The following is a 52843-nucleotide window of genomic DNA, read 5'->3' on the forward strand; positions in this document are numbered from 1 at the left end:
TATATATATATATGTGTGTGTGTGTGTGTGTGTGTGTGTGTGTGTGTGTGTATGATTTGTCCAATGATTCAGGCATATTTCTAGCTACTTTTACATATTGAATTGAATCAACACATTCTATTAATCTAGGTATCAGCATGGGTAGTGGCTTACTGGTAAGGATCGGGAATCTGTCTCCTTCAGCAGCTACATGGCTTCTCCTTGACTCTGCCTACTCTAGATCTCTTGCAGCCTGGCTATATTCTGCTGTGCCATAGGCCAAACCATATGCTTTATCAACCAATTGCACTAAAATATTCACAGGGGAATCACACAACATCTGCTTTTCTATTTGTGTATCTGGTTAAAGGTGATTGTTTGAAACCCCATCTACCATACCAATAGATCTGTCAGAGCTATGTAGGACATATCCCTGCTGGAGCTTGCCAAAGAGCTAAGTCTGATTGCAGTTGAAAACTTAAGTTATTTGCATGCAATCATATTTAGCAAAATTAAGAGTCTGGTGCCTTTTTCTATGTTCAAATGAGTGAAACTCACTATTTTTTCTCCCTGCTCACCATGTCTCACATTTACTTAACAATTAGCAGTGGGGTCACAGAAAATAGTTCAATACTGTGAGCAGTTTGTCTTTAGAGGGCATTGTGCTTCAGCTCTCAAACACCCTAATCTCTAGAAAAATGTTCGAGACTGGCATGTGCAAGACTGTGGTCCATATAGGATTATTTCCATCTGTTGCTTCTCAGTCTTAATTCCTGAAATTCTCAAAAAGCAGGAACTGAGTTTTTCTTACTGATTATCACTCAAATACTCTTGAAACCTTGAGCATCATGGGTACTACTTAAATACTGAGGGAATCCCATCACTAATCCTTTAATTCCTAGGTGGATTGCATTGTGTGAGGCATGAGTACGTCTTCCTCCAATTTGGGGTGTTCCTTAATTGGCTTGTGATATCAGGAGATACCTATGTGTTGACTGTCAAGCTTATGATTATACACAACTATCTGAAGTGTGCACATTAACTCATGGGTATGTAAAGTCTTCCAGTGCTATTCTCAATAAATAACCTGCTTGTAAGATCTACCCCTTAAGTTCAATGATACCCAAGAGCTCCTTCACTTTTTTGTTGTTGTTGATTTTTTTTTTGAGACAAGGTTTTTTTTTATGTAGCTTTGGAACCTGTCCTGAAACTTGCTCTGCAGACAAGACTGGACAAAAACTCACAAAGATCTACCTACCCTTGCCTCATGACTTCTGGGATTAAATGTGTGTACCAACACCAACCAGCAACATTATTTTAAATGGGCACAGGCATGCCTACTCCTCTACCACATTACTACAATAATAATGGGATCCTATTCTGGGATTGTTTAATAAATTTATTGAGCTGAATCACCACAGGAGATGTTTCATTTGCTCTAATTTCTCTAGGGAGAGGTTTGCCCCCTCCCACACACACACTGTGTGTTCTAGACTGCCACAAAGAAAGGATGTCATAATAGCAATGGATGGAGTTTGATGTTCCCCATCTTTTCCCATTTTAAAACAGGAGAACTATCTGCAGACATGGTAAAGTAAGTCTCCCTCCCCAAGAGCAGTTCCAAATTTTAATCTCTCTTTGGACTGAATATTGACAACACTAATAAAGTTCCTTGGAAATCTTATACTAAACTGAAGACCTGCCTTGTAAAAATGGCAGCAGACATCCAGAAACAAGGCCCCACGGAAGAAACATCTGTGATATATCACAAATATCCAATGAGAGAACCTGCAGTTTCAATTTCCTTGTCTGTGACTGACCCCTCAATCATGCTGTCCTCTTCCTCGTGCTTCTCACCCATGCTGACCTTATGGAACTTGACAAAGATATCTTTTCATCAGATGTCTGGCAACTCACATGCAAGCTTTCCCTTGCTATTCAAAGACATGAGGAAAAATTTGTGTTATCACCAATAAGGGATTTCATGAGTAGTTCCTGAGCTTCATCCTAAATGGCCCAGCTTTTACACAAAAGAGTTTGCCTATAAACAGGACGTGTCTGCATGTGTAAGTGTGCTGACTGCTCTATCTCCACCCAGGCATCCAACCTCAGGCTTATTGCTGTGTGTAGCAGAGCCCAGACACCTCTTCTCTTCAGCCTGTACCGCATTTATTGGAATAAGAAATAGGTTAGCCTTTCCTGTAGCTTAACTATCACCAGAGGACTGAGAACAAACTTGACTCTAATTCCTCTAATAAGAGGTTTCTAATACACACAAAGTGTGTGCAGGGGAAGGGGGTTCCAGACTACTAGGATGACAGAATGGCTGGATGACAAGATGGCAGGAGATGAGACTTGATATTTCCCATTTTCTCTTTTCTGTCTCAGAACAGGAGTAGCATCAGCAGACCTGATGACGTAACTTTCCCACCACAAGAGAGGTTCCAAATTTTAAGTTCTTTAAGGGCTAAATATTGGGATCAGTGAAAAACTGTCCCTGATCCCATTTGTGTGATTAGAGAAGAACATCCTTGAAATGGCAGAAAACTATGAGAAACAGGGCCTCATACAAGAAGCGTTGATAACAACACACCATAAATTTTTAACGTGAGAACCTGCAGTTTTCATCTCCTTTTCTGTGACTGATCCCTCAATCCCCCTGTCCACCTTTTCATGCTTCTCAACCTTGCTGGCCTTATGGAATTTGACAAAGACATAATTTATTCAGATGTCTGGCAGCTCACACACATGCTTTTCATTGTCATTCTAAGACCTGAGGACCAAAGGTGCTGGTATCAATAACAGAAGTTAGAAGTAGTTCTTGAGCTTGTCCCTACATGGCACCTATTTTAGACAAATAGTTGACAGGTAAACAGGACATTTCTGCATTGCTGAGTCTGTTGATTTCTCTCTCTTGATCCAGGCTTCCAGTCACAAGATTATTGCTGTGTTTAACAGAGCCCAGATTGCTCTTCTCATCATTGATTGTGATAAGGAAGAGGTTAGCCTACCCTGTGGCTTCAGCATCACCAGAGGGAGGTGGACTGCCTGGGGTCAATGTGGCCTGGCACAGGCAATAGGCTGTTCATCATAATTTGGTAGGAAGAATAAATACATGACTACAGAACGGTCACCAGGGAATGGTTACTATATTCTCCATGACAAAATCTGTGTTTGAGGCAGGGAATGATGGTGAATGTCTCACCAGCCATATCTAGCCCTCAGTTTGGTGAAACAGAACCAAAACAGATATATTCATGTGACTCTGAGGATTTCAGGCACTGTGGAGGAGCTCTCTGATCTTCAGAAGACTGCATGTGCTGAGTAGGCACATCACTTTCCTGGTCCACAGAAGAAGATTCAGCACAGGTTTAGGAGTGAGCTCAGTTACCACAGTTTGCAATCTCAGGTTGTGACACTCTTAAAATGGTTCTTTTTACTTTCCATTCTTGGCATTTCTCAAAGTGAAGATGGTTTTTTGAGGTAATACTTGATGTGCCATCCACTTATAACAGGACTGACCCTCACAGGACCAGTTGATTTTTTCCAGGTGCCAGTTTGTTAAGACCACTGCTCCATATTATCACAATATCCTATGTTGATTTATGCCTGTCTTCAATCAAACTCTCAGAAAGTACATCCAATCTCATAGCCAGTCAGGGTCATACCTGGCCACAAGAAGGAATTGTTTTTGCTCATTTCAGTCAAACAGACCCCTAGAAGAGCAAACAAACCTCTGACATTGCATCCACAGTTGCTGTCAGATGTCATGAGCCAATCACAAATTGATTTCTGTACCAAGAAGGATCTATTCCAAATTATTTCAAAGTACACTTAAGCACAGCTGGAATTCCCCTAACTGTGCTTCAAAGAAGTTTGCAAGCTTCTCTTGGGGTCACTATTTGGCAACTCAGTCAAATGGTTTGATATTCGCATGCTGAAATTTTTGTCTCAGAGAATTAAATGGTATTGCAAATTGTTTATGTATCTGGTGGTCTTTTATGGAACTTCTTGCAGCAGATAGAGGGTAAGATTGAGGCAGGAGATACACACCTTGACTAATTCTAAAAGGAGGAGGACAATTTTGTGGCTTGGTCTGAGAACTTACTGTCTGGTAAGCCTTGGAATACAAATCAAACACCTCAAGACCACTGAGCAGACCAACTGGCTCTTGCAGGAATACCCTAGACCCAGGATGTGCTAAGAGGGACATACATTTAAGGTTCATATCATCACCTGTGCTTTTCAACAGTACCCCAACAGTACCTCTCTGAAGTAACAGAGGAGGCTGAGAATCATTTACTGGTTTGGGGGCTTCACTTTCTTGTTTTATGAGAGAATGGGATTGACAATTCCAGGGTATTGCACCAAGTTGTTTTCTCTTGGCAGATAGTAAATGAACAATACATTATAGCACACATACTAATTTCCTTGCAGAACAGAGGACCAGGCTGATGCTATGCTCAGAATGAGGAAGAACTCTTATTCTTACAAGAAGAACTGGGACTTCTAACATTAGGTTGGATTCATGTAAGAATATTGACCTCCGTATTTCCAGGCTCCTCTTCTAAGCGCACTGCCTACATCCTTCTCTGCACAGTCACTCCATTCCAGATCATCCAGCTCTGAGCACATGCAGTCACTTGTGTGCCAGGGTTGAGTCAAAGGCTCATTTCTTGGTACATTTCCAGCTTTTCTAATTCTGTCTCTTACTCAAAGAAATTCTTCAAAGTTTCAATTCCTTGTGAGTGGATGGAGTATAGTAGCTTCCCTAGGATGTATGAGAACATGGTATAGAGATCATATACCTAAAACTTGTATGAATGAAAGTATTTTAACTAAGTCAAGTCAAGAGAATTCTTTCTAATGATAGAATTTTGTCTTTATGAAGAAGCCTTTTCTTTGGGAACACCCAAAGCGCTCCTTCATGCAGGGTTTTCAAGTGGTTGAACATGATGTGCAGAATTGTTGTGATATTCACATAAACACATCTCTTTCACTAAAGAGTGCTTCTGAATGAGTCTCTTATTTTTGAGTCCTCAAACTCACAAAACGATCAGCTTTTCTTAGAATGGGACAGTTGTAAACCACACTCAGATGATCATTTCTAGGTCCTGAGAGATCACACGTACTTTTATACTCTGAGCTTGGGAAATACTGATGCTTGAGGCACTCTCCTGTGTCTTCAAGCTTCAGTTACATAAATTCTTACTCCCTTGACTAACAATAAGATAACATGGCATCTGGAAATATGAGCCTTTGTGCCAGGACATAAATGGAGATCATACCAAAAAGGAGCACCAACTCCAATGGGGCAGAGTGCAATCTCCTCTATTCTTCAGTGGTAAAAACAGATACTGTGGGGTTCAGAGGAAGAGGGGTCCCACTTGAGGACATATGATGACTCATAAAGAGGAGCAAAAAGAGAGTACCATAAGGGAGGAATCCTGCATTAGTGAGCAGTCCTTTTGGCTGAATTTCTGGTTGGTACCAGAAAGGGATAGCCGATTTGTGTTTACATGACCCTTCAGGGCCGTGCTCTCAATTATTGGGTGTGGGAAGGAAGGGCGGTGCTGCATCTGGCTAAAGAAAGAGCTCTTCGGGTTATTTTCGACAGAACAATGATATAACCAAAGTCAGACTCCAGAAGGTACAATGAAGAAGTTGCAAGGCTGATTGAGGTTGGGAAGTCAGTTAATGTTTGAGAACTGTTAACTTCCAAAGATGATGAGAGGGTGAAGGCAAGGCCCTGTTTTCAGGAATGTGTGATTTCAGAGATCCAGGAGCTGAGGAAGAGAGGGTGTTTATTCTGCAACAGGGAAAGTCTAGATTTGGGCTCAGGGAGATGCCAGGGATCCTTTCATAAGCATGAGTATGGCACCTAAAAGAAGACTGACTTCACAAGTGGAGTTCAGTCCTACCTTGTGGAATTTAAGGAACTTTTCAGATATCACAGCAATTGTGAGATTCAGGGGAGCAAGTTAAAGACAGGAGAGGGACCTGGGATGATTCTTCCTGGAACTGGAACAGAAAACCTGATGATTTGTCAGTGCTCAATGCAAGAGAAGTGATTCATGACAACTGAGGAGGAGATCTAATGAGGACAGTGGGAACACATGGGGGATGACAGAGACACAAGGCTGCCTGCAAACTGGTTATCGGTTTCACAGAAGCCACTCACTAGGAAGAGTGGGAGAATGGGTTTAGCATGTGACCTAGCGACAGGCAGGAAGAGGATTCCAATCTCATGCTGGAATTGCAGTTCACTTAGGATCTAAGCTAATGAGTTTTAGGCCATGGTGGCCATAGACTGCAAGGTTTAAAGAAGCCATAGAAAGCTGAGTTTACTGTCTCAGTCCTGGAATCCTAACATTCGGGAGGGTGGAGCTGCTGGATGGTAACTTTGGCACTAGCCTGTGCTACACGGGAAGGCCATGGCTCGAGAACAAATAACCATCTAATGAATATATGGCTATTGTGGAGTCTTTCAGGACTGCCATATTGAGGCTTATATCTAGGCCCTAAATCCTAGGTGAAAGAAGGGTGATGATCCCACTCTTTGAAGATCTGTGTTAACAGAATCCTGAGATGTACTGGAACTGAGAAATGGTTTGATCATGGTTTTGTCTAGTTGATTTTTTTTATTCTTGATTCTACTTTTTTTTCTTTGACTTCCTTTAGTTTTACAAATGCTTGATATTTCAAAATATCTTACTTGTAAGTGTACACTCATGGACAATGTAGTTTAATGACTCACTGAAGAAACATCTATGTGCATACACTACTTAGAGAAGAAAACAGGAACTTTCCAGAAGCCTGGTCCAGCTTTCCAACTTCCTTCCTCTGAGACTGATCCACTCTTGCTATATCCATCTTTCCCTTGATTCCTCTAGAGTTATCCCCTTGTGTCTTGAAATGCTATTGTTAGACATTGACCTTTACATCTGGCTTATGTGCCTTAACATCTGCAATGTTCATGCCCACTCTGAGGTGTGTTTACGTCTGGTGAGCCAGTTATGCAGGCACGGGACAGAAGGAATGAGGGGTAAGAAAATGTGACAGCAGTACATACAGAATCATATCAGAAAGGCAGAGGGGAGTCCTCTTCACATAGCGAGAAATCACACAGGTCCAGAAGCAGGATTGAACTCAGAGAGACTGTAGAACTGATGTTTGAAGCAGTCCTGGAAACTCTTGGTGAAAGTGGAATCAGAGTATACTGTTGGCAGGAGGAAAGCAGAGATAGGTTAGAAGCTGAAGGACAAAGCTTGGGATGTTTACTACTTAGACATCAGGTATAACTAGACATGGATAAATAAAGGATCTTGTCCTTGGTGAGGTACCAGCTAAGAGGTACTTGAGAGAAACTCAGATAATTTGGTCTTTATGAATCAAGAGGACAAAAACAATCAACCCCTCTTCCCTGTCCACCTAGCAGACCAGGATTTTCCAGGCATGATTTCAGGAATTACAGTGCCGGGCACTTGGTGAAGCTTCTTGGGACTGCCTTCCTTGGGGCATGTCTTCTTGACTATGAGTCTGATTTTTCTCATTTCAGAATTGGAATGTTCACACTGACAACTATTAGATTAAAGGAAGCATCATTCTTCCCATGAATATAGTTTCATTCCCATAAATAGGACTTATCTCTGCTTTATGTATGTATCTATGGTCAAGAAATCGAGGCCATATTCCCAGAGAGAACATAGAGCTGATAAGGCTTATCATCTCTTCTGACCCTCATGGACACTCAGCTTCATCACTCACCTTCTTGGAAATCCATAATAACCATGTATCTAGGAAGCAGTGGGCAGCACAAATTAAGTTTCTCATATTTGCAACATGATCATTTATTATTCTTGAGAATGTTGATCATTTTGTCCCTTTATACCTGATATCTGATACAAATACTATGTACTTTACAGACTGTTGAAAGGATAAAAAAAAAAAAGAACTGGGGCAAACTCATGTGTATAGTATGTCCTCAGTATACTGGATGCCCTGGATTCCATCCCCAATAATATTGGGAAAAGAAGTAACCAACAAAGAATGGAATCCATTAGCTTATTCAAGGCTTATTCCATGTTAATTTGTTCTTCATCATTGTCACTAAGTTTCGCTTGGTGATCTGAACGCCAAAGAAAAATTTAGGCAGAGGTTTTCATCCTGGCAGTTTGCTCCCAAATAACCACACAGAGACTTACTATTCATTTTAATTATTTGGCCAATAGCTTAGGCTTGTTACTTGTTTGCTCTTTCAATTTAAATTAACCCATAATTTTTATCTATGCTCTACCCCATGACGGTACCTTTTCCCACATGGCATATTCATTTGCTGCATTCTAGGCTTCTGGCTGTCCACTCTGTGTGACTCCATGTTTCTTCTTCCCAGCATCCTCTCAGTCTGATTCTCCTTTTTTTTTTAACTGGGGTGAAAATGGGTTTATTAATCCTCTGTCCAGCATAAATCATAATACTGAGATGCCAATTGCCTCCAGTGTTGTCCTCCTGACAAGAGGACGCTACTGCCTACCAGCCACCCCATCTCAGTACTCACCAACCTTCCTCTTTCTCTTGATTCGGTTTGTCAGTTTTCTTTTTTTTCTTTTTTTTAATTTATTTATTTATTTATTAGATTTCTGTCTCTTCCCCACCGCCGCCTCTCCTTTCCCTCCCCCTCCCCCAATCAGGAGCAGAAGGAGAGAGAGCACAAGCAAGGAACTCAGGACCGCGAGAGGTGCACCCATACACTGAGACAATGGGGATGTTCTATCAGGAACTCACCAAGGCCAGCTGGCCTGGGTCTGAAAAAGCCTGGGTCAAAACTGGTCTCGCTGAACATAGCGGACAAGGAGGACTACTGAGACCTCAAGAACAATGGCAACGGGTTTTTGATTCTACTGGATATATTGGTTTCGTGGGAGCCTAGGCAGTTTAGTGGATGCTCACCTTACTAGACCTGGATGGAGGTGGGTGGTCCTTGGACTTCCCACCGGGCAGAGAACCCTGACTTTTGGGCTGACGAGGGAGGGGGACCTGATTCTCCTTTACTCCCTCTTCCAGCCTAGCTATTGGCCAGTCAGCCCCTTAATAACAATGAGAGAAACACATACTCAGAGTGTACAAAGGAGTTATTACTCAACAGAAGAAGTCATGCAAGATAGGAAAATTAAGTGTATCTCACTCTGGGGTTTTACCTATAGAGTAGGGTTCTCACCTCCCAATGGGAGTGGTGCCTTTTACAAGGTTGTGTCCAAGAAAACATCCCGGTGGCCATATCAAAGGAGCAGCAGATGGCAATTGATATCAGGATGTCTGCCACAGGAGGAGACTTCCTGATAGGTGAATCTCAGATAGGCAAGTTCCAAGAACACAGACTCCAGAATGTCATTTTCTTCTGCTGTGTAGTGTGTTTATCTCATGAAAACATCCCATTCTACCCGGAAATTTTACCTGTGGATTATTACGAAAATAATTTCTTCTTAGACTGTACTGTCTTATTGATAATAACAATATTAGTTTAAATAGAGTTTTGATGGTTAAAATACACAAGCAATTGTCACATTTGATGTTTTCATTTCAATTTAAACTAAGGAGAACAATTGAGTCCCTAGGAATAAGGCTTGCTCAAATTATTTTGATCTTCATGTTGAAAAATGCATTCACAGATTCTGTGTGCGTCATAGCTGAAACAAAGCCTTAAAATTAAACTTCAGGTTAGATTAGATGTGCTGATAACAGCGTTCATATGAAAAACCCTAGAACACAATCTAAAGTCCACAAGGAAACATGAATGAGCTACAGCTGCTCGGTTGTTTCCCTCATTGTCACCACCTGGGGGAGCTCTCGAGCACTTTCTCCGCTAGCTCTAACAATGCTGCAGGAATCAAGGCACAGGGCCAGTTCTGCTCTTATGCCCTCAGGTCCAGGTCACTGGTATTCAAATGAACAGGGAGAGCTCTATTGTTTTGCCCAAGCAAGGTACAGGGCTCACTCTACCAATTGCTGATTGCTCAGTTGTTGAGAGTCAGGGCAGTCTCTACTGTTCTTCTGTACCCATGGCCTGCTCTCGTACTTGCCAAAGGTGCCAAGGGATGTAAGGGGAGGCATATATAATTAAAGCTCATTTGGCATCAAAATAAAACATTAAACCATAAATGTAGTCTGTCCATAGTGAGACAGGAATCTTTTCTGATCCTTTTTATAGTACACTATTGCAGAATAGTAAGTTTCTTTATGAATCAGTTTATCCAAATAGCTAAACTGAGCAAAGACAAATAGGCTAGACACCTGTCATTAAGACAGTCACTGTTAACTAGGTAAACCTTAGACATTTATAAATATTTATTAAGTATATATGTCCTTATTTAAATTTAGATGCCAGGTGTTGAACATAGTAGTTAGATGTCAGTTTTTGTTCACCTAAGTATATCCTTAGGAATTTATGATCATACAAATAAAAATCTATCCTAATACAAATATTTTAGAGACTTGCTGTTGCTTCTTTGCCAGGTGTTCATCATATTATGGTGTTGGAGTCACATGACAGGTACCCTGCAACCTTAGTAAAGATAGCCGCCAACCATGTAGTTGCTATTTAGCATATCTAGCTTTCAGTGCATGTATTTTAAACAAGAGTTGAATCCTAGTTAAATGAACAGTGTACTTTTAAACAAGAGTTTATATCTTATAACAACTTAAGATTGCCTATGTATAGATTTTAACTACAGATTTTATTTACAGTTTTTCAATATTTATTTTTTCAGCAGGTTATTTTTATTACTTTATAAATAAAACCAATCAAAATTTCCACTTCCTCCCCTCCTCCTGCTTCACTCCCACTTCCCCCACACAACCTCTTCCCCACCCCCCTCCAGTCCTAAGAGAGGGCAGGGTATCCTGCCCTCTGGGAAGCCCAAGGCCCTCCCTCCTTCATCCAGGCTTAGAAAGGTTTGCATCCAAATAGAATAGGATCCCAAAAAGCCAGTACATGCAGTAGAGACAAATCCCAGTGCCATTATCATTGTCCCCTCAGTCTGCCTCAATCGTCAGCTATACTGAGAGGGTCCAGTTTGAGCCCATGCCCATTCAGTCCCAGTCCATCTGGAGTTGATGAGCTCTCATTAGTTCAGGCACACTGTCTCAGTGGGTGGATCAACCCCTTGTGGTCCTGACTTCCTTGCTCATATTCTCCCTCCTTCTGCTCTTCAACTGAACCTTGAGAGCTCAGTCTAATGCTTTCATGTGGGTTTCTGTCTCCATCCATTGCCAGAGGAAGGTTCTATGGTGATATTCAAGATAGTCATCAGTCTGTCTATGGGACAAGGCCAGTTCAGGCATCCTCTCCTCCACTGCCCAGGGTCCTAGCTGGGGTCATCCCCACGGACTCCTGGGAACCCCTCCAGAGCCAAGTCTCTTGCCATCCACAAAATGGCTCCCTCAATAAAGATATCTCCTTCCCTGCTCCCATATCCATTCTACCTCCATCTCAACTATCCCACTCTCCCAAGTTCTCCCCAACCCTCCCTTTCTCCCTTCTCTCTCCCCCTCTCCCCTTTTCTCCACTCACCCCCTCCCACCCCCATGCTCCAAACTTTTGCCTGGCGGTTTTGTCTGCTTCCAATTTCCAAGAGGTCTATATATGTTTTTCTTTGGGTTCACCTTATTACTTATCTTCTCTAGGATCACAAACTATAGGCTCAATGTCTTTTGTTTACGGCTAGAATTCACCAATGAATGAGAATATACCATATTCATATTTTTGAGTCTGTGTTATCTCACTCAGGATAGTGTTTTCTACTTCTATCCATTTGCATGCAAAATTCAAGATGTCATTGTTTTTTACTGCTGAGTTGTACTCTAATGTGTAGATTGCCACACTTTCTTTATCCATTCTTCCAATGAGGCGCATCTAGGTTGTTTCCAGGTTCTGGTTATTACATATAATGCTGTTAATTAAAAAAATGGGGTACTGAACTGAAAAGAGAATTCTCAATAGAAGAAGTTCAAATGGCCAAAAGATATTTAAGGACATGTTTAACTTCCTTAGCTAACAGGGAAATGCAAATCAAAACAACTTTGAGATACCATCTTACACCTGTCAGAATGGCTAAAATTAAAAACACCAATGACAGCCTAATGCTGGAGAGGATGTGGAGTAAGGGGAATACACATCCATTGCTGGTGGGAATGCAAACTTGTGCAACCACATTGGAGATCAGTGTGGCAGTTTCTCAGAAAATTGAGAGTCAACCTACCTCAGGATCCAGCAATACCACTCTTGGGAATATACCCAAGAAATGTCCAATCATACTACAAAAGCATTTGTTTAACTATAGATTTTTAACGTATGTTCTGTTTTAACCTAAATTTCATTAAAAATTTCTTAACCAAATCCAAGACAAAGTTTATGGTGCAATCTTAAGGGATATTCTGATATGAGAGCAATTACAGAGATAAAAGGTTTTTAAGAGTGAAAAGTAGAGAAACCTTACAGATAAGAGGATTTGGAAGTGTAGAGAAGATCAAATTTAGATATAGGAGATTTCGGCATCATTTGTTTGTACAGTGGCCTAAGTTGTTACCACTGAGAGTATTTTAAAAATTGATCAAACTGATTTTTCACCATGGAACTATATTAAGTCCAAGCTGTTCATCCAACCCAAACTTCACTCACCTTTCAAAGTAGCTTTCTTTCTTGGTGTCTCTTCAAGTATTAGTTCTTCCTTCTCTTGATATTTTGCAAGGTCAACCAGTGAATGTGATTTTCTTCCCTAAAACATTGAAGAGGGCATAGATGTCAGGGACGACCTAAAGCATCCTTATGAAGCCCACTTCATAGCTGTACATAAAAATATGTCTTTCAATTCTGTAAGAAGAACATTGACTAATGATTGGTGGACATATTCAAAGCTCATGTGGTGAGTCTCAGAACCCATGATAAATCAGAATTCTGTGGGGCTGAGCTCTGCTCACTACATTTCCCTAGTCACTGGCGTGAGATGCTGACCATAGACAAGCTGCTCACCACAGCAGGTACGTAAATGCTCTGTCTTTAGTGGTCAAGGGAGAATGATCACAGAGGCCTAATAAGTTATGGCAGATGTTTTATGACCATATAAATATTTCATTATACTCTAATACAAAGCTTGTCTCCATATACCCCAATTAATATTCACATGTCTTGTATGAGTAGAATATAAATGATCTTCTAGAACTAATGTTAGATCTTTAAATCTAGGACCAAGATACATGGAAAAAGATATATTAAAAGCTATAACTTAAAGAAAAGTTTAAACCACTTGGAGAACAAGACAAAATTAATATTGCCAGTTTTTTTGGAAAGAATGGCTTTTAAATCTCTCAATCATCCATTGAATCTCAGCTGTATAATCTAATAGAACTCTCTGTATAGGTATTACACAAAAATACTCATTCCAATTTTTTTTATGTTTTCTTTTTTTCTTTTTTTTTTCTTTCTTTCTTTCTTTATTTATTAAATATTTCAGTCTCTTCCCCACCTCTGCCTCCCCTTTCCCTCCCCCTCCCCCAATCCATTCCCCCTCCCTCGTCAGCCCAAAGAGCAATCAGGGCTCTCTGTCCTGTACAAAAATGAAAATAGATCCATGTCTGTCACCATGCACAAAACTCAAGTCCAAGTGGATTAAAGACCTCAATATCAGTCTGAACACACTGAACCTGATAGGAGAGAAAGTGGGAACTACACTACAACAAGTGGGCACAGGAGACCGCTTCCTACGTATAACATCAGCAGCACAGACAGTAAGGGCCTCATTGAATAAATGGGACCTCATGAGACTGAGAATTCTTTTAATTTTAGCAGCAATGTGGAGTTGATGTACTTATTTTAAACAACATCATTCTCAATGTGTTGCTATTTTTTGGAAGGATGGATCCGTACTCTTTCTTAATGACAAGTGTCACCTCTGGTTCCAGAAATCACAGTCATTGCATGTACCATCTCAACTACAGGGTCAGAGCCTGGGGAGGGCACAGTTCAATAATTCCCTCTTTTCCGCTGTTTTACCCCTCCATTATCACCTACACAGCTTTTATTAGACCACAGTGTTTCCGACGGTGTGCAGATGTTAGACCGTCAATCGGTATCTTTTCAGAAGTCCCTCATGAAGAGCCAGTAATCAGTCATTTACAAGAAGCCACACCCTGCCTGTTGTTTTTAAACATGACACGCAAACAGAGAGAAAGCAAGACTTTATAAACTAGACTTGCAGTTATTCCCTGAGAAAAGAACATATAAAACAGCACAAGTCATGTTACCATGATAGAAACTCTCATCACAAGCACAGATACCTGTGGTCAAAGAAGATGCACAGGTGACTGTTTCCTACACACAGCACAGAGAGTCAACCCTTCCCAAACTGTCATTGCTGGCAGCTGGAACTTAACTCCCAAATGGTGAGTGAAGATGCTTAGTGGACAGCAACCTGGAGGTTTCTCCAGTGCGTCTGAGAACCTGAAGATGCCTCTGGTGTGCTCTGTTCTACCTGCTTTCTTTAAGTCAGGATCACATTCCTCTGGTAGTCTGTTGAATTTTTCGTGATTTGGAGGCTGGTTCTGGAAGATTTGATGGTAAGTGCCACAGCACGGACTACTTTGGATGCCAGGATGTTGCTATTGGTTGTTTTCCATATGACTTTCTTTTTGTAGTTTAGTCTACATTTATTCTCATAAAAATCAATCAGATTTTAGAAACATTTCAAATTCAGCTTCTTTGAAATAATCTCAGGGGATTTGAGTTCCTACCCTCAGTTCTCACCATACAGTAAGGCTGTTATGCATCGCTTCACATGTATGTATGGTCAGTAGTCATTGACAGTCGGTTCTTCAGTGTTCTCTGAGCCTTACTATGAAAACTTATTTGTATATTCAGCAGACACAAACATGTCTCTTAAGGTCTCTTTTGGTAATAGGATGTTCTTAGGAATGTAGTTTTCCTTTACTTTTTATCTGGCTTCTTGATCAGTCAAAATAATCATTTTTAATATTTTAAAATGTAATGGAAGCAATTAAATTTCCCCTAAGGTAGCTAATACTTACTATGATTAGTTTCATTTTTATTTTGAAAGAGATTAAAAAAGCAGTTTGAATACATGGAGCAAGTTTTTTTCTAAACTAGTTGAAATGCAGACTTCCAGAGACGCACTCTATACTCTGAGTTCTCACAGCAAAGATGACAGACCTCAGAGTCACATCACCCAGTGTGTTTGCATTTTCCATGAAATACTGAGTGTCTATGGTCAAGTCCTATGCATCTGGAATAAGCGGCAGTTTGCAGATTAGGCATCGTTTCCTCAGGAGGAAAATCCGACATTCACATTATCCATCAGAGATTATTTTCTAGTGCTATGAGTACTGAAAACATATTTTTTGAATAAGACCAATTGTCCATATTAACAGGTGACATTTAAGTATTGTCTCATTTTAGATAATTTTGAAAATACCAAAAACACACGACACTTTTAAAATGCTATGTCTTCATGGTTCAATACTAAATTGGGAGAAGGAGGTGGATGCTCACAGTAGGGTTTTCTGAGTCTCTTGGTCATACTCTGATTCACTACAAAAAGATGCAGTGTTCTCTCCTATGCTTTCCTCATTCTTTTTCCTTCTATATCTTTGACTTTTCTGTATTGTCTAGTTAGCATGCCCAGATTTTCCATGGTCTTCTCATATAACACAGTTGACAAATGCATCTTCAAGTTTAGTGATGACAGCTATGTGACATCATTAATTACTCTACATCTAGCTATACCTTTCCTCAGTTTGTTTCTATTTATTAAACATCTCCTTGTTTCTTTGCAAATGGACTGTAATTGCAAAGACCAAGCATAAATTTTAAGTTCCTTGATGTGGAAATTGATTTCTCTGTAAATATTCTTGAAAATTTGAGTAAAACAAAAGTCCTTTTTCAATGGGTAGTTTTATCTTTCAGAGGATGGTATATAACTACAACAAAAGAAACCATTAGTTTAGATTGATTTCACTGTCCTACTGATCCAGTGGTCTCTGGAATCCTCTGTGTAAGGCTTCATGGATTGTGTGTCTTTTTCTCAGCAGGGGACCAGAGGCCACTTATGCACTAATATGTTTATTGAAATGGTGACAGGGTGCACCAGGATTTCTTTTTTGGCCTTGGGCAGCTTTCTCTTGTAACACCCACATCTTTCCTTAGCTCTGTGCTTAGGGAGAGCCGCAGTGTCCTCTGAAGCTCTTCCCATGCTGTTTCCTTCTGTGTCGTATTGACACTGAAAGTTCTTGTCTCCTTTACTTTCACAGAAACTTGTCCTTTGTTCACAACTCGGCAAAACCACTGGACTCTTTCCTGGCGGCTTGTCCTCTGCTGGAGCTTGACCAAGTGTCCAGCAATAAGCAAGAACATTTCAAGCCTTTTATTCTGTCTCTGTTCCTGAATTCTACCTCTGTGTGTGTGCTATGCCACATTCAATTTGTAAAACTTTCAATTTACTCAATGTTTATACTAGGATCCTACCATAATGTTAAATAAACTGTGCAGAAATTGACCCTTTATGTGAACTTATGAGATGTCTTTCTGCATATTGTCTACAATTGACTATGTATACATAGCCTCAGTCCCTGCTCATCTGAAATCCACCTTTTCTATCTGTGAAGTCTATACCATGATATTATGAATTTAGACATTTGCTCACAAACCCACCCAAACTTATTTTTCATGTGTTGTGTGTTTGTGGGGGGAGGCCCCGGGTGGCAGTGTTTGTGTATATATGTGTGTGAGCTTGATGTTGTGTGGTGTGGAGTGAGGTTGTCATGCAATTGTGTCTATGTGTGTGTCTCTGTGGGGGGTATTACTGTTTCTTGTTGATTTTCAATGGAGAATTACCATTACCATTATGTAAAGTCAGCAGTCTGATCTTTGGGAAATGAAAGAGAAATTAAAAATGAAAACCCTCCTGACAGTGGAACATTTATAACTCAAGTTTTTCCCAGTGGAGTATAAAACCTGGAATTGAGCCTGACAGTGTCAACCCAACCCTTAATACTGACACCTCCTGAATATCATATTTCTCTGTGACAGTTTTTATGACTTAAAACAGAAAATGTTGCTCTATTGCTTCTTTTTCTTTGATTCTATCACAATTTCTCTTGCTCTCTCCTCTCATTTCTATGAAAAATATTTTATAGTATGTTCCTTGAGGAATAGGTTGTAAAATGCGCATCTCACTGAGAGACTAATAGTTTCCTGGCATGCTTACAAAGGACAGGTTTCAATTCAGTTATAGGTGTTCAATATTTCCTACACAGAGTCATTTGTTCCAATTAATACAATTTTGCATTTAAACTATTGTCATGGTTCAATGCCTGAAAAGCACCAAATAGCACAACTTTGTATAAGTTGAGTGACAATCGCATTTAATTTAAACAATATTTTGGGGGTTTTGAAACACTGCTCTTTTGGGGTGCTGTAAGGAAAGGTGTAGCTGTAGGCCAAGTAAGACTCCAGGAATCCTGCAGAGGGGCTCATCTTCACTTTGCAAAACTAATAAACTGAGTTTGCAGTTTGGATTCTGAAGTCATCCTGATGTGAAGTTATATCAGCTATGCTTTTTCCTAGCTGTATGCATGCTCTTGAACCGGAAACCTCAGCATTTTTAGCTTCACTCATTTTCATGATGAAAACTGGGACAGCAAAACCCATGGAATTGGGGAATTGTTGAAAAGTGCAGGCACAAATGTAAAGAAATTGTCTCTTTCCATACTCAGTGTTACTGAAACAGTGTTCATACATGAATGAAGCAGCCTTGCTTGTTTACTTGTTTGTTTGTTTGTTTGGTTGGTTGGTTGTTCAAGACAGTCCTTCTCTGTGTAACAACTCTAACTATCCTAGAACTAGCTCTGTAGATCAAGCTGGCCTCAAGATAACAGAGTGCTGGGGTTAAAAGTGTGCACCACCACTACCTGGAGCCACTGCCTTTTTTAGGTGAGAAACACCAGAAGCCTGAGACCTGGTGAATCCCCTTCTGCAGTGAAGCAAATGTGCTATCAGATTCAGAAGAGACTGATGGATGGGGAACCAGATCAATTGTTAGGGATCGCACTTGATATGGAGAAAGGAAATAGATGCATTTTATCATTGGCCAACAAAGAATAATGAGGGATAGAGAAAGATGAGGGGGAAGCAAAGAGAGAGGGAAAGAGAGAGAGAAGAGAGGAGGAAGGCAGAGAGATTTTTCTTTCAACGAATGCACAGTTTTACTAACAGAAGCTTTTTTCTAGTCAGCACATAATGTGTTTGGATTGAAAGAACTCCATCAACAACTTATTGCACATTGTCCCTAACACAAAATCAACTTTTTAAAAAATTTAATAGATTTTTAAAAGAAATCCCAATCCAAATTCCCACTTCGTCCCCTTCCCCCATGCCCTCCACACACCCTCCCACAACACCACCATCAAGTCCTAAGAAAGGACTTGGTGGAAGGTCCAAGGCCCTCCCTACTATATCTAGGCTGAGCAAGGTATACATCCAAAGCCAGTACATGCAGTAGGGATAAATCCTGATGCCACTGCCAGTGGCCCCTCAGTCTGCCTCATCCATGCAACTGTCAACCACATGCAGAAGGACTAGTTTAGTCCTAGTTTGTTCCTTCCCAGTCCAACTGGAGTTGGTGAGCTCCCATTAGCTCAGGGAAACTGTTTCAGTGAATGAACCCTCCATGGTCGTGACCTCTTTGCTCATATTCTCATTCCTTCCATCCTTCAACTAAATCTTTGGAGCTCTGTCCAGTACTCTGATATGGGTCTCTGCTTTTGTTTCCATCTGTTGCTGGATGAAGGTTCTATGGTGATATTTAAGATGATCATCAGTCTGACTACAGGGAAAGTCAAGATCGAGCCCTGTCTCCTCTACTGCTTAGGGTCTTAGGCAGGGTCATCCTTGTAGATTCCTGGGAATTTCTCCTAGTCAACTAGGAGTGGAAAGTAAGTTTAGAAATGACTTGCTCAGGGATATGTGTTGAAGATACCGTATTGGAGGAGAAAAACTTAACAGAATCAAATGAGTTTACAGAAAGAGAAAAAGGAGTTCAGTCGGTGAATTCACTAGGCAGCTTCACTACAGAAGCGATGCTGACATTGGAAGGACATGTCTAAGGAGAGGGCGAAATGGAATGATAGAAAGTAGCAAGAGGGAAGAAATGTCCTCATGTGGGTTCTATGTTTGTTTACCATACACTTTCTTTTGCAATTGAGGTTTGGGTCCTTTTGGAGCCTGAAATCTAGTGTTCCCCACATTCCTACTTCATTGATATGGAAACATGGACTCATGTATCCCAGGACAGTCTCTGGTTATGCATCTGACAATGACTTTCAACACCTGATCTTCCATCTTCCACTGCCTGAATTCAGATATTATAGGCATGTGGTACACCAGGGTTATGTGGCATAGGTGATGGAACCTGGAGCTTCTACATGCTAGGTAAGTATTCTAATGACTTAGCTATAGTCTCTACCTCAAACATGGGCCTTTAGAAAGTACAAGAAGTATCTTAATATACTTCACTGCCCAGGCTCTTACCCTGTGTAATTATGTACTCAGACATAGCTTCTGTCTCCATGTCTCTTAAAAGACTCAAACTAACCTGTTGCCAGCACTTTGTGTGATTCCTTGACTTCCATGACTATGTAAGCTGTTTCCTACACTGAATGATTTCTTATATGGCCTCCTCCACATACTCATTGTTGTGCTTCTCTGTATAACCCCAACAAATACATCATACAAGTATCGTATTGGCATTTTTTCTGATTTTTCTTAGCTTTATGACTGCCAAACATGTACTGGGACTGTAATTAGAATTGGTACAATATGATTGAGTAAACAGGTGTTGATAATTACTAAAGTTCCCAAAAAAAAACAAACAAACATACAAAAGGTGTTGCTCAATGGTAGATTGTTTTCTACAATGTGTGGAGCTATACATATAACACACAATACTGAAAAATAAAATAAACAGCATTATTGATATCCAAAGCTCATACCAGTATTGTACAATATGTCCCAGTGCCTGAAGGCAGAAATTATCTATGAGTCAAAGATTATGTATGAATACACAGAAACATTACCATCTGGACACAATAGGGAAGTTGAGTATATGAACTAATAGTAATTGTGAGCAAATACACAAGTTTCATACAAGCTCAAGCAATACCAAGTAGGTGGACATGAAGTCACATGCCTAGCTAAGTATTGTCAATAGACAGCTACTGGAGGAAAGATGATGTTCCTTAAGATTGTTGTCCTTGGTACATTGACTGTACTTCAGAGGAAGCCTGCACAATGAGACATATCTGCTCCTGGAAGCACCAATCTACTTCAAGAGGAAGATAGGCATCGAAAAGGTTCATCGTAGAATTGGCTAGCCATTTTGGCCAAGAAACTGATCTTGCCTGGACTGTTTGATGCTGTGCTGTGTGAACTGGACATGCAGGAGCCACAGAGAATGACTGCTGAACTTTCCTAAAGATGAGATGGTCCTTCAGTGTTCCTGCTTCATTAAAGAGTCTGACAGACATTCTGCAGGACACAGAAGAAAGTGACTGACTAACTGTCAATATAGGTGGAGCTGTCTTTAAATTTCCTGCTTCAGAGAAAACTCTGCTGGATGCTATGGGCCTATAGGCTGAAGATGGATGCCCCAATGGTACAGAAGAACTTTCGTGACTGTCCAAGCAGTGAGATATCTCTGTTAATTCTAGAGTTTTGGAAGTTGCTTACAATGCACTTCCTGTTTACTTAGGAATATTATATTCTTCTGAAGTATTTCATGAAATTGAAGAATAAATAGTTACAGTTTTCCTTAGTTATGATGAAAGATAAAGTAGATATAAATATTGTTAACTGTAATTCTTGGTTGATAACTGTTTTGTTATATGTAATTTTACTATATTAAAGTTAAAAAATTCCTTTTTATTTAAACAGAAAAGGGGAGGTGATGTGGGATTCCCCTCTGTATGCTGTGAATACCATTGGTTAAAAAGAAAACTTGGCCTGATAGGATAGAGTAGAACTAGGTGGGGAAAACCAAAGTGAATGCTGGGAGAAAGAAGGGCAGAGTCAAGGGAAGCCATGTAGCCCCACTGGAAACAGATATCAGAATTTTACCCGATAAGCCACAGCTTCATGGCAATACCCAGATTAATGGAGATGGGTTAATTTAGGATATAAGAACTAGCCAGAAATATGCTTAAGCTATTGACCAAACATTACTGCAAATGATATATTTTCTATCTGATTATTTTGGGATTTTGGGTGGCTGGGAAACAAAGAAGTGGCCTCCTACAAGAAAGAGCAGTGAGTGGGAGGTGGCTCTGGAAGAATTTTGGGGAGGGCTAAATGTAATCAAAAGGTATTGAACAAAATTATTCTTATTAGCAAAGAGCTAATAAGAACCCTTTGCTAATGGGTCAATCAGTTTATAACTTAATGTAGACTCTCTGTGTGATTTTCTCTGGGACTAAATAGTGCGGGAACTGGGCAGGACAGAAACCCCAACAAGCAGGCCCTCATGCTACAAAGAAATTTCAAATTTATCCTTTGCACACAGAGACCACCTGAGTTAAGTCAGAATATGATGAATAAAACCTAATGCTGAGTATGAACATATCATCTGTGGCTCTCCTTTGATTTAAGGATTAGGATTTGTGTTGAGCCTCTACTGGTGTGTAGACCACTGTATATTAAAGAATGCAGCACAATCTCTACCTTCAGGACCAATGTCTAACAAGGATGACTGATCAGAAAATTGTGTGCAGAAAATGAATTGACACTGATGATGGACATATGCCTTACAGAGATCCCAAGAATGATAATCTAAAAGGAGATGAGATATCAGGTTTAACACAAGAAAATATATAATAACCACTTATACTTGAAAGTTCAGATTAAAAATTTTTTCTATATTACACATTTAGTACCACTGCACGACATACTAGAATAGATCTCATTGTTTATTTGAAATGCATATTTCATTTAGTCTCCTGTGTTATGCCTGAAAGGCACAAGATAAAAAAGGATTTTGAGAAATATAACCTCTTGTGTTGTGATCTGGAAACCAGAAAGCCCAGAGCATGAGCTACTTTAGACAATGCTGTCTGTAAATACTGACCTTGCTTTGTCACAGTGTAAATTCAAGCCCTGCCTATGGTGGTGTTTTTAGGCACTTTTACCATGATCATATAATAGCTGATCATGTGGCAAAGTATACAAGGGTTAGGTGATAAAAGATATGGTATATCACAGGCCATCTTGAGTACAAAAGTACAATTGATAGCAAGAGCTGATTTTGCTTTCCCTACTGAATTGTGTAGGTAATCAGAGAAATAAACTGGCAAAAGATTGACAGGAACAAATGCATGCATACAACTTAGATTCAATATCACAAGCAGAAAAGGACAATTGGAAAAGAACTGAATGCCCCCCAAATCAGAAGATGTATGAGCTTGCATACCATCTTAATATCAGAGCAGGGGAGTTGATGTTGCAGGAGAGAAGACAGAGTATAGATGATGAATGGATCCTCTTCCCTGCACCTTCGACCAGTTCACTTTCCTAAAAGATGAAACTCTGGGGCAAGTTTCTGAGAATTGTACCCTTTCTGGAGGACATGTAATTGGAAATATAAGGGTAGACCAAAGATGATGTCTCTGGGCTTTTCATCTCAGGGCGACTGGCATACTTTAAGTGCCCCGCCATATTCCAAACTCTCTTGTAGTCATGGTTCAATATAACATGTTCTACTTTCTACTAAGCTACTAAAGGAATCTAAACTGTGCTGAGGTCTAATTTCCATAAAGCTAAGACACTGACGTCATGACAACACTGGGGACAAGGGGCAGGCGACTGCTGAAACTCTTCTACAGTTTTCCCTTGCTTTTAAAGACAATATATATTGTCTTCACAGATTTGGAAGTATTGCATTTATATCACATGTGGATTCTGTGGTGTCTACAGAAGAGAAGCCAAAACTCTACCTCTCCATTTTGACATGAGGACACAAGTAAAAGACAAGAAAAAAGGTTTTCACCAAACCCCTAATCTGCCAGCCCCTTGCTGGTGGGAATGCAAACTGGCACAGCCCCTTTGGATGTCTCAGAATATTAGGAAACAACCTTCCTCAATACTAAGTAATTCCACATTTGGGTATATATCCAAAGGATGCTCAATTGTGCCACAAGCACATGTGCTCAACTATGTTCATTTATTCATCTTTTTTTTTTTTTTTTTGATTTTCGAGACAGGGTTTCTCCGTAGCTTTTGGTTCCTGTCCTGGAACTAGCTCTTCTAGACCAGGCTGGCCTCAAACTCACAGAGATCCACCTGCCTCTGCCTCCTGAGTGCTGGGATTAAAGGCGAGCACCACCACTGCCCGGCTCATTTATTCATCTTGACACAAGATAGTCATCTGAAAGAAGTCACCTGAGAAAAGGCCTCAATAGAATACAGCTGTAGGGCATTTTCTTCATTAGTGATTGATGGGGAGAGCTCATCAATTGTGGGTGATTCTATCCCTGGGATGGCCAAACTAGATTGTATAAAAGACGGTGGGGCTGATCTAATGGGAGCTCACCAAGGCCAGCTGGACTGGGACTGAAAAAGCATGGGATAAAACCAGACTCTCTGAACATGGCGGACAATGAGGGCTGCTGAGAAGCCAAGGACAATGGCACTGGTTTTTGATCCTACTGCATGCACTGGCTTTGTGGGAGCCTAGCTTGTTTGAATGCTCACCTTCCTAGACCTGGATGGAGGGGGGAGGACCTTGGACTGCCCACAGGGCAGGGAACCCTGACTGTGCTTCATACTGGAAAAGGAGGGGGAGGGGAGTAGGGTATGGGGAGTGGGGGAGGGGGGAAAAGGGAGGCAGGGAGGAGGCGGAAATTTTTAATTAAAAAAAAACAATTAAATTAAAAAAAAACAGGCTGATCAATCCATGATGAGCAAACCATTAAGCAGCACTCTCCTATTTCTTGACATTCCAGGATCCAGTCATCCAGGGGGACATTCCTTATCAGACCTAGCAACCTCTGTATCTCTGCTGTGGCTCCATCACAGGCAAGCTGGCATCACAGTAGGCTAGCTGTCTCGGCATGCTGCAGTTTAGATTCCAAGGAACTTTGTACTATAGCCAGAGATTTAGTAAAAGGTCCAAGAGGTTCCTATCTTAAATCTCTGAGACTTTCTGTATGCTCAAGAGGGCACAGCCTCCCAAGGCCTTAGAGAATAGAAAAATTTGGTCAAATACTGCAGAGGTCCAGTTGTCTGCTCAGCAGATGATGCTCCTTCCCCATGTAAATATTCATATTCAGTGGTACAGTTGAGTTTCTATTTCTCTCAGCCTGGAGTCCATATCAATCATAATTATGTGCCTTCCAAGTCAAAAAGCCTGAGGGCCAGTACATTCTCAGCTCAGCTGCTTATAATCATTTGGCATATTTAAATTCATGTCTATGGATTCTAATAATTGCATTACATATGGAGACCACATCTTTCATCTTGATAAGCAGCTTGAAACTGCTGGATGGTTGTAAGGTCATATGGATACCATGCTAAAGTCTCTTCTGGGTAGGATTTACAATTGTTGGAAAAGGTAAGGCTTTGAAATTGCCCATTTTGCCAATAATCATCATGACTTGCACAAAATGATAAAAATGTGGTGGAGTCCGAAATTGTCCACGTTCTAGGCTTCACTGTTTAAGCAATGCATTCAAGGATGGGTAGAAAATTGAGATTGAGAGGAGGTCTTCACTCTGATCACACTTTCAAGGCATACTGACTTCTTCCTTCTTGTCAGATGCATCCTTTTTGTGGCACAGCATGAATGTATATCAGTACCAACTTGATTCCCTCCCTGTTTTTCTTTTTTATTCTCCCTAGCTCTCTCTGCCACTAGGAAAGCTTGTAAAGGCTTAAGTATTTTCTCTCCCCCAGGCAGGCACTACATTATAATCGTAATATTAGGACAGAGGGATTCAGGCAAGGAGCATCCAGTCCTGACTCTGTTGCCAGGCTGAGGGGATTATTTTTTGTAATACACGTGTTGAGCTCTGAAACAAAATGCTTCCCCAGTGGAAGTATTACAGCATGAGGGGAGAGTTTCCCCCTGTGTAAGTGTTACAGCTCTGAGGGAAAAGGCAGTCTAGCAATCAGAAGCAAAGGAATACCACAAAATCACACTGCACAACACATCTCACACAGGAGATTCAGGGGGAAAAATAGCAGGAGGGTGGCTGCCTCTGCTCAGGAGAAAAGCAGCAGGAACCTGAGCGGGAGACAGGCTTATACAGAGTTTCTTGGGATGTTGCGGGAGGTCCTTCCGCCCCTCCAACCAATAGCTGCTGAGATACCAGCCCATTGGGGCGTGGTCTCTCTCCCTTTAAAGAAACGGCTACTTCCCCTGCTCAAGCTCTTCACTTCCTGCTCCACTGGTGACTAGACTCCCTTCCTGGTTGCGCAGAGGGCTGTTGTCTGAGACGGTGATCTGTAAGTTTGTTCCCCTTTAAATTAATACCACCCTATTCATAACTCCAAACTGGTGTGGCATTGTTCGTGACTTACGCCTTCATTGGGAGACGAATTTTCCAAGCTGGAGATTTCCAGGGCGGGAAACAGTGACATTTCACGTCAAACCAGGAGATTGGTGTGATTTTGAGCTCAGGGATTGATGTGTTTTTGTTACTTGGGAGGTTTGTTTTGGGACTCAGGGGTTAGTGTATTTTGATAGGTTTTCAAACCTGGAAGAGGGTTCCGACCTTTTACCCTGCACTAATATCCTATCTCCTTGTGTTAGTCAAAGTTCTCTTCCACAGCTCTATCTAGGTCAAAGCTGTCACATCAAACAATAGTCACTAAAATGCTTTAGATTTGTCTAGGGGACAATCTGATGGAAGCATCCTATAAATTGCTGCTCCCTCTTCCCAGATGCCTCTAATTTGTGTGAAGCTGACAATGTAAGACTTTAAGACAATCCTGAAGCCATTTTTGACAATTCTGAATCCTCTCAGCCTCTGTGCCATAGTGCTTCCCCTCCTCCCCTGGGAACCAAGGACCTAACAGCTACACTCACACTACTCAGTTCCTGAACAATTACCCATATACGTATGCTTTGGTTCGGTCCCCTGGGAAACGGGGTCAAAATGACCTCTTACCTCATCTGATCTGGCAACAGCTCTCCAGTCAATTATTGGTAATAGTCCTTTCGAATAAGCCAATCAGAATAGTCAAAGAACAACTCCCCTTGCTTCTGTGGCCCCTTTAAAAGTAGACTGTACCCGCTATTCAAGGTCCCTTGGCTTCTTGAATGCTGGCGGACCCTGTCATGACAGAATTAATAAAATCCTCATGCTTTTGCATCGGCTGTGGTGTGTGGTTTCTGGGGGCGACTCCTTCTCGGTGTTTGGATGCCAGAGTCCAACAACAAAACTCTCACCGACACTGAGAAGGAAGCAGTTGTATGACCAAGGACACTGGACACACGTGGGCTTGCGTCGCAACTAGGTAAAGCCCCATGTTGCATAGCAGGCTACTACAAGTCGACCTACCCTTCTTCCACTCTGCTGCACCAGTATTTTCCTAGATAATAAACATACCCCTTTGCATAAAGCTTCTCCAAGTTTTCCCCCCACAAAACTATCATTGAATATACCCATGGGTGGCTTCATCTCAAGCAATAAAAGGGCTGGAAATAGAATTACTTTGCGTTGCAAATTGTTTTCCTTTCATTTGTAGATTAAATTTTCAATTACAATAAATCAATCGAAAAGCTGATATAAAAGAAATATTGTAATAATATTAAACAATTATGGGAGTATTTACATTAGGAAGGAGACAGAGCTTAAGCTGCAATAAAAGATTGGAGTGATTACAGACCTTGAAATTACTCTTGGTTTGCTTTCCATTGTTGTGATAAAACACTGACTAGAACCAACATGGGAAGAACGGGTTGACTTCATATAACAGCCTGTGGTTCTTCATCATCTGGGGAAGGCAAGCAGAAGTCAATGGAGGAACTTGAAACAGAAACTACATGGCTTATTATCTTGCTCCCTGGCTGAAGCCTAGCTACTTTTCTTGCACAACCCAGGTTCTCCTGCCTCGGGATACCTGTCAGCCTGGCCCACTTAGTCAAGAAAAATGTCTCATAGACATGCCCAGAGGTCAGCCCCCAAAAGGCAATTACTTAATTGGGTGTGAAGTTGACAACCAAGATTAGCCTTCAGAGTAATCTAAGGGAAAGGAACCTACACATACCTGTGGATTGTCTCATCTAAAAGAAAGAATACAGGCATAAACAGCTGCATTTTGAAAATGCTGGTTGTCAGATTAACTGCAAAATCTTAGTGTAAGGAGACACGGGCTGGACGTGAATGTCAGGTGGGCCCTAGCGTTTCTAAATCTAGTTTTAAGGAGACGCCAGGGGAGTCTTACTGTTAGGAAATCTGAGCTGCACTTCTGAAGCCTTTGTGGGTGGACTGTATAGCTTTCCCATGAAGTCACCCGCGTCTGTCTCTGAGAAGGGAAGAAGCGGTGGTTTTCTCATCCTACCGGCTCAGCGATACGGCACTGACCCCACTGAGAGGAAGACAGGGCAGCTGACAGCAAACTGAACTGTGGGTTTCGGGGCTCGGAGGCCACAGTTCCTGCCCTTCCCAACCGTCTTCTCAACCGCCGCCCCGCATGCCTAAGTACGCATGCGCAGAGCTCCGGTTGGTGCTTGCTGAGTTCTGCACGGACCAGGGCGCTGCACAGCTTCAGAGCCTGAGAAATCAGCCTCGCCACGAAGCCTGGAGCCTCGAGAGCCAGGGAGTGGGGTGAGAGTGGTGAACTTGAGGGACACGAGAGGGAGTTTGGGGGTGGGAGTGGGATGTTTGCATTTGGAGAGATTGGCTGACAGCTCAGTGGGTGGGGCGCAGCCATAGTTGGATTCCATGTGCTCTATGTACAGCACAGAATGAACTGACAGGGAAGCTAATCCTACTGATAGGCTCTTTGGCTTTTTTTTTTTTAGCTCATAATCTGGATAACATTTTGACAATCATTTTCCTTTTGTCATTTCCAATAAAGATTAAATCTTACAATGTTTCAGACTATCAGATAGCTGTCTACAAATGCATGCATATACATCTATGGTGGTACCTAGAAATCCTTAGGTATACTTCAGGAAGAACTTGAAATTTCCATTTATTTCTTTAAAATAATGTAAAGAGATAGCAAACGATCACAGAACAGTAAAACTCCAGCATTTCCAGGGCCTTTGAAAGGGTTTCACTAGCTGAACCAGTGATGCAAATGAGGTGGGGTTTTCATTTGTTGTTGCTGTTGGGCTTTTCTTTCTGTGCTCTGACTGAGGAGTGGAAGAATCACTAGAGTCATGGAGATCACTGGGAGCAGTTCCCTAAGGCTCAGGGAACTGTCAGCGTTTTGGTATTTAGTTTTTGTAAGATTGTCAGTGTAAGAAAGAGCACTAATGTAGCAATAATAGTGAAATTGATCCCGATATCTTCTTCCTTTCATTGCTAGAAGGATCATCAGGGAGGGTGGGTGTTTCAAATAATTATTCCCCTCTTTGAATCGGTCGTTTGTTCTGACTATGTACACACAGGGGCTGGAGAGATGGCTAATGAGTGCTGGCTTCTCTTGCAGAGAGGTCCCACACATTATGGCCATCTCTAATTCTAGCTCCAGGGAACCTGACACCTTCTTCCCCTTGAGAGTGTGTACTCAGACAATATATTCTCACACTAAAGACACATGCTCATAAAGAAAATAGTAAATATTTGAAAAGGAAAACATATATATGTAGTACATTCATTAACACATATATATGTATAAATTTGTGCCCATTCACATACCTATAAATGTGCATAAAATGTGGTAAATCCAAGCTCTAGAAAGGAAACAAGAGCAGGATAATATTAAGTGGTGAGAAAGGAGAGGGTGTTGGCAAAAGAAGTATGTCTCATGAAAATGGAGATGATAGGACTGTTTTTTTCTAGTTTCAACTGTCGTACCTTTTTATTTGTTTTATGGTGATGGATGTGTGAATTCAACTGTGTAATGAAGTATCAAGAATCATTTTTATATTTCAAAAGAATCCAACAAGTGTCATTCCTTTGAGCCAGTGGCCATATAAGTTGGATATTCTTTTAAATCTCACTGATCCTTAGAGTAGTAGAAATCACATAAACTAGTCAATGAATACATTGTTTATATCAACAAACAAAAAAGTGAAATAATTTTTACAAATCTATTCTGTGGGAGGACTTTTAAAACATGAATTTTCTTCTTTTTTTCTCCTGTTTAAAATTAAACCAAATGATGATAAAAAAACGCTATTAGAATATTACTTAATATGTAGTATTTCATTGCATAAATTAAACTGTGGGAAAAATAAAAATATATCTATTAGATATTCATCAAGCATTGGACACCCTTTGTCATGTGAGAAAGGTAAAGATCTTCCAGGTTCCTGTGCCTCTGAAGGGCACAGACTCAGGACTCCTGAGTGTGCCACATGGCCATCACAGCTTCTTCTGATCCCACATTCCCAGTTAATGGTGACTTTAGTGCACTTTTCTACACCAACATATTGTAGTCATACTGGGCTCCTCTTTTGCACACTGCAGGCCTAGTCTGTGGTTTCTAATAAACACACTGAATGAGTGGCAAGGATCTGACTCACAGTGTGACTGACTCAGGAAGAATAGAGAAAACTGTTGAAACCCACGTCAACTCATTCCTCATGTAAGGATTTCTACAAAATGTACTGATCATATAAACCTGTGTCAAATTTAGTTCGCCCAACTAAAACAATAAGATACATCCCTTATGCTAGAAGGGTATAATCCAGGTCTAAAAACATATAAAATACCACATTGTAGCTGAAGACCTGGTTCATCTGTGAGGAGCCTTGAATGCTCTTCCAGAGGACTCTGGCTGAATTCCCAGAACCCATAGGACTGTACTCAGTATGCCTGCAGTGCATAAATCCCATACATAGAAACTTAAAATATTCAAAAAATGAAACATTTAACCATAAATACATGTAGTAAATTAAATCTCCTAATGCCTCGTGAAAGGGCTTGAAGACCAATGTGGAAAGCATTGAAAACTCTAACACCTATTACCTAGCTAATATTAAAAAGTTATCAATTGTCCCTATCAATATATGTATAAATATTATATTTGATTTATTAAATTTTAAATTTATAAAGTTGGTCAGTGGTAATAAAATAATTTAGTTACACAGGTATGTTTTCTCCTCTGGAAAAGTAATAGTGTTACACTTTGGTTCCTTATCCTCCACAAATCTACTGTTGTTCAGTAGATGGTTGTGACAGTTAAGGAGGTTATGCCAACTGCACATGGCTTGCATCAAGACTATTTCCTAACTCTATCACAGTTTATTCTCTTGTATTGGCTACTCAGGTTGCACTTTTACTCATCAACTTAACCTTTTGTAAAAGATGCAGGCTTGGAGAGATGCTCATCATTAGTACACTTGTACTTGAAGAGTAACCAGTTTTGATTCTCAGTACCCTCATAGTGGCTCACAACTGACCATATCTCTAGTCCAGGGAATGTGACACAGATCCCTCTTCTGAGATCTCTCTGCACAAGGCATGCGTATGATACCCTGACATACATGTAATACAATCATACAAACAAAATAATTCGAAACTAAAAGTTAAAAAGGACACCTGGCTAATATTGGGAAAGTAATAGGTTTTTTTTTTTTGTACCCTGATTGCTAAATTACAAGTGTTTGAACTTGCTTAAGGTGTATTAACAAGATTCAAAGGAAAGAGAAAACATATCACTTAGGCAAATGCTTATGTGCCTGCCTCCTGACCATCAGTGTTAGGGGTGAGGTTGCAGGTGGAAAAAGGGGATCACGTGCACCTGAACACATGTACCTGTATTACTCACCAGCTGCTGCTAGATATGAGCAGCCACCTGGTAATTTGCTTGGCTTTCAGAGACGTTACTCACTACTTAGAGTTGGAGTCATTGATCCAGAGAAAGAAGGAATAATTTAATTCACCAGCTTTACTCCCCCATTACTGAAAAGCTCAGTGCTCACAAGACTAATACTTTACATCTAATTAATTACACACAAAAGAATTTCTAAAACAGGATATAAGAAACAGGCATATAAAAAGAGATTGGCTGCTGTCTGTGAACACATGGAGATAAAGCAAGGCACAATTTCCATATTCTACCTTCTCTGCTGCCTGTGGTCTTAATTGCCTTAAGCTCGCAATAAACTCCAAACTCTGTGATTCCTCTTCCAGAATTTGCCATGCCAATCCCCCAGCACTGGGAAATGCAGAATGAGAAACCAACCTCAGGACTGAGCACACCTAGGAAGACCCATGAGCAGGTACAAATTGTAGAGTCCTATACTTAACGTGTTTCTATATTTCTTGATTTTTAATGTGTGTGAGTGTTTAGGCTTCATCTAGGTATGTGTATTCCTGATTATAGCCAATGTCCTCAGAGGAAGTTATAACCCCTATAACTACAGCACAGATTATTGTGAGCCACCATGTGGGTGCTGAGATCCAAACTCTGAACCTCATGATAGAGCTCAGCTATCTTCAACACTGAGTGCTGTATAAACTCTTTAGATGAGTTATGCTCTTAGGAGCACTGGAAATCAGAATGCTTTCTTTCCTCCTGGTCTGTTTATCTGGGAGCATGTAAAAGTGATGACCTGGAACACTCAGGCCAGTCCTGTAACAACAGACACTGGCCTGTAGCATGTTTGGGGCTGTGGTGAGTAGGTCTTTGATGTGGGGTATCTGTATCTCCAGGGCCAGCTCTGATGTGGAAAGATATAAACTCTGACTTCACTTAGGCCAGTATGACAAGGAGCAGGTCAGAGCACAATAGAGAAGGATAGAAACAGAAAAATGTAAAGAAAGGGTTCCTGGAACATGGATGGGATGGAATGGCAGCATATACAGAGAGGACACCTACAGATCAACTTCCTGCACTCATCTAGCCAGACACACCCACAGGGCCAGTGATAAGGAAACTGTGCACTCTAGTCGTGGGTTCGTCATCAGTCTGGTTTTCATGTATGATCCAATTGCTGAGTGCTGACTTTTTGAAATGAGTGAGAACTCACTATTCTCCGTCTGAAAAGGCTAAGGCAATACTCACCACCCATGCCTGCTTTGAGCCGTCCAGAAGAAATCAGTCTCTACCTGTCACATTTCACAAATGACTAGACTTCATTAAAAACATTCATTATTGACTAGAGATTCACAGACCATCCTACACCTGGTCCTGGAAGTGTCAACAGGCAGATGTAGCATGGAGGATGTCTAGGGAACTGAATCATTAAGTTGGATTTAATCTGGGACTCTAAAAAGGCTTCAATGCCCAAGATGAAGATATTAAGTCTTCAGAAGAAAGTAAACAAGAAGACCTAATTGAACATACAGGTGTTCTCAAACTGCTTCCACAAATCATGGGTTGTCACGGAAAAGCATGTTCCCAGTGTGAGATATCCCCTATGTATCTTCACTCAGGAGGGCCTGAGAATTCTAAAACAATATAGGCTAGTACTATTTCTCTTGGTTAAACACAAGAAGTAGATGGTAAGACCCTACTGCTGAAGGCACCACCTTTTTGTCTTGGCACATAGAGAAATGACCTGAAACTGACAGCCCAACTTCCTCCATGCTGCCTAGTTGTCTTTGTGCAGGGTGGGGCTATGCACAGAGCTGAGAGAAAGCAGTTTTCAGGGTTCTGATCAACTGTGGTTTCTACATATTTAATGCCCAACTGATGGGGCTGACATGCCCATTAGGTAATCATGGCACTACATTTATGAGAGTAACTAAGCACATTCTGGTCAGGTTTTTGATCACTTTCCAGGATGCAATTCATGTGGATGCTAGAATTCTGGTACTAAGCCCACACACACTGGGATAAATGCCCATGAGGAAACATGCTACTGTCATTTTTCTAAATAAACATGTTGTCAAGATGCCCTCCAAATATTTATATATTTTTCCATTGATTAGTATTGCTTTCCCATTGGTCAGAAAAGCTTCTTTTGGAAAGGGATGGATAATGCTTAGAATCACTTACTAGTCACAGGGCTGAGAATATGTGTTGAGTGTTTGATACAAATGAGACATCTATATCACATAGACAAACACGCACACATACATACACGGATGCATTCATGCATGCACACAAACACATATAAACACACACACACACACCTCCCTACTCAGAATGCATAGTATAAAATGACACTGAAATAATTCAGGAGGTGAAGGCTGGGGAAGAGTACTCTGAACCTCTTCTTCTGTAAAGGACAAGACGATTGCACTAAGGAAAGTCCAGCATTTGTGTTTATCTCCACTAAAGCCCATCAGCATTCCAGAATGGATGGGATAGGGGCTAGTGCTGCACCCCTATATGACGAGTTATAGATAGCTCCTTTCAGGGAAGTTGCAGTCATTTTCTCTAGACGTGTAAAGAATGGGAAGATGCCCAAGATCCAACAGAATCCAACAAACATGCATATAAAAAAAGTTGATTAAACTCAATGGATTGTTCAAACTTGAAAATGGAATAGGCAAATTGTCTTCATAAAACAAGGCCCTGGACAAAAAGTCTGACAAGTTCAGAATGGAGTTTTAGATGGGGTTAGAGGACTGTGGGAGAGGAAGGTAAGGACTAAGTATGATCAAGATTTATTATAGACATACAGGACAATTTCAAATGATAATATTTAAAGTTTACAATCACAGCAATTAAGTCTTTACTCCCAACACTTGGGAAGCAGAAGGAGGTGAATTTGGTAAGTTTCAGGTCAGCATGGACATATAGTGAATTTCAGACAAGACATTCCTTCACACTGAGATCCAGTAACAATAAAATAAAAAACAGAAAAAGGAAAATGAAATAAAGGAAAACAAGCAACTAGCACAACGAGGCCTGCCAGTGCCTAGCTAATCCCATTTGCTGGCAACCACAACTCGCATTTAACTTGGTCAGAAGGAAAACCCAAGAGTAAAATTTACACAAAAGTAAAGTTTAATCATAGAAATAGCATTTTTTAAAAAAACTACAAATCTGTTTCAAAATACACTTTAAAATAAAATATAACCTTTAGTCAAATTTATGGGAAACGACAATGCTTTCCGGAGAGATTCTTTGATCAAGAGGGCCAACATTAACAGAGAATGCGCACCCCACACAGTTCATGGTCTGCTGTCTTTGCAGTTTGTCACTGATGGTGATTTTGTACTGGGACATCTCTTATGCAGGACACCAATTTTAATGATGTAATCATTAGCTTCAGTGTTGAGGTCATCACATCTAGGAAACTTTACAAACTTCAAAGAAAGGCTTTTCCCTCTCTTTGCCAGTCATAGTTTAGAGATGTGTTGTGTTCTCTTTGGTGGCCAGAGTGGTCAGTCAGGAGGATGCTCATCTGAACAACATGGTTACCAGACTGGACAATCTGGAAGGGCTGTCGAGTATGAGGAGGGGGCAAAGTCTATGTCGTGATGTGGATTAGACAACTCTGACACAATCCACAGAGCTGAAGTCATCATCTCTTCTTTTCCAGGCCTGGTGAGGTGGTTCACTTTGTTCCGGAAGTCCTTATTCCACATGTGATGCTCTGGACCCTGATTCAGGGGGGATGGGCTTGGTCCTCCCTCAATTTGTTATTACAAGCACTAGTGGCTTCCCAGGGGAGGCCTTATACCCTCTCGGGAATGGATGGGAATGGGGTAAGGAGATAGAGAGGCTAGAGAAGGGGTGGGAGGGGGAACTGGCATTGGAATGCAAAAAATTTAGTTAAATAAAAATAACAAAAATAAAGTTGCTAAAAGGAAAACAACACATAACACACATATATATATACATATATACACACACATACACACACACACACACACACACATGCGCGCATGTTCCCACTGATGTACATGTGTTGGATTTAGCTCATCGCAAGTCCGTGATGGTCACACTGCTTTTTTGGATGATTACGTGACTGCAATCCTGCAATTGGAGAAAAGGAGATGTGGTTAAGGCTTGGAAAACTCCTGTTTTTTAAACAATGTATAATTTTATAGTATACCAAAAGAGAGCCTATTGTGACCCAGGCTAGAATGTATAACCAAGGTAACTCAGAAAGGTACTGAAATTATTCTCCTGACACTAGCTCTCCAGTGCTGGATTATAAGGCAAACACCACCAAGATAGATTTCAGTAGTGCTGGGAAGTGAGTCCAGGACCTAGTGCCTGAAACAGGAACACTCCCAGCTAAGACACATCCCCAGCAATGAGTCTGTGATGTAAGAAGCTGACAACCTCTTCTATCCAAACAGGCACTAAACTCACATGTGCAAATCCAAGGAGACACAGAATCAAAATCACAGGGTCTATTTTAAAAGTCTACACAGCGAAGTTACAGAAACAAACAAAACCAGTGAATTACATACATGTTTTACCAAACAGCTGAAATTTCATTACATCTTGTCTAATGTTAGTAGCAGGAGTAAGATGCAAATTAAATACAATTATACATGTGCATTTATTATGTTACACATAAAACATACACAGAGCTCTACCTCTTGGAATTAGCACTCGGATCCCAGGATCTCGGCCTGTCTTGAATCTCTGTGGCTCTTATCTATTTTATATGACAGGGTTCTGGTCCTATCACTATGTTGCTGCATTTCTTCTGAATCAAAGTGAATGGATGACTCCAGGCTAATGTGAAGTAAAGTGACAGAATCTCATTCATATGAGTCTGATCTGACATCCTAAGGTCTGGTCATACATCATCTTATCACGGACACAACCTGAGAGAAGAAACCACCTCCCTAGGCATGTGATAACCCTACAAATCTCCAGAAGGGAATATGCTTAATTTACACATCTTACATGGCTTTTCCTTGAGATTCAGATCATCAGCTGAAACAGGATCTGACATTTATGAATAAAAATTAAAATAGAATAGGTCTTGTATATGCTAAAGGATTCCATAATTTGTTGGTTATTCCTTTACCCCATGTTACTGGGGATGGAACCCAGGGCATCAGGCATACTGAGCACATACTCATACCCCAGAGACCACCTCAGTTCTTCCTTTATTATCTTAACTACCTGGAAAGTACATAGTATCGGTATCCCCAGATATTAGAAAAGGGGGGCAGGATAGTCTGCAACATCAAAGACAGTAAGTGACCAGGTTGCAAATATGAGAAACTTATTTCCACTGCCCACTGATTCCTAGATACACAGTTATTGTGGATTTCTAGGAAGGTACGTGATGAGGCTGAACATCCATGAGGCTCAGAAAGGAAGATAAACTTTATCAGCTCTATGTCCTGACTGGGAACGTGGCCGCAATTTCTTCTATGCAGATACATACACAGAATAGGACTGAGTCATGTCTATGGGAATGGAACCCCCTCCGAGGGCAGAGTGATACTTCTTCCAATCCACAAGGTGTCAGGTTGAAAATTCCAGTTCTGAAAAGGAGAAAAAGCAAAATCACAGTCAGGCAGAAATCTTCCCAAGTCTCCTTCCTTTCTCGTATTTGCATCTTTCTTCTCCTCTTTTCTCTCTTCTTTTCTCATCTCTCTCCTTTCCTTTCCATGACCTGTCTCCTTTCACTTTCGCTTCTCAATGCCCTCTTCTATCCTCTCCTCCTTTCATTCCTCTTCCCTGCACTACTCCTTGTCCTTTGCAGAGGTTGTGGAACAACTCCTCCTCAACAGTCACTCTCATTGTTGTTCTGCTAGACTTTGTCTTTTTGTCGTGGTCCTAATTAACCTCCCCTTTCCTATCCTTCTTCTCCTCCTTCCTCTCACTCTTTCTCCTCTATGTGTACCTCCCTCTCTTGAACCAATTCTTGAACATTGCCCTAAGGATACAAAGGGACTCAACAGTAGAAATGGGAAGAAAGAAGAATCATGCAATAAGTTACTTCTGTTCAGGTCAGTTGTTGTGAGGAACAAACTGGGGCTGTGCACAAACCAGGGAATACTAGTCTGTAGAGAGCTGCATGGAGCCACACCTGATAGTCCGCTGATTATGCCAAGGTGGCGGGTTCGATCCCCATACTGGCCACCAACTGTCATGCCCACCTCAACCAGCAAGGATGACGCGACACCGGAGCTCTTCTTGCTAGCAGTTTATTCAGGACTTTATTCACAGCAATCTTTCTCCTTCTCCTTCTCTTTCTCTCTCTCTCCGGGCAAACCTCTCCCAGCCTTTAAAAAGGCACGGGCCGCCAACCCCGGATTGCCAGGTGGGCACTGCCCATAGGTTCACGCATATGCAAGCAGTTGACAATCATTGCGTGATCAGACCTTAGCCAATATTAGGAGCTGATTATCAGATGTGACTCCACGCAGCTCTCTGCACTAGTCCCTGTGGGATAGCATTCAGAGTACAAAATTATTACAAAAGAATACAGGATGATGCATTGCTTTCCCAACACTAGCTCTACTGAGGAATTTGAACTACCATGTCATTGGGGACAGTAAGAGATGACACTTGTATGCAGTGTCCAATGTGAACTTTCTTCATCCTCTGTCTGTTGGAGTCACTTATTGAGGGGTTGTCTTAGAAACACTTCAGTGGTGGTACAATATCTTTTAAGAGCAGCTGGTGTTAATTAGAATGGGCACCTCAAAGGAAGGCTTTTCTAGCAATCAGTTAAGACACTCTGGGTATGACAATTTTTAAAGTGTTCTGAGCCATAGAACATTTTGCTCATGTACCTTTCAGACAAGAATCCTTCATACTCACTGTTTGTATTTGGGTGAGCACACCACTGCAATTGATTCTGGCAGCATCTGTTGGTAACAAAAGTGTGTGTGTACGTCCACACTTGACAAGAAGGCTGGCTGGGTGGGATGAGTCTGAGAAGACAAAAGAAGACAAAAGTTCACAATGAGAACCATCCCTGATCCACTGAGGAAGGCAGCCAAAGGAGCTCCAAAAACTAGCTCTCAACATGATTCCCCAAATCTTGCCAGGGAAATACTCTGTTCTGCCTCCATCTTCACCAAGCGTTCCCAGGACTTCTTTAAGCATTAGTTCAACAGTCTCTCTGGGTTATAAGCTCCCTGCCTTAAATCCTACCTCTGAGGAGGGTATGATTTCTCTTGAAAAGGAGCCCCACCTGATGTGGTACAGTACTTCCCACTTCCATTCCCTCCCCTCCAACCTTCACTGGCTCAGCAGGTGTAAACACATATGCAGGCCAGCGTGGGGATGAACCATGCAAATGTTTACTCAAGCAAAATAGATGTAAAAGACACGTAACTAATTGTTGTCTTTCAAGATAGAAGCAAAGGTGAAGTACTGATAGCATGGAAGCAGGCACACTTCAGGGATGAACGCGAAAGAAATTGTGGAAGAAATAGAGCAAGAGTGGGTCGATCTCACAGAAAGCAAGTTGGAAAGCTGTACCAGGCGCCCAGTAATTTCCTTTTTCCTTCTCTAAGTGGTATATGCACATATGTTTCCTCAAGAAGGCATTAAACTAAACTCTTCCCATATATACACTTACAACTAACTGAGCTATACTTCAAAGTATCAAGATTTGTTAAACTTAAAAAACAAAAAGTCAAAGAAAAAACAGCAAAATCAAGAAAACAAAGCAAAACAAAAAGCTAGACAAAACCGAACCACGATCAAACCATTTCCAATTCTTTGATTCCAGGACTGTGCCTGTACACCCAGCTTTCTATGGGTTTTTTTTTTTTAATCTTGCAGTCTCTGGCCGACATGGCTTAAAACTCATTATCCACCATCTTTATTTAGTGAGCTACAGATCCAGCATAAGATCTGAACCCTCTTCATAATGGAGCTTGTCCCTGGGTCACATGCTACATTTCTTCTACCACTGTCCCTGCTGCGTGGCTTCTGAGAACCCCATAATCCATTCTCCTGCAAACTTGGTGCTCTGTCAAGCCCCATGTGTTCCTCTTCTCCTCCTTAGATCTTCTCCTCTGCTGTCACGAATCACTTCTCTTGCATGCAGCACGCCCCAGTTACCAAGTTTAATAAGTCAAATCCAGGCAGAAGCAACCAAGTTCCTTCTGCTGTCTTCACCTAGCTTCCGCGAATCACCTTTCATCTTCTCTCAAGGGTCTCATGGATGGGATATCTCACAAGTACCTTAAATTACACTGAAAGGACTGAACCCCACCTCCAAAGTCAGGCTTTCTCTATATGCCCTACTCATGCTTATGAGGAGATCCCTGTCATCCCTGTGAGCCAACTCTAAGCTTTCCTTCTCACAGACTAAACACCCTCTAATCCTCAGCTCCTGGATCTCTGAAATCACAGATTCCTGAATACATGGCCATCAGCCTCTCATCATCATTGGACGTTAGCAGCTCCCAAACATCCGTTGACTTTCCAACTCTAACCAGTCTTGAAACTCCTTCATTTAGGTTCTGGACTCTGGCTTTGGTCACATCACTGTTCTGCTGAAAATAACCCAAAGAGCTCTCCCTTTCCTCAAAAGGACCACTGTTCTTCATGCCCACACCTGACAATTGAGAGCATGACTTTGAAGGGTCATGCCAACAAAAATCTACTATCCTTTTCTGATACCAATGGCCAATCCCAGCCAATGAAGCTGCTCTCTGACATAGGAATGCTCCCCCATGAAGCTGTCATTTGGCCCCTCTTTACTACTTATCATAAATCAGCTCATATGAGACTCCGCTTCCTCTGGAACCCACAGTGCTCTGCATTTACCTCCTGGAGAATAGGGCAGACTGCATTCTGCCCCATGGGAGCTGGTGTTCCTTCTCTGTGTGATCCCCCACTTGTGTCCAGGCACAAAGGGCAGATCTCCATCTGCCATGGCATATTATTGTTAGGCAAAGCAGTAAAGGTTTATGCAACTGAAGCATGAAGACACAGGAATCTGTCTCCCACATCAGAATTTCCCAAGTTGTGGGGGAAAAGGTACTTGAGATCTCTCAAAACCTAGAAAATTGTGGCTTACCCCAGTCTCATTTCAATTTCTGTGTGTTTTAGGTTTTGGAAATGAGGGAATCATTTGGAAGCACTCTCTAGGGAAGGAACTGTGTTTCTTGAAGATCACCACAAGCCTGCACATCTTTTCCAACCACTTGAAAACCATACATGAAGGAACATTTGGGTGTTCACAGACCAAGTGTTTCTTCATAAAGACAAAATTCAATCATTAGAAAGAATTCTCTTGACTTAGTTAGAAGACTTCCATTCATTGGCTTTAGCTACATGGTCTCTGCACCATGTTCTCTTACATCCTAGGGAAGCTACCATTCTCCACCCACTCACAAGGAACTGGAACTTTGAAGAATTACTTCGAGTAAGAGACAGAATTAAGAAAGCTAGAAATGCACCAGGAAATGCACCGTTGCCTCAACCCTGGAACACTAGTGACTACATGTGCTCAGAGCTGGATGATCTGGCATGGATTGACTCTGGGCACAGAAGGATGTAGGCAGCACAGTGAGAAGAGGCCAACAGGGAGGTCAATTTGCTTAGCACAGTGAGAAGAGGCCAACAGGGAGGTCAATTTGCTTACATGGATCCAACCTAGCGTTATAAGACCAAGTTCTTCTTCTAGGAATAAAATTTCTTCTTCGTTCTCGGCTTGGCAATAGTCAGGTCCTCCATTTTGCATGGGAATAATGATATGGGAAATGATGTACTTGTCATTTACCTGCAGAAAGAAAACAATTTGTCCTGGCACTGTCAATCCCCCTTTCTCATAATACAAGGAAGTGAAGCCCCTACCCCAGTGAGTGACTCTCAGCCTCCTCCCTCACCTCAGGGCCTCATCACCTTGACTGTTCCATTGCTTTGCTGGGGTACTGTTTAAAAGCACAGGTAATGATTTGAACCTGAAACATCCCTCTTGGCACATCCTGAGCCTAGGGTCTTCCCTGAAGCAGCCAGTAGGTCTCCTCAGAAATCTTAAGGTGTTTAATGTATATTCCAAGGCTTACCACACAGTAAGGGCACAGACCAGGCCACAGAAGGAACTGAGTCTTCCTCCTTGTAGAATCAGTCAATTTGCATGTCTCCATGCTTCATGTCTGCCTTCCTGCCTGCAAGCCTGCCTGCTTTTACATCAGTGTCTCACTCTGTGTTTGAGCTTGGTTTGAAACTGTTGAAAGCCTCCACCCTCAGATTGCAAATGACTAGGATTATAGGCTTTAACCACCAGTAGAATGGAAATTCCTAACTACACTGTTGAAGCCAATTGTTTAATTCAAGAGACTCTGAAAAGTAACCAAATACAAAGTCATCAAATTCAAGGTGACCAGGCCTCGTCACCCAAGGTTTCCTCTGTGGAGTGATATGTGTGGAAATAGCCTGGATATGTTTTCTGGGAGCCATTGTGAACCAAGGGAGAAAAAAAACAGTCTCATGTCAGAAATGAGTCCTCTACCAGTTTGCCGCATAGCACTCCACATGTTTCTCTCTTTCTTTTGGTGTTCTCCCATGCTGAACGGAGGAAGTTTTGACACAGGTCCTTGGGAAGTACCACAGGAAGGAGGCCTTTGGTGTTCTGAACTGTAATGCAAAAGAGAGAGAGAAGTCTGAGGTTATAGGGCCTAATGTCCCTGAGCAGAGTTCAGCCCGGCAGCCTGGAGATAAAAAACAATATAATTTGGATTCTCTCCAGGAGCCTCCCTCCCCATGAGTGAGCCATAAAGCAGGCATGGAGTATCTTCTCTTAGTACATCCCACAGCTATATGGGAGCCATATGGATGAACTTCACTGTCTGCTTTAGAGAATGGAACAACATATTTCTGGTGAGTTGATCATATAGAAATTTTTATGTAGGTGCGCATACTCAGTGGGAAAAGTCCACTCTTAACTCAGGTTTGTAACATGGAGCCATCTGGGAGCTAAAGAGGACAGACAGACAGAAAAGAGGGAAACTTCCATTGTATCTCTTCTGGAACAGACTTGCCTTCTTAATCCATGATTCAGACATCCAGTTCTGCTAGACTCTGTACTCTCAGGTATGGACTATTGTTTCCCTGCATACTCACGGCTCTTGAGCATGAGTCTCCCTAAAATTGCTTCCATGGTCTGTGCCAGACATAGACTGAGCCAAACTTCTAGTATCCAGAACTTCCACCTTGAAGAATTCCTGTTGTGGGCATGCTCAGTCGTGTAGACTATTTTACCCAAGAACTGTGAGGCTATGAATAACCTCTTCAAATTTTCAGTGGATACACAGAGACTTTCTCAAGGTCATATGACCATAGACAATCACAATAGGGAATGTTGCAGGGATGGGAGAGACACTTGAGACCCTAGACCTACAGTGCCATCCATATGCACATAAAACCTAGAAAAGTCACAGCCCCAGACTGAGTGAAGATTGTTCACTGACCCCAGTAAAGTTCCAGGGACAGGTTGTCGACTTAGCTGGGACCAGTCAATCCTTTCCTGATTGTTTCTCCCAGTCCAATAGGAACTGAAGAGCCTCCTCCTGCTCCTTCCATATACTGTGCAGATGTGTAGATTGCCAAGTGCACAGGCTCAAGGCTGGCCAAGCCTGACACTCTTACCTGCATCTGGAAATATGTATTCTTGACTGTGTAGGCTCACAGCTGGGGAAAGCTGACTCTCTCGCCAGTGTCTAATTGAGAGACACTTCAAAAAAGCCAGCCCTGGTGATGCAAACTTGAAATTTCAGCATTTGATTGCTGAAGAATCAAGACCTCGAGTCAGGCCTATTCAGGCTATAAAGCCAGATGATACAAATGACAAAAAAAATATAAAAAAATAAAGAAAAAAAAAAACAAAATAAAATCAATGAACTGAAATATTTGATAATTTTTCTCTGCAATTTTGCAGATTTCCCTTTTTAACTTATGAACTATGTGTGTCCATGATCTGTGTGTTCTACAGAGTGTGCTCATTCATGTGTGAGCCAGAATGCATAGGTGCTTCAGCACATCTACAGATGCGTGTGACAGTCTGGAGTGCTGGCCTTTTCTGGCCATTTTTAGTCCAATAGAATCTTTTCTGTGCCTCTGTGTCTGCACAGATAGCTGTGCTTCTATAAAACAGGTCTTCTCCTGTCTCCCCAACCAATATCACCTGAAAAGATGAATGTAGAGGTGGCCAACTGTACCCTGCTGTCACATGCTATCTGGAGATTCCGGCTCAGGTCCTAACACTGTCACACTAGCCATTTATGAATAGAGTCATCATCTCCCTGGTCCTACTTGAGATTTTCCTATGAGTGTCTGCCAAATGCTAAAAACAATCTCAGGCAACTGAAATTCCTTTACCTTCACATCTCCACAAATACCATAAGAATATCTGCGAGCCTGCCCTGCAGTGCTAGCACATTCCTTATCATGGGAGATGGTATAGTATTTTCTTTATTGAGCTATACATTTTTCTCTGCTTCCCTCTTTTTATCCCCATCTCCTTTTAACCTCTCCCATGACCCCCACACTCCCAATTTACTCACGAGTCCTTATAATTTTCTCCTTCCTTTATAGATCCATGTATATCTGTTTTAGTGTATTCTTTGTTTGTTGGTTAGGACTGTAGGTTTGTTTTTATTTGATTTATATAGAGAAGCCATTTATTTATTAGTACATACTGTATTTGTCTTTCTGGGTCTGGGTTACATCTCTCAATATGTGTTTTTCTCGATCCTTGCATTTGCCTGCAAATTTCAAGGTGTCTTTATTTTTAACGCTACGTAGTACTCCACTGTGTAAATGTACCACATTTTCTTTAGCCATTCTGTAGTTGAGGGGCATCTAGGTTGTTTTCAGGTTCTGGCTATTACAAATAGTGCTGCTATGAACATAGTTGAGCACATGTCCTTATGGTATGTTTAGCATCCTTTGGGTATATACCCAATAGGTATTGTTGAGTTTTGAGGTAGGTTGTTTCCTATTTTTTTGAGACATCACCATACTGATTTAAAAAGCGGCTACACAAGTTTGAACTTCCACAAGCAATGGAAGAGTGTTTCAGTTACACCAGATCCTTTCCAACGTATGCTGGCATCAGTGTTTTGGATCTTGACCATTCTTACATATGGAAGATTGAACCTCGGAGTGTTTTGAGTTGCAGTTTTCTGATGGCTAAGGATGTTGAACATTTTTAAGTGTCTTTCAGCCATTTGAGATTCATCTACTGAGAGTTCCCATTTATAACTGAATTTAAAGGAGAAAACATATTCAACAAATGGTACTGACATAACTTGATATGAACATCTAGGAAAATGTAAATAGATCCATAAGTAGATTTGGAAAAGATCTTCACCAACCCCACAGTGGACAGAGGACTGATCTCCCAAAATATAAAAAGAACTCAAGAAACTTGGTTCAGTATTTTCTTAAACTGCTTCTTCAAATCTCCACAGAGCTCTGCAAAGATGAACATCTTAATTCCAACAAGTTCTGGNAACCCCACAGTGGACTGATCTCCCAAAATATACAAAGAACTCAAGAAACTTGATTCAGTATTTTCTTAAAGTGCTTCTTCAAATCTCTACAGAGCTCTGCAAAGATGAACATCTTAATTCCAACAAGTTCTGAGGAAACTAATCTGGCTTAAAATAAGCTAAAGCCTATTTTTTCCAAGACAGTCGGGGGGGGGGGGGGGGCAGAAAGGGAAGAGACAACACTCATCACGCAAGGTTCTATTAACACAGCAAAGTGAATCCATGGACACCAAAGGAGGAAGAAATGGAAAAGGGTTGAAGCACTCTCACATTTGTGTGGCTGATACAAGTGCACTGGCTTATTCACAAGGCTTTGTCGAGTCATGAGCCTGTGGTGACTTACTGGGGCTTTTCTCCTCCTTAGTATCTGCACAAGGAGGTCCAGACTTTGATGTGGTGCAGACCATCTCTGTAAAAGCTCCCTGTGAGTCACACACCACTGCTGTCTGAGGAGAACTCTGATTGGTTAATTCTGTGGAGTGTTTAAGGATACTTCTGATATCCTCCAAGAAGGCCTTGTTCTTTTCCACTTCTTGACTTTTTTTCTATAGAAAGAGAAACAGGTTTAGGCTAATACTTCAAATCTCATAAGAAAAAGCCTTGTCAACAAAGAGATTAAAAGGTGTATTTGTATTCAATCTGACGTCTCAACATAGGGTGCATGTGATGTTTTATGAATCTGGTACTAATGAAAAAAATCACCATCACTTTACCCAGTTGCTGTATAGTTGTCTTAAGTAACAATTAAATCTCAATACTCTCAGTACCCTACTGTACTTTGCACGTGTGTGTGTGCATATATGTTGGCTTTGGTCCTAGTCATTGGACCACAGACTCCACTGAAAGAATACAACACAATCCCATGACACAGGCTGACTTGGTGACTCAAAAACCACCTGTCTTTATGCTCACACACTGACCTTATCTGCCAGGTACTCTTCATATTCCCTGCCATAGCGTTCTAGTATTTTGATCTTCAGGGTCTCAGCTTTTTCAAATACCTTATTTATACACTGCAATAAAAAACCATAATGGTGAATTAAAACAGTTCTACTGTCAGAAAAGAGGGAAAGGAAACAAGTGGGGAGAGGCAGCAGTGACTCATGCAGGACTTGATCCCCATCCCATGCCATCCCTCTCCCCTGTACTGCTATGCTGAGGCAGTATCAGCTCTCCTCCCACCCAAGGTCAGGATCTGTCCATTTTCTCTAAGTCCTTACTGCTCTGGAGATTTTAGATCAGCCATATAGACAATGAAGACCTACCTTTTTGATTTTTGATTTTTGTCTTCGTGAAAGGATGGTGTTATATTCTGGGCCTTTTCTTAGTTTCTCCACAAATAGTCTAAAAGAATAAAGCACAGTGACTAAGATGTACAGAAGAGTTCCAGAAGTGAGTGAGAAGGGGCACACCCTGAAGTCCCACATCCCTTTCCCTCTCAGGGCCCGGAGAGAGAAAGGTCCCCACTGTTCTGTCGACAGGGATGTTCCACAAACATAAGTTATCAAGAAGTATAGTTAAACTGACATGGTGTGTGCTTGTTATCCCAGCACTCAGAAGGCAGCAGATAGAGTTAGTGGACTCACAGAACCTTGAGAAAACAGGCCATTCTCCAGAAGTTCAAAACAGGAAACAGTTGTCTATTTTTTCTACTCCTAATAACAACACGGATCTTTGCTCATATGACACCTTAGTGTATTGTTTCCTTCAGGACATAGCCTCACCTCAGAGAACATTAGGTAAGGACAGGAGATAATGTTGCTCAGAACTAGGGTGAGCTATGCTGTGGAACCCAGTGTGATTCTCCACCCAGTGTTGAAGTAGGTTAGCTAACCTGCTTCAATACTCAGGTCAGTTCAAAACCAGTAAAGATTCTTGAGTGGAGGGTGTTATCGAATACTGAGTGTGATAAACTGATGTTTGAGAGAACGCATAATTGCCTTGACAAGAGTTATTTTTCTGTAGAAATAAGAGGATATGAGAATGATATTTACTGTGATCTCAAAGGATTTCCTTCAACTTGCAGAATACCAACAACGGAAACCAAAATGAACCCTTGTTCTAGAAGTGGCACAACCTGAGAATTGCAAACTGTGGTACCTGAGCTCAACTCTAACCATGAGCTTTCTCTTCCTCTGTGGACCAGGAAGGTGATATGCCTAGTCAGCACACAGAGTCTTCAGAACATCAATGAAGTCATGCCCAGGGAGCTCCTCCCAGGTGCCTGAGCTCCTTAGGGTCACATGCCTTTGTCTCCTTTGGTTCTGTTTTACAATACTCAGACTAGACATGACTGGTGAGACCCTCACTGTCTTTTCCTTCCTCATACACAGAAAGATTGTCATTGAGGATATAGGAGCTATTCCCTGGTGACAGTTCTGTAATCTTGTAGTTATTCTGCCTACCAAATTATGATGAACGGCATAGGGACTGTGTTGAGCCACAATGACCCCAGGTAGTCCACGGTCCTCTGGTGATGGTTTAGCTACAGGATAGGCTAACCTCTTCCTATACCAACCAATAGGCTATAGGATAATGAGCAGAGAAATCTGGGCTCTGCTAAACACACCAATAAGCCTGTGAATGGACGCCTGGGTCAAGACAAAGCAATCAAAAGACCCAGCAATGCAGACATGTCTGTTTACCTGCCATCTCTTTTGTCTAAAATATGCACCATGTGGGGACAAGCTCAAGAACTACTCATGAAGTCCCTTTTTGGTGATACCAACAACTTTGGTCCTCGCGTCTTTGAATAGCAAGGAAAAACACGTATGTGAGCTGCCAAAACTCTGAGTAAATTATGTCTTTGTCAAATTCCATAAGGTCAGCAAGACTGAGAAGCATGAAAAGGAGAACGGGGAGATTGAGGGGTCAGCCACAGAAAAGGAGATAAAAGCTGCAGGTTCTCACGTTAAAAATTTGTGATGCGTTATAAATGCTTCTTGTATGAGCCCCTGTTTCTCATAGTCCTCTGCCATTTGTAGGATGTCCTTCTTCAGGTGGACATATGAGAGCAGGGGCAGTTTTTTACTGATCTCAATGTTTTGCCCCAAAAAACTTAAAATCTGGAACCTCTCTTGAGGTGGGAGAGTTATGTCGTCAGGTCTGCCGATGGTACTCCTGCTCTGAGACAGAAAAAAGAAAATGGGGAACATCAAATCGCATCTCCTGCCATCTTGTCATCCAGACAGCCATTCTGTCATCCTAGCAATCTGGAACACACATACACACACACACACACACACACACACACACACACACATTGTGTGTGTTAGAAACCTCTCACTAGAGAAATTAGAGCAAATAAAACACCACATGTGGTGACTCACCTCAAAAACTCTAGCGAACAAATAGAGACTAGGATCCCCTTGCCATGGTAGCAATGTGATAGAGTAGGTACTACGGATGGATATCTCTGTCTCTTGATACAATGTGAAGAAGAACTTACATAGCATTTTACTTAAGGGACAGAACCTACAAACAGGCTATTGAGATTAGCACTGGAAGACTTTGCATAGCTATGAGTGGTTGTGCACACATCAGAGGCTTGTGCATTAACTTTAACCCATCAGTTACCACACAGGCTGCTTCTGATATCGCCAAAACAGTTAAGGAACACCCCAAGTTGGAGCAAGCCCTACTCACGCCTTCCACAGTGCAAATCCCAGCTAGAAGCAAAAGGATTTGTGATGGGTTCCCTCAGTAATGTAATCAGTACCCATGGTGCTCAAGTCTTCAAGAGCATTTTAGTGACAGTGAAGCAGGAAGACTCCGTTCCTGGTATTGAGGTTTTCAGGAATAAAAGTGAGAAGAAAGAGAAGGGAATAAACCTCTGTGGCCAGCACAAGCCTGTCTTGAATGCTTTCTAAGTGTCAGGGTGTTTGAGAGCAGAAGTGCAATGCATTCTAAGGACAAACTTCTCACAGTATTGACCTGTTTTCTGTGATCCCACGACTAACATATGGAAAATGTGAGACATAAAAACTAGGGAGTAAATAAATGAGGTTCACCAGTTCAAACACAGAAAAAGGCACCAGGCCTTTAAATTCGCAATATATGATTGACCCTGCTCTTCATCAGCAATGAGACTTACCTTATTTGGGGCTCTAGCAGAGAAAGGTCCTGTAATACCTGGACAACATTGTTGGTCTGTGAGCCAGGGTTTCAAAATATCACCTGTAACCAGATATACAAGTAGTTAGAAAAGCAAGACCTTTCTTTCTCTCATAATCAAGGTTGATTCATGTTAATTAATGTATTGCCAAACTCATGACCACTATGGCCATGGAAATACAGGCTTTTAATCCTGTAATTCAGGTGATGAGTTTGTGGTGATAAGCTGGATTTTGAAAAACTGGGATTGAATCAAAATTTTTTTTCTAAGAATTTACAATTGTGATCAATTGAAGATAGCAGTGGCTGCTGACATCCTCAGAAGCCTGAGAGACCCGTGCAGGCTCAGAGGGGAGAGGAGGCAACAGAGGATGAGTCTGGGAGAGCACAGTATCTTAGAATCAACTAAAAAGGACAGGTATTATAGGAAGATTACTGTAAAAGTGTTCTCATTAAACTGAAAAAAAAAAATAATGGCTGAACAGAGCTCCAGGAAGCATCAGAGAGAAGTGAAACCAGAGCTGCTGAAGCTCACACTAATGGAGAAGAGGAAGGGCTCATGTTCTGGATGAGGCCTTTTCAAAAGACCTCCATGGGCTGTGCTGAATCTGAAGGTTATGCTGGTGTCCATGGTCCATGCCATCACCAGAAACCATGTGGAAGTCAATGATCTGTACTGTCACTGGCTGTTATGGGCAAGGAAGCTGCCATTGCACTGGTATCTGCAAATTCAGACTCATAACTGAGAATGAGAAAGATGTCACAGAAGACTTTTCTCCCCTACCATGAAAAAAAGAAACAGTCTAGATAGGAGGCAATAAAGAGAGTCCTTAAACTCTGATAAGGATGCTGAAGTGTAGCTCTTCAACTTGATGGCTGTGGCAGAAGGGGCGGCTGTTGGAGGACTCAGTTATCTTTAAAGGACTGGCCAGTGAGACTTTAACCATGCTCCAAGAAGTATAGGAACAACACAAATTAGACCTGGTACAGTCTTACTTTTTCTCTTTTGAATGGCCACAAAGATGGATCTAGGAGGATTCGGAAGATAGTAGGATTGGGTATATTGTATAAATTTTCCAAGTAATCAATTTTGACCACATTGGGAAAAAATTACAATGAATTTCAACTTGAAGAAATGTTTCTTTAAAGCTGGACAGGGTTTTACTTTATAGGACGTACTCTCCAGGAACACATTACGCCACAGATGGTGCTGGATATGAACAAGGGTGACTCAGCTACCTCAGCTCCCAAGTGCTTAGGGACACCTGAAAAAGCAGTCCCAACAATGATGCTACTTTTAGAGAGTGTTTGGAGGATCACAGCAGGGAACATGATCACTCCTGTGTCATAAAAATGGAACACAGACTCAGTTCTCTCTCTGGAAGGTCCATCCTAAGTGTAATACAATGATCCATGAAGGTTGTTCATTGGTCCCTGAGTAAGACACAAATGCCTATCCAGCGAGATGAGCCAAGGTTCCCTGCTCATGCAGGAGTGGCAGATGTGGCCACCAGCTCCACTCACATGCCAACAATGCTGTTCAACAGCACTAACTTGGAAGTTCTGATGTAGAAAATTGAGTGGAGGCGCACTGCTGCAGTGGGTCATCTTGACTCTGAGTGCGCCTGTCTGCACACCCAGTCTTTCTCTACTTTTGTGGGAAAAAAAAAAAAAAACCTCATCAAAACTTCCCTGGCACTTTCTTTACACTGTGCTCATAAGCAATACATCAGTGAGCCTAGAGTTCAGTCTGTCAGTTATTCCACTGTGAAATGTGAAGATACAGTCAGTGACAGAGCAAATTCTCATCCCTAAATTATAATCCCAGATATGTGAGGGCCAAGATTATAGTTAGGCCACCAGTCATAGTTCCGTAATCCAGTAATCTACCCATACTTCTACACTGTCTGGACTTCTCAGAATGAATGGAAGTATTGATTGAAAGTCATATTGAAATTTCTTTCCTTACCAGACATGGTTGGGAGGATGATATGAACACACTTATAAGAATCATGTAAAGAGACAACACTGATTGGTTTCAGAAACAAACAACAAAAAGTCACATACATGCCCAGGATCAGAGATACTGGACCTGGAAAAAAAATTAATTTGTTGCATCATAAGGACCCAAGGCCATTCAGATACTGATTGTCTTAGAAGTAGAATGATATCATAAAGCTACACTGGTACCCTATCCAAGACTTCCTGAAAAAAAAATCTGATAAATTAGAGTTTTGTTGGGTTCCTATTTTTTCTTTGTAGCTCTATAGTTCTTTACACTCTGCAAGTCTGTGCTGTGTCTAGTGAAGAAAATGACTTTAATGGAGCAAGCAGCTTTAGCTTGAAAGCTGATCTGAAGGGACACAGGGTCCACCACACTTCCTACAACCGTTGTGTTCTGTAGAGATCAGAGAACAGAAGGACCCAGCATTGTCTCTCTGCCCTTTATATTCCAGCAAGCAGTGAGTATGCAGAAAGAATTTCACTTTTTGTTTCAGGGATAATTTTGACTTTGTGGCCTAAGATGGCTTGTAATTCACAACACATTCTAGAATTGCCATGGACTACCTCCAATCCCCCAGCTTCAGCCACCTAGGTGCTGAGATTTCACCCATGAGCCCAGACACTCAGAACTGTTAGTACAATATGTTTATACAATGCTCATTTTCATAATTGTTAAGGACCACCAGTGTTCAAGGATCGGGAGAGGAAACCAATGGTGTCTTTCCTGATGAGCTGTAACCCTAACCACACCCTGTCCCAGCCTCAGTGTACTTCCTGGTCTATTAACCTGCGTTTTCAGTAAATCCACCTCTGTTTGCCATGTGCTGAGTATTTTCTACTCGGTGTCACCCTATAATTTAGTTTTCTATAAAGTCTTTTGACCCCTTCAGCATTCAGTCTCCAGTTTCTGTGTTGCCATGGGTAACATCTCCATGTTCCACGCTCTCCCTTCCTTCCGTTCTTCTATTTTCTCCCCCGCTGCTGTATAGATCTATTTTCTTGACTGTCTGCAGATCCACATGGCCTGTTCTTGTTTAAACAGCTCAACCTAGCTTTTCCAAGACCTTCAGCCTCCTTCCTGCCCTGTGCTCCTGCATCTTCTCTAGTTCCCTTTAATCAGAAGACACTAAACATTGGCGATATTAATTTTTAAGAACCAGTGGTTTTATTTTATTTCTGCAGAAATGGTCTTCTATAACCAGACTATCACATCTCTATGCAGCTAGAGCCTGGCCCGGTTGCCTTGATTCTTCTGCCTCTGGCTCCCACGGGTTGAGATTACAGGGATATGTCACCACACTCTGACTATTCATTTTAGGAGTTTGTGTGGAATATGGGCTAGGGTTGTGTGGCTATCTGTAAAATGTACCAAAATTAGGGTATGACCTCCCTTATCAGGAAGGTGCCTGTCATTGTACCAGTGTGCAAGTGTCACAGAAATCACGTCTGCTTCTATACCTTTGAGTGTCACAAACAGCCCTGCCAATCAGCAAAAGAAAACTTTCCTGTTCTCCAAAAGCTTCAGGGAAGACACTAGTGCAACAACAGAAAAGGGACATTTGCCACTTCAGAAAAGTTCAGCCAATCTCAGCTTGATTGAACAACGCAGTTGTATTCTTGAGTTCTCTCATATCTGAACACTGCTGTTGAACAGCACCAACTGTGAAGTACTATTGTGGAAAATGTGTGGAAGGAAGAATCATGGCCCTTAGTCACATTGTCTACATACCCAGCTCGCTCTCTCTCTCTCTCTCTCTCTCTCTCTCTCTCTCTCTCTCTCTCTCCTTCAGCTGAAACAGTCCCAGGACTCTCTGGTTTCCTTCTCTACCTGTGTTCCTAAAGACTCAGTCCCTCAGAGAGCCCTGAGCCCTGTCAGCCTGTTGTCTCAACAAGGACAGTGAAGACACATGTAGTGAGAGGATGGGAGAATGCTCTGTCCAAATTCACAGTCCTAGGAGACGTCAGAACCAAGACCATAGTTAGGGCACCAGCTTGGTACTCAGCACTTTCCCCTTTATCTCACATGATTTTGATGCTTTACAATTTAGGGAGCTTTCCAATTAAACAAGCATTAAAGTTTCTTTTCCTACCTGACATCTTCAAGTCAGGAACAAGAAAGAAAGAAAGAAAGAAAGAAAGAAAGAAAGAAAGAAAGAAAGAAAGAAGGGAGGGAGGGAGGGAG

At 41.5% G+C, this 52843-nt stretch overlaps 1 protein-coding gene and 1 long non-coding RNA gene across 3 annotated transcripts; one reads left to right on the forward strand and one right to left on the reverse strand.

The window, feature by feature from the left end:
- The first annotated feature begins 27730 nt into the window (after positions 1–27730).
- Positions 27731–36450, forward strand: LOC126488564 (uncharacterized). The gene is made up of 4 exons (XR_007588739.1): positions 27731–27861; positions 31345–31433; positions 34650–34815; positions 35737–36450. It is a non-coding gene; the product is annotated as an uncharacterized lncRNA (long non-coding RNA).
- Positions 34950–48909, reverse strand: LOC126488557 (STAM-binding protein-like). Of its 2 annotated transcripts, XM_050122102.1 has the most exons (10): positions 48638–48909; positions 47455–47669; positions 45810–45888; positions 45465–45557; positions 44888–45089; positions 41505–41629; positions 40635–40772; positions 37850–37962; positions 36465–36564; positions 34950–35086 (listed from the first exon to the last, which is right to left on the reverse strand). In XM_050122102.1, the coding sequence occupies exons 2-10, from the start codon at positions 47520–47522 to the stop codon at positions 35030–35032; spliced, it is 975 nt and encodes a 324-aa protein (XP_049978059.1). In that variant the 5' UTR covers positions 47523–47669; positions 48638–48909; the 3' UTR covers positions 34950–35029. The 2 variants fall into 2 exon arrangements, with proteins under 2 accessions (XP_049978059.1, XP_049978058.1); XM_050122101.1 differs by lacking the exon at positions 48638–48909 and having other exon boundaries at positions 47455–48609.
- Between the last annotated feature and the right edge of the window lie 3934 nt (positions 48910–52843).

This window comes from Alexandromys fortis, unplaced genomic scaffold (genome assembly GCF_014885135.2).
Source record: "Alexandromys fortis isolate MF-2015 unplaced genomic scaffold, M_Fortis_MF-2015_v1.1 scaffold_170, whole genome shotgun sequence".
NCBI classification, from domain to species: Eukaryota; Metazoa; Chordata; class Mammalia; order Rodentia; family Cricetidae; genus Alexandromys; species Alexandromys fortis.

Coding starts and splice junctions, on each gene's coding strand:
- LOC126488557 (XM_050122101.1), bottom strand. CDS start 47,699: ATGTTCCCCATTTTCTTTTTTCTGTCTCAGAGCAGGAGTACCATCGGC. Junction 37,963..40,634: donor TAACGCTAGGTTGGATCCAT/GTAAGCAAATTG, acceptor TTGTCTTCTCAG/ACTCATCCCACCCAGCCAGC. Junction 35,087..36,464: donor ATGACTCAGTCCTATTCTGT/GTATGTATCTGC, acceptor CTCCAATTGCAG/GATTGCAGTCACGTAATCAT.